A 60948-nucleotide genomic window follows, 5' to 3' on the forward strand; every position below is an offset into this window, starting at 1 on the left:
ACCATAGCACTAGCCCAGGATGCATTTGTTTTAAAATTAGATTTCTGTTTTTTTTTAAAAATAGTATTAATCTTTTTTTGTTTTTGACAGGCAGAGTTAGACAGTGAGAGATGGAGAGACAGAGAGAAAGGTTTTCCTTTTGTTGGTTCACACCTCAAATGGCTGCTGCGGCTGGCGTGCGGCACCGATCCGAAGCTAGGAGTCAGGTGCTTCCTCCTGGTCTCCCATGCAGGTGCAGGGCGCAAGCACTTGGGCCATCCTCCACTGCCTTCCCGAGCCACAGCAGAGAGCTGGACTGGAAGAGGAGTAACCGGGACAGAATCTGGCACCACAACCGGGACTAGAACCTGGTGTGCTGGTGCCGCAGGTGGAGGATTAGCCAAGTGAGCCCTAAAGCAGGTGCTGCGGCTCAATAGGCTAATCCTCCACCTGGGGCACCAGCAAACTGGGTTCTAGTCCCAGTCGGGGCACCCGATTCTGTCCCGGTTGCTCCTCTTCCAGTCTAGCTCTCTGCTGTGGCCTGGAGTCCTTGTGCCCTGCACCCACATGAGAGACAAGGAGAGGCACCTGCTTCCAGGCTTTGGATCAGCGTGGTGCTCCAGCCGCAGTGTGCCATCCGCAGCTGTCATTGGAGGTAAACCAATGGAAAAGGAAGACCTTTCTCTCTGTCTCTCTCTCTCACTGTCTACTCTGCCTGTCAAAAATAAATTAATTAATTAGTTAAAAACAAATAAGAAAAGATCTAAAGAGTACACAAAGACATGAAGCAAAAAGGAGTGACCCCACCTCCCCGGAACCTTGCTCCCTGTTGAGTGTATGTGTCGGGTTTTCTCTCACTTGTACACCCCTTGCCTGTGTCGGGGATCAGGAACCTCCTGGCTGTCACCTTGTGTTTTTCACTTACAGTGGGTCCTGTCATCCTCCCGTAGCCCTCTGCATGGAGCCACCTGGTAACTTTCAAACTGCAGTATACCAGGGTCTTAGTTTCCGAGCCATTTGTTTGCAGGAGGCTTCCCAGGGAGTATAGGAATTATAACCAGGTGCTGTTAGAGAGCTTGGTTCCCAGAGGTGGGCTGTACAGGGATGCCACCTGTGCTGTCACGTTCAGGTCCCAGACAGAGGACCGAGGGGAAGCGGCCCCCTGGACTGTCGTGCAGTCCTGTGCTGGAGATGGAACTCGGCTGCGGGATGGTGGGTGACAACTTGTGGTTGGCGAAACGCTGCTGTGAATACCTTGGGTGAATATTGGCAGTTCCTGTAGCGCCCTCAGTGGGTACGAGTTACGTGAATGGTTACTTCTCTGTCCATGTGTTGGGAAGCATCACCAGCACATCAAACTCAACGATTTTCAGGAAGTTAACTTGGGATAAGATTTAGAAGGAAGATGATGTAATTGAGAGAAGTGACTGGCTAAAGAACAGTCCGGAGGACAGCAGTGATGGTGGGGATGGCTCTCAGCCGTGGGGGTTTATAAGCGCCAGCCCAGGCGAAGGCGCACAGTCCCAGGCTTGGTGTAGATGGAACCGTGAGGCCTGCCTCTCGAGCTGTCTGTACAAGTCAAGTGTTTCAGGCTGTAACTGCCAACATTCCCGACCTAGCAGAGATCAGGCTGTGAGGAGGAGTTGCCCCTGCCTCCTGTTTTGGAATCAGATCCGGCCATGCTTGAATGCCGTCTTCTTCCCTGATCTGACTTCTGAGTCTTGGGTTTATCCGTGCGGGACTTTCATCTTCAGGGATTCTTTGGAAGACGGAGTGAAATTTAGGCATCATGTAAGGCTTATTTGGCCCGATGTGTCATGGGCATTTGGTTGGGAGTCTGTGGCTGGGGTCCCTGTGTGCCGCAGCACCCCCACCCCCAGAGCCCGGGACCAATTCCCCACTCCTTGTCAGGTCCTCTTGGTGCAGCTCACCTTTGGCCGTGCCACACAATGCTCCCAGGTCATGATCGAGTCAGCATCTTGATTCCTATGTGACCTCCAACTGCACAGGCACAGGACCTGCTTTTCTTGTCCACTGCTGCACGCCTGCTTCCTGTGACTGGGCCTGCTTCCTGCCTATGTGAAGACGTGGAGGGGAGGGCACACTGGTTGTGCAGTGTCCTCTGAGCCGCTGCCCTGCTCTGACCTGGCCGCTCCTGACAGCAGCAAATCCTGTTGGGCTCTTCCTTTCTTCTCTTACTGTCTGAGAGGCAGACTGATGGAGAAATCTCCACTCACAATTCTACTCCACAGATGCCCATAAGTGTCCAGGGCTGGGCCTGCCAAAGGTGGGCGCTGGAACTCAATCCAGGTCTCCCACGTGGGTGGCAAGAACCCAGCGACTTGAGCCATCAGCTGCTCCCTCCCAGCGTGTGCAGGAGCAGGGAGCTGGAATTGGGCACAGAGCTGGGACTCAAACCCAGCTGCCGGGCCAGATGCTCCCCTTGGGCCCACTTAGGCAGGGTCGTTCTTGTGCAGGGTCTCCAAGAAGAAAAAGGAAGCCGTTTCTCCCTGGGCACTGTCTGTGGCTTTGGGTGGCAGAAGGGCTGGTCCTGGCCTTCTAGGCTGATACCTTACAGAAACGCACCCCTTTCTTGTAGAAGAGAAACAGGTTATATTCCCAGCTACTCAGACAAGCCTGCCCAATTCAACGGGTTGTAGATATAGAGTGGTTTCCAGTTTCTGGATTTTCTGCCATGCTTTGTTCTCAGTGTTGTGAAATACTGACTGTTACCATCTTGCCTGTCATAGAGTAGCTGGCCTTGGTGCCACTGGCCTGTACTTCTGATTGCCCATGAAACTTTGTTCCTCCTTATCCCCCTTATTTTTCTTAGATCTTGAAATATGTGGAGTGCTTCACCGGACCCAATATTATGGCCATGCACACAATGCTGATTAACAAACCTCCAGATGTTGGTAAAGGACTTTTCTTCTTATTATTTTAGATTTATTTATTCATTTGAAAGGCAGAGTTACAGATAGAGAGAGATCTTCCATCTGCTGGTTCACTCCCCAAATGACCTCTAATAGCCAGCGCTGGGCCAAGCTGAAGCCAGGATCCTGGAGCTCCCTCTGGGTCTCCCCTGATGGGTGGCAGGAGCCCAAGCACTTGGGCCATCTTCTGCTGCCTTCCCAGGCACATCAGAATGGAGCTGGATTGGAAGTGGAGCAGCCAGGACTTGACCCAGCGCTCATAAAGGATGCCAGCATTGTAGGTGGTACTTAACCAGCCGTGCCACCACAATGGCTCCAGGACTCTTCTTATTAAGGAGAACATAGAAAAAAATTGTTCAATTAACATATGTGAGGTTGATGTTCTGACCTTGCTGGTGCAGAACTTCCAGGCTTCTGGCTCAGACTGGCTTTGCTCCTGCAGTTGCAGTGCCTGGTTCACTCCCCAAATGGCCACAATGACCAAAGCTGGGCCGATCCAAAGCCAGGAGCTTCTTCTGGGTCTCCTACGCAAGTGCAGGAGCCCAAGGACTTGGGCCACGGTATACTGCTTTCTCAGCCCATTGCACAGAGCAGGATCGGAAGTGGAGCAGCCAGGACTGAAACCCCCACCCATATGGCATGTGGCACTGCAGGTGGCGACCTTACCCTCTATGCCACAGTGCCGGCCCCTGCCCATGTTGATTTGACATCCAGTTGGTTGCTTCTCTCTCGAGGTTGATTTTTCTGTAGTGTTGTTTCATTTGCCTGGGGATAGATCATTTTTCCGGTTTTCCAGGCAAAGGATAAGGAATTCTGAGACTTGGACAAATGTCTTTTTAAGATATTAGATTTAATTTGATTATTTATTTAAAATTATAAATATTTATCTGAGAAGAAAAGAGTACAAGAAAGAGCCCATCTTCTGATTCACTCCCCAGATACTTGCAATGCCTGGGGCTGGGCCAGGAACTCAATCCCGGTACCCACCTGGGTGGCAGGAACTAAGGTACTTGAACCATCTTCACCCAGTGCCTTCCAGGGTGCAGAGTGGCAAGAAACTGGAGTTAGGAGCCAGGACTGAGTATCACACCCAGGCATCTGAATGGGGATGCAGATGTCCTCACCAGTGTCTTAACCACAGGGCCTCTTGTCTGCCCTTGAACAGCTTTTAACAGCAGGTTGTCTTTCAGGCAAGAAGACGTCCCGTCATCCCTTGCACCAGGATCTGCACTATTTCCCCTTCCGGCCCAGCAATCTCATTGTTTGTGCGTGGACCGCAATGGAGCACATTGACCGGAACAACGGTTGTCTGGTGGTGCTTCCCGGCACCCACAAAGGCCCCCTGAAGCCGCACGACTACCCGCAGTGGGAGGTAAGTCTGTCTAGGAGCCGAATCTCCTTCCCAGTTTTAAATTTCACTCAGCATCCATAAAGAGCATACAGAGGAGAGGGCACTGCCTTTCTTAGCCAAGCGCTGTCCCAAGACTTAGAAATGCGATCAGGGCCAGTTGCAGGATGTCAGACCAAACACCCAGTGTAGTTGTCCTTTGAACACGTGTTTGAAAACCGGCCCAGGAGGGGGAACTTGAGCAGGTGCTGCGGAGGGCCCGAGATGGCACGGCCTAATCGCAGAGGAAGACGTAAGCACTTCAGCCCTGGATGTGGGTGATACGTGCCCCCCGAGTCTGCTCGCTGACCGTGGCTCTGAGAGCGGAGAAGAGGATGGGACCGTGTGCTGCAACTGCAGAGGCCATCGGGGCTCTTCGGAGGGCTGCGCGGGGGAGAACGGCCCAAGCAGGAGGCCTGGGTTAAAGGGCAGAGAGCAGAAAGAGAGAGAGAGAGACAGAGCTCTTCCACCTGCAGGTTCACTCCCCAAATGATCACAACAGCCAGGGCTGCGCCAGGTCTCCCCCGTAGGTGGCAGGGACCCACACACTTGACACCTGCTTTGTCACAGGATTTGGGTCAGCAAGAAGCTGGGTCCAGAAGCCTAGGAACCAGGACTCAAACCAGGCATTCTGATGTGGCATGTGGGTTTCCCAGTCATCATCTTTGCCCCAAATTGAGCATATTTTGAATCTATAACATGATCACTTTGACACACATACACACACACAAACACACCCTTGTGCAATCCCCACCACAATCGAGAGAAGCTCTCTCTCTCTCTTTTTTTTTTTTTTTTTTTGAAAGGCAGAGTGGACAGTGAGAGAGACACAGAGAGAAAGGTCTTCCTTTGCCGATGTTTCACCCTCCAATGCGGCCGGCGCACCGCGCTGATCCGATGGCAGGAGCCAGGTGCTTCTCCTGGTCTCCCATGGGGTGCAGGGCCCAAGCACTTGGGCCATCCTCCACTGCACTCCCGGGCCACAGCAGAGAGCTGGCCTGGAAGAGGGGCAACCAGGACAGAATCCGGCGCCCCGACTGACCTAGAATCTGGTGTGCCGGTGACGCAAGGCGAAGGATTAGCCTAGTGAGCTGCAGTGCTGGCGAGATAAGCTCTCTTAATCACAGGTAAACACTGAGTTACTTTCTGGCTTTGTGCATCCGTGCAGCTGTAGATGCTGGGGACTGTTAAGCTCCTTTAAGCCAACGAGTGGCGGCATCAGATCAGTCCTTGAGGAAGAATAGGCTGACACTCTGGCCCAGGATGCACTGGAGCTGTGGGCGTCCAGAGCCAGAGGAACCAGAAGGAGACCATGAGCATTTGAGGCATAAGATGAGGAGGTTGGGAAGGCCTGAGAGACGGTTGGGCTGGAAGAGCACCTGCGGCTGAGCAGGAAGTGGGGGTTGTGGGTCTTCAGAAATGAAGAACCTCTGAACGTTCGTCTCCGTTAGTTAGAATTCTTGCATGGATGATTAGTGTTACGTGAAAATATTTGAGTCTGGATCCTGTTGGAAAAACTTGGAATTGTGAGATCATCCATGAAGTTCCGGTTTCGGGGAGAGTTAATGCAAGTAAGCAGCAGGAGAGGCTCTGGATGCCTTAGGCCGAGGGATGTCTGTAGGACTCCAGGGCCAGGCTGGGGCTGTCCCCTCTGCGGGGCTCAGAGTGGTGGCAGCTGCCGGGCTGGGGGGTCTGACTCGCGGAGCCTGCGTCACGTTTCCACCTGGACCAGAGGAGAAGGGCACTGGGTCAAGGTTCACCACTCTGCAGCAGGGAAGTGGGCGCAGACAGAGGCATGGGATTTGGGATCCCTTGGGAAGCTGAATGGGTGCTCCTGCCTCCCTGCCCCCCAGTGACCCATGTAAACTCCCACACTGTGAACTTTATTGTCTTTCTCGCTGTCTGTCTTTCCTCTCTCCCTTCCTTCCCTCCTCCCTCTCTTTCCCTCGCTGTCTCCCTCCCTCCCTCTGTCCCTTCCTTCCTTCTCTTTTTCTTTCAGAGACAAACACAGCGCATGCATGCACTCCCATCTACTGGTTCACGCTCCCCAGAAACCCGCAGTGGCAGAGACCAAGGAGCTGGGAGCTCAGGCCAGGTCTCTCATGTGGGTGGCAGGAACCCAAGTACTTTTTTTAAAAATAGGAGCTTACAGCTTATTATTTTATTTATTTTTAAAGATATTTTTATTTATTTGAAAGGCAGAGTTACAGAGAGAGGTAGAGACTGAGGGAGAGAGTTCTTCCATCCACTGGTTCACTCCCCAGATGTCCAAAACGGCCAAAGCTGTGCAGATCCGAAGTCAGGAGCCAGGAGCTTCTTCTGGGTCTCCCACGTGGGTGCAGGGGCCCAAGGACTTGGGCCACCTTCCACTGCTTTCCCAGTCCATATCAGAGAGCTGGTCGGAAGAGGAGCAGCTGGGACTAGAACCAGCGCCCATATGGATTGCCGGTTTTAGCACTTCAGGCCAAGGTTTAACCCACTGTGCCATAGCGCCGGCCCCAGGAACCCAAGTTCCTGACCCATATTCTGCTGCCTCCCAGGGTCGGCGTTAGTAGGAAGCTGGAGGTGGGTATGGAACTCAGGCCCCTCATGTGGAGTGTAGGCATCTACACAGCTAAGCCAAACCACACCCTGAGGCTTGCAAGCTTTACATGCTTCTCACTTGAGTTTCTGCAATAAAGATGTAACCCATTACCTAAAGCGATAACTTGCTTTGGAAACAGTTTTAAACAAACACCAACTGTATTCTTTTTGTTTTTTTCTTACTAAGGAAGTGACATAAATGGTTTTGAGCAAAAAGTAAATAAAGTACAAATTGAGCATTTCCACCCTGCCCCTATTTCAGAAGGACTGGCTTCTCAGAGACGCGGCCCTGTAATGGAGAAGAATGTTCGCGAGCTCTGGGAGAGGACACTGCTGGCAAAGACTGTTACAGAGTCAGCTGGCAGGGTCAGGAGGAGGGCGGGAAGGGTCGCCCCATACTGATCCAAAAAGCAAAGCCCGTCTGAGGCTTCCTGTTTGACTCAGTCATGAAATTTCAAAGATTTTAATACCAACACATGACTTCTCAAACCAGACACCCGAGAGTTTTTGCGTATGGAAAAATTTGGCTTTCCTTATTTTTTTAAATAATTATTTATTTATTTTAAAGGCAGAGATACACACATACACACACACACACACACAAACACAGTGAGAGAGGGAAAGAGGGAGAGAGAGCAAGAGAGCGCTTCCATCTGCTGGTTCCCTCCCCTAATGGCTGCAAGGGCTGGGGTTGGGCCAAGCTAAAGCCTGGAGCTTCTTCCTGGTCTCCCACATTGGTGCAGGCACCCAGGCACTTGGGCCATCTTCTGTTGCCTTCCCAGGCACATTAGCAGGGAGCTAGATTGGAAGTGGGACAGCCAGGACTTGAACTGGTGCCCACATGGGATGCCAGCAATATAGGCAAAAGCTCAACCCATGTACCACAGTGCTGGCCCCTGAAAACTTTTCCAAGACTCTGATTCAGATGTCTCTTTCTCTTGGAAGAACAGAGAGCGCCCGTGCATCTGTGGTGTGCCGTTGAACAAGTTTTTACTGATGCTGCTGCTTCCTCGCGTTTAGCTGTGTCTTCTCTTGTGTGTTGCAGGGAGGAGTTAACATAATGTACCACGGGATCCAGGACTACGAGAAGAACAACGCCCGCGTGCACCTTGTGATGGAGAAGGGGGACACAGTTTTCTTTCATCCTTTGCTCATCCATGGATCCGGGCGGAACAGAACCCAAGGCTTCCGGAAGGTATAAGTTCACGTTGCTGCAGCTCTCAGAGCTGATGAGTTAGAAACAAAAATTTTAAGATATATGAAAATGTGAAGGGTGTGCGAGTTTTAACTAAACTGGATTTTAGTCCAGTTTGTTTACCAGGAAATCAATTTGTGGGCCTTGTGCCTTTTTGGCTCTTATCAGTGAGAAGCCAGAGGACCTCAGAATCCTAATCATGTGGATATTGACTACTGACACATGAACGTGCTCGGGATTGCTTCTTCTGGGGCTAAAATGTGGAATTTAGATGCTTGTGTAGATGATAACCAGAGGGAACATCATGTTAATATTACTGCTGGGAAAGCAGTATTGATCCAATACACCTTGTATTGATTCTGAATTGATTGCCCTGAAGCCAGAACGAACAGCAGCCATATATATATATATATATATATATATATATATATATATATATATATTTAATCCCTTGGCCTTAGAAGGTTGGTTTTTTTTTTTTTTTTTTTGACAGGCAGAGTGGACAGTGAGAGAGAGAGACAGAGAGAAAGGTCTTCCTTTGCCGTTGGTTCACCCTCCAATGGCTGCCGCGGCCGGCGCACCGCGCTGATCCGATGGCAGGAGCCAGGAGCCAGATGCTTTTCCTGGTCTCCCATGGGGTGCAGGGCCCAAGCACCTGGGCCATCCTCCACTGCACTCCCGGGCCACAGCAGAGGGCTGGCCTGGAAGAGGGGCAACCGGGACAGAATCCAGTGCCCAAACCGGGACTAGAACCCCGTGTGCCGGCGCCGCTAGGCAGAGGATTAGCCTAGTGAGCCGCGGCGCCAGCCAGAAGGTTTTAATTTCATTGCTTGCATTCAAAAGGGAATGAGGATCCTCACACACCCCGGATGGTTGACTTCTTGGTCTCACAGACTGACGGTCCCGTGGGTGCACATTCTCCCAGGATAACATGCTGTCCACACCCAATACTGGAGCTCCTTTGGGGCCCAGTGGGGCTTTCCAGTTCATGATGCTGTTCCCACCAATCCCTGAAGCCTCTCTGAGGCCAAAGGTCAGGGGTCACATTTCATGTTCCATCCATTCATTTTCTTCCCCGGGCTCAGTAGGCCCCAGATTAGGCTGAGGCAAGTAGAGGCAGCCTCCCAAGCGGCAAAATTTAAGGGGATGAGGCCAGCGCTGTGGTGTAGTAGGCTAAGCCTCTGCTTATGGTGCTGGCATCCGATATGGCTGTTGGTTCGTGTCCCAGCTGCTCCTCTTCCAATCCAGAGTCTGCTATGGCTGGGAAAGCAGTGGAAGATGGCCCAAGTGCTTGGGTCCCTCCACCCACATGGGAGACCCGGATGAAGCTCCTGGCTTTGGCCTGGCCCAGCTCTGGCCATTGTGGTCATTTGGGGAGTGAACCAGCGGATGGAGGACCTTTCACTCTCTCTGTCTCTGTACTTGACCTCTCAAAGAAAAATAACACTTAAAAAAAATTGAGAGGATTCCAATAAAACCTCAGCAATCAAGGTCCCTTACATTTTTCCCAAGTCACAACGACACAAACAACCCATCCTGTGCAACAATGCCAGAATCTTAAATAGAAGATGGGATTGGACTCTGCACTCACACAGCCCTCCGAGCCACAGGAGTGAGGAGGTGCAGGGACAGTTATGCAAATGTCGCTGTGGGTTTTACTACATGGACTGTGCAGTGTCCGTCCAGGATGATTTCAGTGGCCTTAATGCCCCAGAAAAATATTAATCATCATGGCATAACAATGTGAATGTCGGCGCACACGTGTTTGCCTTTGCCTGGGGCTCTGCTGTGGCTACACGGGGGCTCACCTAAGGAAACGGAGTTTGTCACTCCACTCTCTGGAAGCTCCATGTGTTGGGCAAAGTAGTAAGTCCTCCTGCAGGGTGCAGTCACCTTAAGATATCTGACCTGTGGCAAAGACAGTGAGTTTTAACGTTGCTTTGCCACTTAGGTCTGTGTATAAGTTTTTCTAGAACGGGAAGAACCACATAACTTAAGCCTTTGCCTTGAAGGAAACAGTGGCCTTGGCCTTGAAGTGTTCCCTCTGATTTGCGAGGAGGTGGGCATGGGTTTTCTTTCCACGGTGTCTTTTGTTTTCATGCTTGCCATCAGAATACTAACCCTCCCAAATTTGGCAGGGGGACTAGCCTTGGAACTAAGAAGATGACGGGCGACTTGGGATACCTGGCTTTGTGGGGCTTAGGAAAATCCCATGGCAAAGTTCTCTCACCTAAGGGATTGTGTTTCCTGTCCCCTCCATACCTTTTTTTTTTTCTTAAAGATGTATTTTTTATTTAAAAGGCAAAGTGACCCAGAAAGAGAGAGAGAGAGAGAGAGAGAGAATCTTTGATGCACTGGTTCACTCCTCAAATGGCTGCAATAGCCAGAGCTGGGCCAGGCTGAAACCAGAATCCTGGAAGTCTGTGTGGGACAAGGACCCAAGTGCTTTCCCAAGAGAGGTCTTCCATCCACTGGTTCCCTCCCCAGTTGGCTGCAAAGGCCAGAGCTGGGTTGATCTGAAGCCAGGAGTCAGGAGCTTTTTCCAAGTCCACACATGGGTGCAGGGGACCAAGTGATTAGGCCATCTTCTACTACCTTCCCAGGCCCTAGCAGAGAGCTGGATTGGAAGAGAAGCAGCGAGGACATGAACCAGTGCCCATATGGGACGCTGGTGATATAGGCAAAGGCTTAGTTCACTGTGCCACAGCACCAGCCCCACATCTACACCTTTTAAAAAACAATGATCGGCTCAGCTGCTTCAGTAATCACACCTGGTTAAAAACCATTTGTAAATTTTCAGTTAGGCTTTAACTGGGGTCCTGGGAGAGGGAAGGAGCTGAGCTACAGAGACACTGATTTTGTGTCCCATGGAGCAGGCTTCCAGTGTAGAAACCCACCCCGTCTGAAATAATTGGCTGGGTAAGAGAAGGCCTCCCTGCCTGGTTGGTTGCTGGCAGCAATGGGATGTGTTTCTCAGTTTTACCACTCTCCACAGGCCATTTCCTGCCATTACGCCAGTGCCGACTGCCACTACATTGATGTGGAGGGCACCAGCCAAGAAAACATTGCGAAGGAAGTTATAGGAATGGCAGATAAATTCCAGGGCTATGAGGACACCGTGGACTTCAAGGTACGCTTGTGAAAAATAAGGTACAGGTGTCAGGTGTGTTTTCAGATGCTTCACGGTTCTCCCACCCAGTTTAATTCTGGGAGGTGCAGAGTGCACTGCTGAGCCACACTGAGAGTGGCAGTGGCCTTTCGGGCTGCACCTGCTTCCCCACTGCAGGAGTCCCGGGCACCTGCAGCTGCCGCTCTGTGTCTTGGGGAGGTCCCACAGTGTGAGATAAGACCTGTTGCACACAGCACAGACAAGAACAAAAGTAGGAAGCAGATTTCGGTGAGATAAAATGAAGCACCAAATGCTACCTTCTGAAAGCAGAACAGGGAGGTCCAAGTTCGGGATGGCCATCACAGGCCTCCTGTTCACCACAGAATCGTGCATTTGGCCATTAGCAAAGCCAGTGAGGCTGCCAGAGAGCAATGCCCAAGCACATGTTCCTTTTGGTAAACTTGCCTCTGGGGTTTGAGGAGAGGCGCAGCTTGCATACAGCAGGGGTAAAGATCAGGAACATTTATTGAGTAGGGCCATGAAACAGTGCTGCATATGCTCTCTTAGTGGACACGCATCACGCGTACATCATCATTTTTAGCTAGTGGATATTCTGCTGAAGACCAGTAGACAGATTATCAGTCAAGGCAAATAACTAAATGTGGTGACCTTAGTTCCTATAATATGTGCATTTTATCTGCTCTTGTTATTTAATTTGTAATAGATAATGACAAGTGCAATCGCAAATGCTTCCTAGGGAGACGGGCTATCACAGGGACTCTGGGTGCTGAGTGGGCTGTAGGACACTGCCTGCCAAGGCAGCCACCAGCCGTTGCCAGTCACCTTCTGAAGTAGCTTCCCGGCATGAGAATCTTCTTCCTTCATTACCTGCAGGTGTGACCCCAGCTGACATGTCTTGGCTTGGCATTTTTCCCTCCACATATTATCCCTTGCCTTTTGTTCAGTCCTTAAAATGCCTCACACAGGCAACCTAATCTGTCCGCTGGGACTTCTGTCTGACACCCTGAATTTTAACACAGGATAAACACAGATGCAGTCAGCTCTGCTTAATTGCAAGTTCTGCATCTGTACAGTCAATCATCCAAAGCATAAAAGAGAAGAGGAAACATTTGAAAAAATATTCCACTTGTTCTGAACACATACAGACTTGTTCCTTATTAACGAGCGGACAGTCAAAGCTACCGGTGACCAGCAGACAAATTATCTGTGTCATTAGTCCCTGAATGATCCAGAACAACTGTTTACATAGCATTGTCATTGTACTAATACTATGAAGACTCTAAAGATGACTTGAAGTAGGCAGGAGGATGTGCACAGGTTAGATCAGGTTTTATACACTACTTGATACTCAGATGGGAGACTGGGGCAGCCTCAGATGTTGGTATTCCCTGGGGGTCCTGGAACCAGTGCCCTGAAGATATGATGAGGTCCAGCTGCACATATGTTTGAAGTCAGCAAGGCTGTGCTGAATAAATACCTCCTATATTTAATTGAGTTATCGAGCAGGTCATTGTTCCTCAGGCTTACTGAGAATGGCGGTGCTAATTGTTGTGATCTGCTCTATAATTCTTTGTGAGGTATCAAAGCACGTTCACGTCCATTCTCCTGTTTTTTTCTCCCACACCGAAAGGAGCAGTCAACACAGCTCCATGCTGTGTAGGAGAACATAAGAGTCAGGTGGCTGGTGCAAGTTTCTTTAGCAACATAAGATTTCAGAGGCCTAATTCTAAAATCATCCTTTCCACCATATCTTTTGCCCAGAAATAAATAATAAACAAGGAGTTCTAAATTGTGTCATCAAAAAACAAAGGAAAAAAAGCAACAAACAAATTAGTAACCCAAGACACTGGTTTCCCTGTCAGGGTGTAATCAGGAGTAGAATGTTCTAGATGGCTCAAGCAGTCCGCATAAAGGGCGGCAGGGAAGTGCAGAGGAAACTCTTCAGGAACTGGCGATGTTACGAGACATTCCCTGCAGTTAGCAGGTGCACCACCTCAGCCAGGGCTGGCGATGTGGGCCCCCACTGACTTAGTGTGGTGGCACTATTTTAGATGTTAGATTAATGGAGTCTCAGAACATGGTTTACTTACTAACCAGTGTAGCAATTATGGGGAATTTTCCCCCCATTTAACCCTATGTAGATGGGGAGTAGGCAAGTAGAAGTGTTTCATAAACTTCTGTTTGGCCTTATTTCCAGGATGTTTGGATATTTCGAAGTCGACTTGTGAAGGGGGAACGAGTCAACCTTTGAAACCACCCTTCGCTAAAACTCTCCTACAGGAACGCCAAACAAAACCAGGTGTCAGAAGAAAACCCTTCCCTTGTGATGGTGTCATCTGTGCTATCACTCGTTAACAAAATCACAAACCATGGCTCAGGTACTTAATTGCATACAGTTAATTCTGCAGTGCAATGAGGGTGTGGTGATGGAAGTAAAAACAGTAAAACTGAAATAGTATTGTCTCAAGGAAAATCATCTGGGGTTACAACAAGATTAATAAAGATAGTTGACATATAATTTCAGTGTGTGAAGTCGGTTTATTTCATTCAGTTGCTGAAATGAATGCTTTGGAACTCAGGAAGAGCTGAGGTTTGCGTTTCTGTCCTGGTAAACCCACAACCTACCAATTTCCTGTCGTGACAGATGCTTCTCCAACTGAGAACACCATAGAACACATTGACCTTTTATGAATTGTGTAAGGAGGGCATGATGACATCACAGTAAGGGTGGACATCCAGGCTCTGACACAGGCCTCCTTGCACAACTTCCTCAACCCAACTGTTCTCCTTAAGAAACCCACCTGGTATTTCTGTTCTTTTAAAAATTAGTTTATTCATCTGAGAGGCAGAGTTACAGACAGGGATCTTCTGTCTGTAAGGGAGAGACAGAGAGATCTTCTATCCACAATTTACTCCCTACATGGCCGAAGCCAGGAGCCAGGAGCATCTTCTGGGTCTCCCACGTGAGTGCAGGGGCCCAAGCACTTGGGCCATCTTCCACTGCTTTCCCAAGCCATGAGCAGGGAGATGGATTGGAAGTGGAGCAGCCAGGACTTGAACCAGCATCCACATGGGATGCCGGCACTGCAGGTAGAGGCTTAGCCTACTATTGCCACAGCGCCAGCCCCTATTTCTGATCTTTTCCTCTGTTCAGATTGTGTGTTCTGTTGGGCAGGGCAGTTGAAAGCCTGAGCATTTATGAATGAAACACCACTTCCTTCATGGTACAGAGAAAGTTTTAGGTACTTTTGCCTGGATTGGAAGTATCCATGGACTGGAGAGGACTTCACCACAGCACCATATTTCTGGACCAGTGGAGGGCAGCAAGGAAACACAGTCTTGATTTTTAAAATTGTAGTTAGGACTTTAGTGAGAAAAAATACAAAGAGTTGCTTTCTTGCCATTCTGCTAAGCAGAAATGTCCCTAAATCTAGCATCACCTTTCTCATTGGTTTCTTTGTAGGGACACCTTGTTTAGGACTTGTTCCATCTGGAAACCAGGGTTGCCAAGGGACTCCTGGGGAGGATCTGAGCAGACTGGATTGTGGAATGGCGCTAAAATGTAAAGAAGGAATGCCAGTGTGAATAGATAGCACTTAGGCAACACTGTTTTGTTCTGGACTAAACTTTCCAAGCTGGTTTCAAACTTCAGTGTTAAAAAAAGGGTGTGTGTGTGTGGCATTGTGGCATAGTGGGTGGAGCTTGTTTGAAAAGAGTAGATTTGGGGGCTGATGCTGTGGCATAGTGGGTAAAGCAGCCACCTTCATTGATGGCATCCAATATGGGTGCTGGTTGAAGTCCTGGCTGCTCCATTTCTGATCCAGCTCTCTGCTATGGCCTGGGAAAGCAGTAGAAGATGGCCAAGTCCTTGGGCCCCTGTACCCGCATGGGAGACCCTGAAGAAGCTCCTGGCTCCTGGCTTGGATTGGCAGAGCTCTGGCTGTTGTGGCCATTTGGGGAATGAACCAGTGGATGGAAGACTTTCTCTCTCTCTCTCTCTCTCTCTCTCTCTGCGTCTGTAACATTGGCTTTCAAATAAATAAGTACATTAAAAAAAAAGACAAAAAAAAAAAAACCTTCTGTAGGAAAAGTAGATAGCACAAGATGTTTCTGTCCATGTGTATTTGTGAGTGAAAGCCAACCAATCAGGACGTCACATTTTATCCATGGTTTTGTCCATGAAGGAAAAGAACAGCTGAACGAATGGGCACTGCTCATCATCCATGTGGATCCCAGGCGAGTGGAGGAGTGAGGAGGAGCTGTAAAGGGGATGGCACTGGTGCTTGGCAGAATGAGGGCTGCCTGGTGCCTCAGAGGCTGGACTTGGCCTGGGCTGCTGTTCCTTTCAGCAGAGACTAATCTAGAAGTTAATGCTCAAAGTACAAAACGAAACAAAAGGAAAGGCTTCCCTTGTATGAATTTTGGGACTCCCAGCTTAGGAAAATCAAAGGTCTTTGCTCACTGTCTACAGTGCAAGCCTTCCTCGACTCACCTTTTATTCCTGTGTCCTTTTTTTTTTTTCAGTTGTAAAATACCCCTAATGGAAACTCTACCACATAAATCAGGTTTGTTTTTGCCATAACTTTTTTTTTTAAAAAAAAAAAGACTCATTTTATTTATTTGAAAGGCAGAGTTACAGTGAGAGAAGGAGAGAGAGAATCTTCCATCCGCTGGTTCACTCCCCAAAAGGCCATAATGGCTGCAGCTGGACCAGTCCAAAGCCAGGAGCCAGGAGCTTTTCTGGGTCTCACATATGGGTGCAGGGGCCCAAACACTTGGGCCGTCTTCTGCTGCTTTCCAAGGTGCATTAGCAGGGAGCTGGATCAGAAGTGGGCAGCCAGGACTCGAATTGGTGCTCATATTGGATGCCGGTGCTGCAGGCAACAGCTTATCATGTTGTATCACAACACTAGCCCAACATAAACTGTTTTTTTTAAGATTTATTTATTTGGGAGGCAGAGTTACAGAGAGAGGTAGAGACAGAGAGAGAGGTCTTCCATCCACTGGATCACTCCACAAATGGCTGCAACTGCTGAAGCTGAGCCAATCCAAAGCCAGGAGCTTCTTCCAGGACTCTCATGAGGGTGCTGGGGCCCAAGGACTTGGGCCATCCTCTGCTGCCCTCCCAGGCCATAGCAAAGAGCTGGATCAGAAGTGGAGCAGCCGAGATCAGAACTGGTGCCCATATAGGATGCCGGCACTGCACGCCAAGGCTTTAACCCACTGCACCACAGTATCAGCCCCCAGATGCCATTTTTTATAAAGATTTATTTTATTTATTTGAAAGTTACAGAGAGAGGAGAAGCAGAGAGAGAGGTCTTCCATCTGCTGGTTTACTCCCCAGATGACCTCAACCTCTGGAGCTACGGCTATCCCAAGCCAGGAGTCAGGAGCTTCTTCTGAGTCTCCAATGTGGGTGCAGGGGTCCAAGGACTTGGGCCATCTTCTACTGGTATCCCAGGCCATAGCAGAGAGCTGGATCAGAAATGGAGCAGCCAGGACTAAAACCAGCACCATATAGGATGCTGGTGCTTCAGGCCAGGGCGTTAACCCACTGCACCACAGTGCTGGCCCCCCATATGCCATTTTTTTAAAAAACCACAATTTATTTGTATGAAACATTTTTAATTTTGTTGTCTAAGCATGACCCCCATCCATCTCCAGAGCACTTTTCATGTTACAGAATGGAAATCCAGCACCTGATAATGCATAACTCCACATTTCCACATGCCTTCAGCGCCTGGAAATCACCACTGTGCTTTCTTTCTTTCTTTTCAAAGCTTTATTTAATTGAAAGGCAGAGTGAGAAGTGCTTTCATTTGCTGGTTCACTCTCCTTACAGCTGGAGCTGGGTTGGGCTGAAGTCAGGAGTCAGGAATTCCACCTTCTAGTGCTTTCCCGGGCCCATTTCAGAGAGCTGGATTGGAAACGGAGCAGCCAGGACTTGACCCTGCACTCTGATACGGGTTGCCGACATTGAAGGCCAGAGGCTTAACCCACTGTGCCACAACACCAGCCCTGAGTTCAATATTTTTGACTGCAAGATTCTTAGTGCAGACTTCCACAGACAACTGAGAGTTGACTGTGACTTCACAATGACTCCAATGAATGCACCTGTTTGGGCTCAAGTTAGATTGAAGCCTGGAAGCTTAGAGAAACCTAATGAAGGAGTTGGTGAAGAGGCTGAGGAGACGTTAAAAAGCCATTTTCCGTGCTCATGAGGGCCACGTTGATAAATCAGAAGAGATCTTGGCAGGCTCTAAGGAGGAACGCCTCGTAAATGAAGCCCTGGGGCAGCCGTCCCCTGGACCTCCTTCCCTGAAGGTCGCTGGGCCTGCAGGCTGGATGCTTTGCAAGAGGAAGGGTTTCACACAACAGCGGAGGCTGTGCGACCCCAGGCCCACCAATTCCCAGAAAGCTGACCTCTCGGAGCCTGTTTCCTCATCTATAAAGTATCTACAATATGACTGCTCTGTAGGCTGTTTGTACGGGACTCACAGGATGATATAATGTGGCACGGGTGGGGTGGGGAGTGCTGCACATCCCAGATTCCTCTCAGTAATACAGAACACAATTCCTGCCGCTGCTAGTACTGTCAGTAAACAGCCTTCAAATGCCAGCCTCTTTGGGAATGGCCTCCACGGCAGAGCTGCCTCCACCAAGGTCATGCCCTTTCCCCTGTGACTGACCAACGTGGAGGTAGAAAGCCTTGGCCAGGGGCTGGCATTGTGGCACAGCAGGTTAAGCCACTGCTTGCAAGGCTGGCATCCCATGTAAATGCTGGCTTGAGTCCTGGGTGCTGTATATCTGATGCAGCTTCCAAGTAAGGCGCCTATGAAGGCAGTGCAGGATGGCCCAAGGGCTTGGGCCCCTGTCATCCACACAGGAGAGCCCTCTGGAGTTCCCGGCTCCTGGCTGCAGCCTGGCCCGACCCTAGCAGTGTGGTCAACTGGGGAGTGAACCAGCAGATGGAAGATTCTCATTCTTTCTCTCTCTCTCTCACTCTGTGTGTGTGTGTGTGTGTGTGTGATTCTGCCTGTGAAATAAATGTCTTAAAAAAAAAGTCATGGGGGCTGGTGCTGAGGCTTACCAAGTAAAGCAGCTGCCTGAAGTGCTGGCATATCCACTTTCGATCCAGCTCCCTGCTAATGTCCCTGAGAAAGCAGTGGAAGATGGCCCAAGTGCTTGGACTCCAGCACCTATGTGGGAGACCCAGATGAAGCTCCTGGCTCCTGGCTTTGGCCTTGCCCTGCCCTGGCTGTTGCAGCCATCTGAGGAATGAACCATGGGATGGAAGACCTTTCTCTTTGTCAGGAGCCAGGAGCTTCTTCCAGGTCTTCACACTGGAGGCAGGGGTCCAGGTGTTACAGGAGTTTGGAGTTGGGCCTTCATCTCACGACTAGTAAGAATCATGATGTGCACAGCAAATGGGGTGAGAAAAGCAAGTGAAAGCAGATTTTATTGAGAAGCAGACTCCCGCTTTTCAGGAGGGGTCCTCCAGGGGGGGTCCATCCAGGTCCGGGTATTGGGAACTTCTATTGGAAGTGCACAGCAACTGATCAATTCTTCTACACAGTTTCAATATGCCAGGGGTCTGCTTTGTTTTTTTCTATGTCTCTTGCATAGGGGTCATGGTTCCTGACCAGTTAGCAAACTTGACCATGTGGACCACCTGTGAGATGTGACAGTTGAGAAGTACTGTTGATCTGGCCAGTTAAGGCAAGTTATGCCTACCTGATGGGACGTGAAGCACTTGAGACATGCTGTTGTGTGCTGTGGTCTGGTGTGATGCCAGAGCCTAGTTTATCATATGGTTGCCTATAGGTACAGGACCCACTGTGTTCCCTATGAATCATTTTCTTGGGACAATGGTAGGTTTTACACAAGCACTTTTTTTTTTTTTGACAGGCAGAGTGGACAGTGAGAGAGAGAGAGAGAGAGAGAGAGAGAAAGGTCTTCCTTTTCTGTTGGTTCACCCCCCAATGGCCGCTTTGCCGGTGCACCCTGCTGATCCAAAGCCAGGAGCCAGGTGCTTCTCCTGGTCTCCCAGGCGGGTGCAGGGCCCAAGGACTTGGGCCATCCTCCACTGCCTTCCCAGGCCACAGCAGAGAGCTGGACTGGAAGTGGAGCCACCGGGACAGAATCCAGCGCCCTAAGCGGGACTAGAACCTGGTGTGCGGGTGCCGCAGGCGGAGGATTAGCCTATTGAGCCGTGGCGCTGACCACACAAGCACTTTCTTCCTTCTACGCACAGAGACCTTTTGTAACTGCCTATTAACCCCCTAACTCCTCACACAAGTATGTGGGCCTTCTGACACTGCTTTCTCTACACTGTTAGCAGGAACCTGAATCTGAAGTGGAGCAGGTGCAACATGAACTGGTGCCCCTGTGGGATGCCAGGGTTGCAGACGGTGGCTTTACCAACTGCACACAGTGCCAGCCCCATTGTATATGTTAGCTCTTCCTTACTTTTGAGACTGGAAGGATGCTCCAGGCTACTCCTGTATCTTTCCTGCCCTAGTCCTGTCACCAGGCTTTTCTCCCATGATCTCCGGCTCTTATTGGAGATTGGTGTTAGAGACCCAACTGTGGGCACTGCAGCTACTCAAAATGTACACTGCGAACCCTGGCCCCCAGGTGATTCTTACACAACCTTGAACTGGAAGCCCTTGCTCCAGCCCCGCTGTGAGGACAGTCATCATAACTGCTCTGCTCTGGAGGCCTATCTTTGCTCTCAGAGAATCCAGGGTCTTCCTCAGGCCTCCAAAAAGTTCAGACTTTTATCTGTTCCCCTTGAGGATTGTCATTTCTTGGAATATGGTGCTAGTGAAGAGAGGCAGGAACAGGACGCTGTATTCCTTCGGTTTTTATGTAAACCACACAAATGTGCAGAAACTAAAATGAACTTTTGTTGAAACAACGAACAGGGTAGCCAATGTTGTGGTGTAGCTGGTTAAGTGGCTACTTCTAGTAGCAGGTGCAAGTCCCTGCTGCTCTGCTCCTGACCCAGCTTCTTGCTAACCTACCTAGGATGGCTTCAGAAGACAGCCCAATACTTGGGCCCCTGTCATCCATGTGGGAGTCCTGGATGGAGCTCCAGGCTTCCAGTTTTGCCTGGCCCTGACCAGGCTGTTGAGGCCATCTGGGGAGTGAGCCAGGGTCTCCCTCTCTCCTCTCTATCACTCTGCCTTTGCAATAAATAAACAACTCTTTATAGAAAAAGAAAAACAGATAATAAATAGGATGAAATTAAGAGCAACAGAGAATGGACCCAGGACAACGAAAGTCCTTTAAAAAAAGTGGGTAGAAAATGGAAATAAAACACATCTATTTGGGTGCCACAATTTGAAATCCATGTGCCCTGTTTTCATAACATGCATTTTCTATGAACCTTGTGAAGACCCTCTGGTACAAGCAAAGCTTGTCAGGTGCATACTTGGGCCCTGGGTCAGGAGCCTGCAAGCTTGTCCTGTCAAGACCCGGATGGTCAATATTTTCCCCCATGCAGCCCGGGCCACATCTGCTGCATTGATTCCACTCTGCCGTTGGGGCAGGAAGGCCACCAGAGACAACAGGAACTCAAGGAGCATGGCTGGGACCCAACAAAACTCTATTTACAAAGAGGCCGTCTGCCAGCCTGAGGCTGGGGCTCTGGTCGCCTGCTCTGCTCTAGATGAACATACAACTTCAGCAAAGCAAACAGCCCTGCACCTTGACAAGCAGCACCCCAACCTGAGGAGCGGTGCTTCGGGCGACCCATACCCCACCGCTCCTACAAATGGGCAGAAGGTTCTGCCAGCCTCTCCCTCTGTACACCCTCCTGGGTGTACAGAACGGCTCATTTTGTTTTCTTGAAGTGGCCAGTGTTTTTTTAAACTTTTATTTAGTAAATATAAATTTCCAAAGTACAGTTTAAGGATTAAAATGGCTTTTCCCCCCATAACTTCCCTCCTACCCGTTCCCTCCCATCTCCCGCTCCCTTTTTTAAAAAAATTCCAGCTTTACTGTAATTCAGTGTATGTTTCGTGAAATATAACCATGGTGGACTGCAGGAATAATCATTTTTTTAAAGACACAGTTAAATCAGAAGTCTGTACTGAGTTGGGCAGAACGTGTCCCTGCGTTGGCAGACCTACAAGCATCAGGACTGACTTGTAGGGGATGGCTTGAGCAGCATGGAACTTCACGAATCTCAGGATGCTCGTCCACTTCAGGACGCCTAAGGAAGAGTCGGGCCCTGCAGCCGCGGAAATGATGCAGGAAGGAAGCCAGGAGCCCCCAGCCTCCTAGCTCTGCCCCTCTCTGTGCTGCTGCTTCATCCTCTTGGCCAACAGAGCAGCTTCTCCTGGTTCCCAACACCGGTAGCAGCTGGAGTTCCCATCTCTCCTTGCCAAGAGGGCAGTCCGACTGCAGCATTTGCTTAGTTTGCATTCTGCATTGCTGGGGATCAGGGATTCTGCCCTTCCCTGATTACCCTTTAATATTATCAGCTTCTTCCTTAAATAACATGAGCAGTGGCTAATAGTCCCAATTGTGTGTGTGTGTTGGGTAAGGCAACCACACGGAAGGGAACTGATAAAAGTAATTGTGGGCAGTACATTCTGAATATTAGACAACATGCCTCTATTAACAATAAACTAATCTGGACTGGCATTGGAGTACAGTGTGTTAAGCAGCTGTCTAAACATAGGCATCCATTATTAGAGTGCCAATCTAAGTCCTGCTGCTCTGCTTCTGATCCAGCTGTCTGCTGCATCTGAGAAGGCCATGGAAGATGGCCCAAGTATGTGGGACCCTGCTACACATGTGGGAAACCAAAGGCTCTTGTCTTAGGCTGGCCCAGCCCTAGCTGCTGCAGCCATTTGAGGGAGGAATCAGTGCATAGAAAAATCTCTCTCTTGGGGCTGGCACTGTGACGTAATGGGTAAAGCTTCTGCCTGCAGTGCCAACATCCCAGATGGGCGCCTTTTCGAGTCCCGGCTGCTCCCCTTCGATCCAGATCTCTGCTATGGCCTGGGAAAGCAGTAGAAGATGGCCCAAGACCCTGGGTCTCTGCACCCACATGGGAGACCTGGAAGAAGCTCCTGGCTCCTGGCTTTGATTCAGCACAGCTTCGGCCGTTGCAGCCAACTGGGGAGTGAACCAGTGGATGGAAGACTTTCTCTTTCTCTCTCTCTGCCTCTCCTCTCTGTGTAACACTGCCTCTCAAATAAAAGGAATAAATTTTTTAAAAATCTCTTTCTTTCAAGTAAATAAGTAAATAAATGATTTTTAAAGAAAGCCAATGATCCTGGGACTGGCACTGTGGCACAGCAGGTTAAGCTGCCTGCTGCAATGCCGGCATCCCATGTCAGTGTTTCGGTTGCAGTCCCAGCTGCTCTGCTTCCTGCCCAGCTCCCTGCTAATGCACCTGGGAAATCAGCAGACATTGGCCCAAGTATGTAGGTCCCTGCTACACAGGTAGGAGACCTGGATGGAGTCCTGGCTCCCAGCTTCAGCCTGGCCCACCCACAGCTGTTTCAGTTATCTGGGAAGTGGAACAGCAATTGGAAGATCTCTTCTTGCTTCTCTCTGTCACTCTGCCTTTCAAATAAATAAATTAACAAGTCTTTTTAAAAAAATACACTGATCCAACCCAGTGTCCACTTCTGGGTAGGTACCTAACAGAATGGAAAGCAGAGTCTCAGAGGCATTCGGCTTCCCACGGACACAGCAGCATCATTCACCATAGCCAAACGGTGGAGGCAACCCAAGTGTCCGTTGACAGAGGCAGATGGATGACAGAGGGGATAAACAAAACGCAGTCTATCCATAGTGGAATATGAGTCAGCCTTAAAAAGGAAGGAAGTTCTGGCATATGCCACACCGTGCACCTACCTTGAGATCGCTATGTTAGGTGAAGTAAGCCACTAGTCACAAAAGGACAAACATTGAATGATTGCCCTGAGATGAGGTTCCTAGAGAAACTGAATTCACAGAGACAGGCAGAATGGTGGCTGTCGGGGATGGAGAAGGGAGAATGGGGAGTTGTTGTTAAGGGGACAGAGTTTCCCTCAGAGGAGATGGGAAACTTCTGGGACGGATGGAGGGTGGTGACAGATGCAGAACAGAGTGAGTGTGCTTAATGCCACTGAACTCTGCAGTAAGGATGGTTAAATTGGGAGCTTTTATGCTGTATATGTTCTACTACAATAAAAGAAGTAACCATAGAGAGAAACGGTGGTGGTGAGTGAGGAGTTTGAAGCACGGAGAATGAGCAAAAGCCTTTGGTTTTCCTACGTGGCGAGTCCCAAAATGGTGGCAGGGAACCTGCCTATTTGCTTTGAGCGCTGTTTGGGGACCTCACAAGCACCTTCCAGATGGGTTTCTAATGAAACACACACAGCCCAGGATAAGTCCCCTCACAGCCTCTGAGGAGCCAGGCTTGCTGTCATTCTGCCAAGATCTTCGCTTTCACTCAGTGTGCATCCAGGGCTGGTCCCAGCATGTGGCCCCCAGAGCGGTGACCTCCAAGGAAGTACAGCTCTCTCCCTGACCAGGGCCTAGGGGCCTCTGCCCAGTCTGCAGCCCGTACATCCCACTGTGCATCATTGCCCACACCCATCATAGAGTCACAAAAGCAAAACCGACAACACCCAACCAAAAACAGTCCCCAGCTCTCCCTGGGGACCCCAGGAGCATGCCCCTCCCACCGGGCTGAGGCTAAACGCCAGCTCCATTATTACTCCCCCACATGAGTCCCTGGACATCTCGAGACCTTCGCTGCTTCATCTAAAGAAGGCAACTGCTGGAGAGGTTTGGAAGACTGAATGAGAGCCTCGGGTAATTTTCTTTTCCTTTTCTGTCATTTGTTGAGGAGCCCATTCAGACCCCACTTGCTTAAGGAGATCTTAAAAATGAGGCCACCTTTCTCTGAAGGGAGGAGAGAACTTCCACTTTGACTATGACCTTGTCTAAATAAGGTCAGAGTTGGTGAAGTCAAGAGGCTTCCATAGCCTTGCCAGCTCATGACAAGAGCCTCGCGTGATTACTGACATCATAAATTAGAGTGTCAGTTGTTAAATCAACAACGGGAGTCACTGTGCACTTACTCCCCTTATAGGACCTCTGTCCTTAATGTGTTTACTATGTGAATTAATGGTATAACTAGTACTCAAACAGTACTTTACACTTTGTGTTTCTGTGTGGGTGTAAACTGTTGAAATCTTTACTTAGTATATGCGAAGTTGGTCTTCTGTATATAAAGATAATTAAAAATGAATCTAATGAAGAATGGGATGGGAGAGGGAGGAGACGGGTGGTTTGCGGGTGGGAGGGTGGTTATGGGGGGAAACTTCTATAATCCAAAAGTTGTACTTTCCAAATTTGTATTTATTAAATAAAAGTTTAAAAAATGGGGTCCACGTTACCCATGAAAACAAAGAGAACCAGCCACAAGTGAGTAATGAGTATGCCTGGGAATATGATAGAAAGACAGGGGAGGAGCGAGGTACCTGGACCCCCTTCAGGTATGGTGGCCTGTCGCTCCCCCTCTTCGTGGAGGAACGACACTAAACCCTGCCTAGGCTTCATATCCGAGTCATGGCACCATTATGTCTCTCCCCCTCTTCGTGGAGGAACGACACAGGACCCTGCGCTGTTCTTTTGTCTGCTCGGCCCTCCCCGGGTTTGCTGCTGGCTCTTCCCGGGTTGGCTACCGTCCCTTCCACCTCCGTGGAAGGGCAGTTCCCCCTGCCACTTTCCCCACTTCCGCGGGGGAGCGGCACACCGCCGGCCGGCTCTCTCGGGGGCGGCTCAGATGTTCCTCAGGTGTTCCTCTTAGATGTTCCTGGTGCATGTTGTCTCTCTCCTCCTTTATAGTCCTCTTCCACCAATCCCAACTCTGCTACCCACACGCCGAGTACGCTGCTCTCCTCCAATCAGGAGCAGGTCCTGCTGTTTATTGGTTGAACTGGAGGCAGCTGTGTAGAAGCTGTTTCCTCCCTTCTCAGCGCCATATTGTGGGAGAGCAGATGCATAGAATAAGTCTTAATTCCAGTAACTTAGTCTAGTCCAAGTTGCTCCCAGTTGCTCCCCACAGTGGCCCATAGGCCTCCCAGCTGCTCTCATGGCTTCATCCAAGGCACTGGGCATCTTCCCACAACACAAGCCAAAACCCCTGCAGCATCTTCCGGGATGCTCAGTGGTGACTCCAGGAAGAAGTGTAGACACAGACATTTAATAGAAAGATGTCTACAGCATAGGTGCCAATTGGCTTCTCATTAGGACAATTTGCCTCAATAAATGCAGGTTACTCAAGGGGGAGTGGAAACCTTGGGCCAGGTGAGAAGGAAAGAAGATAAACAGTTGGAAACCAGCACTTCTCAAATGATAAACAAAAACAAACAAACAACAACAACAAAAACAAAAACCAAAAAAAAAAAAAAAAAACAAAAAACTCAACAGAAAACAACAAACCAAACCACTTTGGGCAAAAATCACAGGCTCACCAGAATACTGAGTGTCCATAAACATTTACATCCATTCCTTCCGACTCAGTCCTTGGAGTTTCACTCCCACCGTCTCACAGGCACCCTCAGGGACTCAAACAAGCCTCCTCTCATTCCTCCTCACTCCAGAGACTTCCTGGGCACAAGCCCACAGTCACACACTCACTAACACTTGCACTATTTGCACAGCCACTCTTCCCCTCATTCCCTCAACACAGAGACCAGGCACTGGGCTACCACGTGTGTGTGCACACTCACACAATACACAATTGTCCAGCCCGCACCTCTCAGCTTTGCCTGGCCACCTTTCCTGCCTCTCCCAGCTTCAGCCCAAATCCTCCCCATCAATCTCCATCACCAAATATCTACTGAGTGACTGGGATGTGCCAGGCACTGTTGTAACCCCTGGCAGAAACACAACTGAGTCAGACCTGGTCTTTGCTTCCACGGAGTTCAGAAGAGAAGGGGGGGGGGGGCAGAAGGCACGACACAAGAATCTATTGCGTGGAGTGAGACTGGCCCTAGAGGTGAGAGAAAGCAAGGGTGAAAGGGAACGAAGTGCAAGGGGACACAAGAAAAGGAGAACTGCCCCCTGGAGAGGTGAGGAGAGAGAGGCAGGCGAGAAGAGGGTGCCTCACAGCAACCTTGAAGAAGGGAGATTTTGCCAGACAGGCAAGGTTGCTCACCAGAGCAGGTATGGGAAGGGTGGTTCCTAGTGTGACGTGGCCAAGTGCACAGGCTGGGACAGTGGGGGGTGTAGGGAAAATGGGCATGTGGGAGCCACCCTTTGGTGTCATACAAAGTGATCTGCAATTGATGTAGTGTTCTATGATGAGTAGCTCAGGATGCCTTTGGTGGCAAGAACGCTTCAAAATCAAATCTGCAGGCTTAGCCAGTGAAAATAAACATGTTGCCTCTTATAACTGGAAGTCAGGGAAGGGGTCCAAAATGCTCTCTGGTTATCAAAGTTTTGGATTATTTTCATCTGTTCCCTATTCTATCCTTATTATTTTGATCACTCCTCTCATGTTGGAACAATGGCTATAGTGGCCCCAGGCATTGCATCCTTGAACAACATCATTCAAAGGCAAAAAGTAATTATAATTCTTCTTTGTGTGTTTGTTTTTTTTAAAAGATTCATTTTATTTATTTGAAATACAGAGTTAGAGACAGAGGTACAGATAGAGAGACAGGTCTTCCATCCACTGGTGCACTCCCCAAATGGCTGCAACAGCCGGGGCTGGTCCAGGCTGAAGCCAGGAGCCAGGAGCTTCCTTGGGGTCTCCCACATGGGTACAAGGGCTCAAGCACTTGGACCATCATCTGCTGCTTTCCCAGGTGCATTAGCAGGGAGCTGCATTGGAAGTGGAGCATGGGAAGTAGAGATGGGACTCGAAGTGGCGACCATATGGGATGCCACCGTTGCAACCCGGGGCTCTAACCTGCTGTGCCTGTGCTTGTGTCTCCTTTCAAGGGCTTAGATTCCTTTCTTTATATTTGTTTCTTTGTAAAAACTAAGAACGAAGAAACCTACCCCAAATCTCATACACTCCAGAAGGTTCCTTCTTCCACCACATCAAGTTCATGCACCCCTTGTTAAATCAATGATTAGCAAGGGGACTTACTTAACTGAGTTGACTCATCAAGCCCTACCCCAGGGGCTGGAGATGGGTCGAGATGCACATGGCTGGCAGATAACTGGATGACATCTCAGCTCTGCTGCCAGAGAAGGGAGTGGCACGTGCCATTGCTGTGCTGAGCCCTGCTTGTGGGCTTTGGGTGGAGGGACAATGTGATCTGATTCACATTGTGGAAAGATGACTCCGGAAACAGTTCACAGGATGCTAAGGGGGAGAAAACGGGCACTCCCGACAGGGAAAGCAGCATGGGAGGGTTTGAAATGAGAGCCTCAGCCATAGCAAATGCAGAATGCAGGAATGGACACAGTGGACCTTGTTGTAGCACAGAAGCAGCGGAGTTAGATGTGATGGTGAGAGGAAGAGAGGAGGCCAGGGTGACCCCAGAACATGAGGGGTACTCTCTTTTCTCTGCCGATTGACCCCACCAAACCTACTCTGAGGACCCCTGAAAGAAGGTGTTTCCAAGGCCATAAAGACCCCACTGAGAATCAGTGCCCAGGTTCCCCAGATGTGCGGGATGCCTCCTGCCAGCAACTCATCTCCCTGGCCCTCCCCTGCGGGCTCTCAACCCCACTCTCCTAGAGCCTCCGGGGGGTTCCTTCTCAGTCTCCTTTGCTGGTTCTCTTCCTGTCCTTGATGTCTAACTCTGTGCACGCTTTGCCTTCTCAGACCTTCTCTCTTCTCCCTACGCCTTCCCGAGGTCAGAGAGGGAGGTGTCCGTGAAGTCTCTGCAGGTGCAGTGGCCCTGGTTTTGAGCACCAAGTTCTAGCTCAATCTCCATCCACTCTTTCCTGAAACTGTTCTGACATGTGCCCAGGGACGGAGGAGGTGTGGGCTTTCCAATCCTTTCCACTTTTTCACATAAGACAAGCAGCACAGTGTAAATCAAATCCTCACACCTAGTAGGGTATGCCTGTAAAAAAAAAGAGAGAGAGAGAGAGAGAGAGAGAGAGTAACAAGTGCTGACAACAACATGGTGGAAATTTGGCGTCCTTTAGTCCTGTTGGTGGGAACGTAAAATGGTGCAATAGCTACAGAAAACTGAATGGTTTTTTCTCTAAAAATGGAATTACCATGCAACTGGTAGCTCTGCTTTTGGGTAGCTACGCAAAGGAATTCAAAGCATACTGTGGTACACCCCTGTGGATGGCAGTATTATCCACATAGCTAAAAAATGAAAATGACCCGAAAGCACATCAAGGGACAGACCAGCTGAATGTGCCATTGACATACAATGGACAATTTTTAAAATTTAATTATTTATTGATACAAAAACAGAGAACTGAGAGGGTGGGAAAGAGAGAGACAGCTTCTATCAGCTGATCCAGTCCACAGATGACCGCAACAGCTTGGAGTAGGCCAGGCTGAAGCCAGGAGCCAGAAACTCCATCTGGGTCTCCCATGAGGGTGGCGGAGGCCTAAGTACTTGGGCCATCAGCCTCTGTCTCTCAGGGGCATTAGCAGGGAGCTGGAATTGAAGCACAGAGTGGCTGGGACTTGAGCCAGTGCTCCAATTTGGGATGCAGGTCTCCCAAAAAGTGGCTTAACCTGCTGCATCAACACAGCTACCCCATAAAATACACTATATTGTTCAGCCTAAACAAGGAAGGAAACTCTGACACAGGCTCCGAGGTATATGAACCTCGAGTTTATGCTTAGTGAAATACACCAGTCACAAAAGGACAAATACTTCCTAATTCCACTTACATGAGGTGCCTAGAGTAGTCAAATTCCTAGACAGAACATGGAATGGTGGCTGCCGGTTCTTGGGAGGTGGAATGACAAGCTATTGTTGATGGGTGCAGGGCTCAGCTTTACAAGCTGGAAAGAAAAAGAGCTCTGGGGATAGGCAGCAGTGGTGGTTGTGCAATGTGAGGAATGCATGCAATGCTGCTGAACTGTGCACTTACCGGTAGCTCAGACCAGAGTGGGAGTTTCGCCTCACTGCTAAAACACTGCATCCCATATCTGCCTCCAGCTTCCTGCCAATGCACTCCCTGGGAAGCAGCAGGTGTTGGCTGAAATGCCTGGGGCCTTGGCACCCACATGGTAGACCTGGATTGAATTCTAGGCTCTTGGCTTTGGCCTGGCCCATTTAGGAAGTGAACCAGAAGATGGAAGTACTCTGTCTCTCTCTCTCTCTTGGCCTTTCAAATAAGTAAAAATAGGGACTGGCAGATGCAGGTCCTGGCTCCTGGCCCAATCCTCGCTATTGCAGGCATTTGGGGAGTGAACCAGAAAGTGGAATATTTCTCTTTCCCCCTCACCCAAGCTCTTGCAGATGAATAAATAAATCTTTAAAATAATTAAAAAATAACATTGGAAGAAAAAGACAAACAGCTCCTCCCCAAGCCCCAATGTATGGACCTCATCAAGGTTCACTCCTCAAAGCAGTGAAAACCTCCAGGTGGATGTTCTTCTGATTTCAAAATCGGGTGACAACAGAGTAAGGAAGCAGCAGTGAGAAAACCTGCAGGCACGGGAGCTGACTCCATCCCCGAGAGAAACTGACAGCAAGGCACTGTGCCTGCTTATTTGTCTTTGAAGTTGGAGGTGACATGATTGTGTCAGGGGGTGTATTTGCAGGTTGACCTGAAAAATAAAGTCAGATTTCTGATGATAGGAAGTCTTGTGGGCTGGTTTGATTTTATGATAAAGCAAACCCACAATGTAGTTGGGTGACAAGTTTTCCTCTAGGCGCCAGTGTTGTGGCGTAATGGGCAAAGCCTCTGCTTGCAAGTGCCAGCATCCCATATGGGTGCTAGTTAGAGACCTGGCTGCCCACAGGCTTCGGGATCCTGGGCCACGCACAGATCCTAGCCAAGCAGCAGAGGAACGAGGTGTCATTTGTGATCCACAACCTTCCTGTGCTGGCCAAGATGGCTGCTGTGAGCAAGGCCTGGCAAACATGTTTGGCCTCATGCATGGGACCTGCCCAGAAACATCAGGTACAAGGGTGTGGGTCCAGTCTGTGCATGTGACCCCACTTTGAGGTCAGTCCCCTGTGGCCATGGCAGCCTCCTGCTGTGTATGGGCTTCCACGCCCAGCAGCCTGTGTGTGACTGAGCTGCTTCATTGGGACTCTCCCGTGTTCTTTTTGACATCAGAATCTGGTGATGGGTGGGAGAGGGTGAATATTTGGAGGAATGATAGTCTGGACTAGAACTTAGGTACGTGGTGACATATACTCTTTCATGAGTCTTAGATTTTTAAAAAAGCGCCAGAGCACATTCTTGGTTAAGATGAGGGATCCTCTTGTTTGTATGGACTTCAGTGCAGCTCCATCCAGAGCCCTAACCACCTTTCTCCTATGTAGCATTAATCGTTCACAGATTGATTGTTTTTGCCATTTTGAGTGTTTGTTGTAGAAGTGTTTTTTATTTAATAAAGTGGAGCTGACTGAGAACTTGCTGAGCCGCTGTTCAGGACAGACCCGGCATCTGAGCTGAATGGAAGGCGCAGCTTGCTGCAGTCCCAGGGAGGCGCTGGTCTGGGAGGGAGTGTCTGTAGACACACAGAGGTGGAGAGCTGCTCTTGTAGTGTCACAGCTAATGGTCCCTCTTTATTCCTTTGCCAGGAGGCCTCCTAATCTGTTTACCACGTGAGCAAGCAGCTCGGTTCTGTGCAGAGATAAAGTCCCCCAAATATGGTGAAGGTCACCAAGCATGGGTTATTGGGATTGTAGAGAAGGGCAACCGTACTGCCAGGATCATAGACAAGCCCCGGATCATTGAAGTCGCACCACAAGTGGCCACTCAAAATATGAACCCCACACCTGGTGCTACCTCTTAATTTAGACAGCAGTAGCTACTCGGTTTTGTTTTTAAATAGATCTATTTCCTTTATCATCACTTCAATTAAAGACTATAAGCAACAACAAAAATCTCATTGTGTCTACACATCTGGTGACCTGAGGTCGATTTGTGAGTGGATACAATTAATAAAATAAAATCCATGGCCTTTCAAGGAGAGAGGCGCCTTTCTCTGAAGGGAGGAAGGAACCTCCACTGTGATATGGCCTTGACTAAACAAATTCAGAGTTGGTGAAATCAAGGGGCCTCCATAGCCTAGACAGCTCATAGCAAGAGTCTCAGATGATTGCTGATGTCATAAATAAGAGTGCCAATTGTTAAATCAACAACGGGAGTCACTGGGTTCATGCTCCCTTCGCAGGATCTCTGTCCTTAATATGTTTATGTATGAAACTCAAAAACAACACTACTAGTCGAACAATACCCTATACCTGGTTCGGTTGTGTGAGTGCAACCTGTTGAAATCCCTGCTTAGTATATACTAAATTGATCTTCGGTATATGAAGGTAACTGAAAATGAAACGTGATGAAGGGGGGAGAGGGGAGAGGAAGCGGGTGAGGGGAGGGCCACGGGAGGGAGGGAGGTCGGGGGGAAGTCACAACAATGCAAAAGATGCGTTTTATATTCTACTTAAAACTATTGGTTGAGCTCTGTAATTAATACACAATTACTCTTAGGTGTTTAATTAATGCTATAACTAGTACTCAAATAGTATTTTACACTTTATGTTTCTGTGTGGGAGCAAAATGTGGTAATCTTTACTTAACATACGCTAAATTGATCTTCTGTATATAAAGATAATTGAAAATTAATTGTGATGTGAAGGGGAAGGGAAGAGGGAGTGGGAGAGGGGAGCGTTGTGGATGGGAGGGAAGACACGGGGTGGGGGGAGGAGGCTATTGTGGTCCATAAGCTGTACTTTGGAAATTTATGCTTATTAAATAAATTTTAAAAAAAACACAATTACAAAAATAAAAAAAAAAAAAGAATACCTATAAGGCCGGCCCCGCGGCTCACTAGGCTAATCCTCCGCCCTGTGGCGCCGGCACACCGGGTTCTAGTCCCGGTCGGGGCGCCAGATTCTGTCCCGGTTGCCCCTCTTCCAGGCCAGCTCTCTGCTATGGTCTGGGAGTGCAGAGGAGGATGACCCAAGTCTTTGGGCCCTGCACTCCATGGGAGACCAGGATAAGTACCTGGCTCCTGCCTTCGGATCAGCGCGGTGCGCCGGCTGCAGCGCACCAGCCGCGGTGGCCACTGGAGGGTGAACCAACGGCAAAAGGAAAGACCTTTCTCTCTGTCTCTCTCTCTCACTGTCCACTCTGCCTGTCAAAAAAATAAAATAAAATAAAAATAAATTAAAAAAAAGAATAAAAAAAAAAGAAAAAAAAATCCATGGCCTTTTTTTCCTGTTACATTAACTGAAGATGCACCTGCTCTTGAGGCAGCTTCTGAGTTGAGAATTATATTGTTATCCAATACTTTTGATTCATTTTGAGTCTTTAGACACTTATCTCTCGCCGCATAGGCTCTTTCTAAAGGTGCTTTCACACAGCACAGACGTTACCAATAGTGGTGTCAGGTGGCGGTTCGTGTCTTTTCATTTGATGTGTATTTATCATATAAGCCTGATCTTTTTTCAAGCATCTTGAATGGCGTCTGGAAAGATGGAATTGGTAAGTGAGAATGACGGCTTCTGAGCTGCAGGAGGGTTGCATGGTTCCTTTGAGTCTTATCATCCTAGAGCATGTCTTTGGCCCAGGACATTCTCCAATAGTGCATTCAGTTCCACAAGTCGAGTGCTTCCCTCTGCATGGAAAGCACTTAGAAGACAAAAACTTTTTTTGTCGCCTTCTTGATATTTACAGTAGTATCATTAACTGTTTTCTTTGTTGACAGCAAAAAAAGTATCCTGTTTGCAACATAATTAGTTGTTCTATAGTGCAATGAGGAATTGCCTTCCCGAAGGGGGTTCATGTATAATACTCATTTACAATTCAATATATAAAAGCAGAGAATTTTTAAATAAAATCAGTAATAAAGACTGTTGTGTGGATGGTAGTGTTTAATACATTTTATATGGGGAGGGAGGCCAGATGGCAGAATCGTGAGGGTGTGCCCTGATAGTCCAGGAAAAGATAGTTTAATAAAAGTGGAGATACTGTAGTTTCAGGGAAAGGTTCGGGAAAAAAACTGCAGAGGAAAATCTTCCAAAAGTAGGGGGCTTGGTGGACCTACCTTGGGGGCAAGGGTGCCCACGGGTCGGGAGCCCAGCTGTGGAGTCTACGCACCAGGACTGGAAAGGGAGGTGAGGCGAAACCTCAGGAGCCTGAGACATTGGTGGGGAAATGGCAGGAAAAGCCTAGAGGGAACGAGGCTTGAAGCCCCGCTGAGGAAAATTCACCAGGCTAACTAGAGGAGAGAAAGCAATAAATAAATAAAAGGGACTGGCAGGGACACGAGTCTCTCTCTACACTCACCTTACAAAGGCGAGTAAGATAAAGAGCAGGTGCCATTTTGGACATACGTCGTAAAAGTGGCGACCGCCATCAGCCAAGCAGAAAAACCTGACTCTGGTGGGGAGAACTACCAGGAGGTTAGGACCTAGTGAACGTGTGGAGCTAATGAACTGAGACTGTGAAAAACTGAAGGTTCGGGAGAGAACTCACAGAGACGTGAGTACTCACTCTCCAGAGAGTGCACAAACTCGGTAACCTTGGCGACCTGGTGGGAGACTGCAGAGATACACATAGGGGCCAGATTTCAGATATTGACTACCTTGAATTCTGCTCAGCTGTGCGCAATTACTTCCCTTCTGAATTTAAAAAGAGAGAGAGAGAGAGCAAGAGAGAGAGAGAGAGATTTACTACTCCTAACCTGGGTGTGTCAACTTTGGCACACTCTTAACCTTGAAGAACCAAACAGAGTTCTCTGGGCACACCCATCACAAGCCTCTAAGGATACATCAAAAGCAGACAGCCCACTTAATCTAGAGTCATAGTATAACGACAGAAACCACTATAGCGAAGAAACCAAAAAATATCTCCACAATGCCAACAAACGCAGAAACCGAGGAAACAAGAACAAGGAAGACATTATGATGCCCCCCAAATCAACAAGACACCCCAATTCAAGATTATGAGGATGATGAGATAGAAGAAATGCAAGAAATGGGTCTCAAAAAATTTATAAGAATATTAAAAAGTTTTCAAAAACAAATTCTTGAACTTCAGAAATCCTTACTGGACAGGATAGAAAATCTCTCTCGTGAAAATGAAATATTGGCCGGCGCCGCAGCTCACTAGGCTAATCCTCCGCCTAGCGGCACCGGCACAGCGGGTTCTAGTCCCGGTCGGGGCGCCGGATTCTGTCCCGGTTGCCCCTCTTCCAGGCCAGCCCTCTGCTGTGGCCCGGGAGTGCAGTGGAGGATGGCCCAGGTGCTTGGGCCCTGCACCCCATGGGAGACCAGGAAAAGCACCTGGCTCCTGGCTCCTGTCATCGGATCAGCGCGGTGCACCGGCCGCAGCGCGCCGGCCGCGGCAGCCATTGGAGGGTGAACCAACGGCAAAGGAAGACCTTTCTCTCTGTCTCTCTCTCTCACTGTCCACTCTGCCTGTCAAAAAAAAAAAAAAAAGAAAATGAAATATTAAGGAGGGATCAAAATGAAATGAAGAAACTAGTAGAGCAGGAAATTGTGATAGTGAAGAGAAATCAAAATGAATTGAAGTATTCGATTGTTCAAATGACAAACTATTTAGCGAGCCTTAAAAACAGAGTCAGTGAAACAGAAGAGAGAATATCGGACTTAGAAGACAGAGCACAGGAAAGTATACAGTCAAACCAAAAAAAGAAGAGGAAATTAGAAATCTAAAAAATATAGGGAATCTACAGGATACTATTTTTAAAAAAAAAACAATATTTGGGTTCTAGGAGTTCCTGAAGGCATGGAGAGAGAGAAAGGATTAGAAGGCCTTTGTAGTGAGATACTAGCAGAGAACTTCCTGGGTTTAGAGAAGAACAGAAACATCCTAGTACAGGAAGCTCATAGAACCCCCAGTAAACATGACCAAAAGAGATCCTCACCACGACACGTTGTAATCAACTCACCAAAGTGAAATATAAAGAAAAGATTCTAAAATGTGCAAGAGAGAAACATCAGATTACTCTCAGAGGATCTACAATAGACTCACAGCAGACTTCTCATCAGAAACCCTACAGGCTAGGAGGGAATGGCGAGATATATCACAGGTAGTAAGAGAGAAAAACTGCCAGCCCAGAATATGATATCCTGCAAAGCTCTCATTTGTCAATGAAGGTGAAATAAAGACCTTTCATAGCAAACAGAAATTGAAAGAATTTGTTGCCACTCGTCCAGCCCTGCAAAAGATGCTCAAAGATGTGTTACACACAGAAACACAGAAACATGACCATCAATATGAAAGATGGAAAAGGAAAAAAACCTCACAGTAAAAGATCACAGGAAGTTAAAAGCTTATATTAGAAAATATCTTTGTTAAATGGCAGGGCAAAGTTACTACTTATCAATAGTCACATTGAACTTTAATGGCCTCAACTCTCCAGTTAAAAGACACAGACTGCCTGAATGGGTTAAGGAACAAAACCCATCCATTTGCTGATTACAAGAAACACATCTTTCCAACAAAGATGCATGCAGACTGAAAGTGAAAGATTGTAAAAAGATATTCCAGGCCAACAGAAATGAAAAAAGAGCAGGTGTAGCCATCTTAATATTATACAAAATAAACTTTAACACAAAAACTGTTAACAGAGACAAAGAGGGGCACTATATAATGATTAAAGGATCAATTCAATAGGAAGATGTAACTATTATCAATGTGTATGCACCTAATTACAGGGCACCGGTTTATTGAAAACATATGCTAAGGGACTTAAAGGGAGATGTAGACTCCAATACAATAGCACTGGGGGACGTCAATACTCCACTCTCAGAAATAGACAGATCAAACGGACAGAAGATCAACAAGGAAACAGCAGATTTAATCGACACTATAGCCCAAATGGATGTAACAGATATCTACAGAACATTCAATCCTACACTTAAAGAATTTACATTCTTCTCAGCAGTGCATGGAACCCACTCTAGGACTGACCACATACTAGGCCATAAAGCAAGTCTCAGCAAATTCAAAACATTAGAATCATATGATGCAGCTTCTCAGACCACAGTGGAATGAAGTTGGAAATTAGCAACTCAGGAATCCCTAGAGTGTGTGCAAACACATGGAAACTGAACAACAAGCTCCTGAATGAACACTGGGTCACAGAAGAAATCAAAAGAGAAATCAAAAACTTTCTGGAAGTAAATGAGGATAACAATACAACATATCAAAACTTACGGGATACGGCAAAAGCAGTGTTAAGAGGAAACTTTATAGCAGTAGGTGCCTACATCAAGAAATTGGAAAGGCACCAAACAAATGAGCTTTCAGTGCATCTCAAGGATCTAGAACAACTGCAGCAAACCAGACCCAATTCTAGTAGGAGAGGAGAAATAATTAACATCAGAGAAGAAATCAACAGGATTGAATAAAAAAATTACAAAAAAAAAAAAGCCAAACAAAGAGCTGGTTTTTTGAAAAAATAAACAAAATTGATACACGATTGGCCCAACTGACTAAAAAAGAAGAGAAAAGACCCAAACCAATAAATTCAGAGATGAAAAACAGAAAGTAACAACAGACATCACAGAAATAAAAAGAATCATCCGAAGTTACTACAAGGACTTGTATGCCAGCAAACAGGGAAATCTATCAGAAATGGATAGATTCCTGGACACAGGCAACCTACCTAAATTGAACCATGAAGACATAGAAAACCTAAATAGACCCATAACTGAGACAGAAATTGAAACAGCAATAAAGGCTCTCCCAACAAAGAAAAGCCCAGGACCAGATGGATTCACTGCTGAATTCTACCAGACATTTAAAGAAGAACAAACTCCAATTCTTCTCAAACTACTCAGAACAATCAAAAAAGAGGGAATCCTCCCAAATTCTTTCTATGAAGCCAGCATCACTTTAATCCCTAAGCTGAAAAAGTTGCAGCATTGAAAGAAAATTATAGACCAATATTCCTGATGAACATAGAAACAAAAATCCTCAATAAAATTCTGGCCAATAGAATGCAACAACACATCAGAAAGATCATCCACCCAGACCAAGTGGGTTTTATCCCTGGTATGCAGGGATGGTTCAATGTGTGCAAATCAATCAACGTGATACACCACATTAACAAACTGCAGAAGAAAAACCATAAGTTTATCTCAATAGATGCAGAGAAAGCATTTGATAAAATTTAAACCTGGACTGCAGCCCTGTGTGGCGGCTGGTGCCCGAGAGGCTGCTGCAGACAGAACTGAAGCTAACCGGACGTTTCACAGGCATTTATACAGACGTTGGTCCTCGAGCCGCAGGCCAGTGGTCTGCAAAATAAAGTGTGCTGGAAACCTCTGAGTAAGCAAGCGTCCTGTTGAGCTTTCTTTGTTAATGGGTCGCTGAGTCTGAACTTCTTGGAGTTACAGTGTTTGGTGGAGGGCCCCACCCGCAACCCTCCCCTTTCCCCCTCCCTCTCCCCTTCCATTCACATCAAGATTCATTGTCTTCAAACTACCGCCTATGTCTTAGTTGTGTTTGTGCTATTGGAAATGTCTTTATCCTGGTTTTTTTTTTTTAATTGTTCTTACATGAGAACACCTCAATTTCTGGTGCAGAACTGAAATTGTAATTCAGATCTAAAGGAATGGCAGTAAACGGGAAGCATATGTGTTGTGTGTGCGAGTGTGTGAGTGTGCGTGAGTGTGACTTTTCCCTCCTTAGTCCCTTCCCCCCATCCCTTCTTCACCACCGAATACCACAGATCCACCATTCTCAACAGGATGGGGGTGGGGTGGGGAGCAGGGGCATGTCAAATCACCCAGAGAGATTTTTGTTGTGGTTGTGCTAGATTTAGCACCTCCCAGTGGCCTAGCCCCAATGGTCCCAGCCTGAGTTTATCTCAGGACCCTGAAGGTGAATGGAAAAAAACAGACCATGTTTCCACACAAGGCCACACTCACCTTTTCCTGGGGACTAGGATGTGAACATATCTTCCAGCAAGGGAGACACCATCTTTTGGAGGTGTCAGGGATCCTTTGTTGAGGGGGGGTGTGGTCGGTGCTGTGGCATAGTGGGTAAATCTGCCACCTGCAGTACCGGCATCCCAAATGGAAGCCGGTTCAAGTCCTGGCTGCTCCACTGCCAATCCAGCTCTCTGCTATGGCCTGGGAAAACAGTAGAAGATGGCCCAAGTCTTTGGGCCTCTGCACTCGGGTGGGAGACCGGGAAGAAACTCCTGGCTCCTGGCTTCGGATCACCGCAGCTCTGGCTGTTGCAGCCAACTGGGGAGTGGCCCAGCGGATGGAAGACCTCTCTCTTTCTCTCTCTGTCTCTGCCTCTCTGGAACTCTGCCTTTCAGATAAATAACTCTTTAGGAAAGAAAGAGAGAGAGAGAGAAAGAAAGAAAAGAAATCCTAGAGGCAATATGATGTAGACCATTGGTGACGGGGTCTGGAGTTCAGCATCCAGCTCGCTTGCTTTGCCACTCAAATTTAAATAAATAATTATTAAACACTTCATTTTTTTTATTTATTTGACAGAGTTAGACAGTGAAAGAAAGAGAGAAAGGTCTTCCTTCCTTGGTTCACCCCCGAAATGGCCGCTATGGCCGGAGCTACACCAATCCGAAGCCAGCAGCCAGGTGCGTCCTCCTGGTCTCCCATGCGGGTGCAGAGCCCAAGCACTTGGGCCATCCTCCACTGCCCTCCCGGCCCATAGCAGACAGCTGGACTGGAAGAGGAGCAACCAGGACTAGAACCCGGGGCCCATATGGGATGCCGGTGTTGCAGGTGGAGGATTAACCAAGTGAGCCACGGTGCCGGCCCCCACTTCATTTATTTTTAATAAAGCTTTATTTATTTTATGTGAAAGTCAGAGTTGCACAGAGAGAAAGAGAGGCAGGGAGAGAGAGAGAGATTCTTCCATCTGCTGGTTCACTCCCCAAGTGGCTGCAACGGCCAGAGCTGGGCTGATCTGAAGCCAGGATCCTCCCAGGAGCTTCTTCCAAGTCTTCCACGTTGGTGCAGGGGCTCAAGGGCCTAGGCCATCTTCTACTGCTTTCCCAGGCCATACAGAGAGCTAGATTGGAAGTGGAGCTGCCAGGTCTCGAATTGGTTCCCATATGGGATGCCGGCACTGCAGGCAGCGGCTTTACCTGCTACCCACAGCACCGGCCCCAGATAAACACTACAGTTCCTGAAGATGCTTACTCAGGAAATGTCCAAGTAGTCCAAATTGCTGCTTAAGAATGCAAATAACATCAACCAAATGACCCCTTTATTTAAAAAATTGTTTTAATTCCCCATGGGTTCGTAAATGAACACATTTGTTTAAATTTTTTTTTTTAAGAAATGTCTTTGAGAGGAACAGGGAAGGAGAGTGTTCCCATTGGATGTTTCACTCCCCCAAATTCCCACAAAGGCATGGGTTGCGCTGGCTCAAGTCAGAAACTCAATCCAAGACTGCCACAGTCCAGATACCCAGTGTGGAGGGCAGGGACCCAACCACTGGGGCCGTCGCCGCCTCTCAGGAAGCTGGAGACAGGAGCTGACGCTGGGAATTGAACCCAGGCACGCCCATGTGGTATGCAGGCATCTGAACTCCTAGGCTCAACACCTGCCTCCAACAGAAATGGAAAGAAGGAAGGAAAGGAGGGAGGAAGGGAGGAAGGGAGGAAGGGAGGAGGGAGGGAGGGAGGGAAGGAGGAAAGGAAGGAAGGAAGGAAGGAAGGAAGGAAGGAAGGAAGGAGGGAGGGAGGGAGGGAGGGAAGGAAGGAAGGAAGGAAGGAAGGAAGGAAGGAAGGAAGGAAGGAAGGAAGGAAGGAAGGAAAAGAACATCCCTTGGAGTTTAAACAGATAAAGGACTATTGTAGACGTTCAAGGATTTTCTTCTTCTCGCGGTAACAATCATACATTGAAACATAATCTTAAAAAAATGTTTTAACAGAGCAGGGGCAGGGATCTTCACACACCTGCTCAACGAGGGCATTTGAGAGCAGCATAACCAGTGCAGGTCTAAGTAGGTGGGAAAGCAGTCACTGCCAGGCTCAGTGCGGGCGAGGTCTGAGCTCCAAGTAGGTGACAGGTGAGCCCCATTCATATTTTTAGTTAGTTTTTTTTTTTCTCTCTCTCTTCTTGCAGTTCCTACTGCTCACCAGGCGAGGGCGGTAGGGAGACACTAGTTGGTCGCTCCCCATCTGGTAGTTGCTCCTCCAAGGCTCAGCCTCTGAAGTGGGGCTCAAAAGCCAGGTGCGCCTCCGCGATCCCAGCCGGCCAGCAAAGGATCAGGATCTTGCACGCGGTGACCGGGGGCGGCGGAGGAGGTTAACAGGGAGTAGGGCAAGGAGCAGGCCCGAGGTCCTTCTAATACCTCGGGGACTCTGGGGGAGGAGGGGTCACAGGCCAAAGGGCTCAGGCGTGTGACTTGCACGGGTGAACCTTTGACTTTGCGTGCGCTCTGCAGTTAGTGGAAGGGAGCCACGTGGGGTTAAACGGATTGGGTCCCTTCTCCGCTCAGCCACGGGTCACTGGACGGCCTCCGTCCAGTCCCTGGCCCCCAAGCCTGGGTGCTGCCGGGAGGACCCTCCCCCTTCCCCCGGTAGCCTGGAGGACGTCCCCGCAGCCCGGTGGCCCGGCCAGCCCACGCCGGGGCGGCGAACCAGGGATCCCTAGTGCCGCGCGAGTCCACGCCCCGGTCTTGGGCGGGGCCGCCCCGCCTCCGGTGCTGCCTGTAGAGTTAAGTCCGAGGCCATGGGGTCTCAGCGCTGCCACCATGGATCAGCTGCGCGCTGGCGCCCGCCTGAGGATCCTGCTGGGACACCTCGGCCACCCCTCGGCTGCGGCCATCATATCCTTGAGCCTGCGCGCGCTGCTCGGGCCCGGGCCCGGGGCGATGGCCTGCGTGCGCTTGTCCCCTCTAGGTCACTTTTCCCCCAGGGCGAGCCGGGCAGCGGGGAGGAGGCCGTGTCTCTGCTCCATCCTCCGTGCGCCCTTAGGGGCTCCGTTTCTTGCTTTGCGGTCTCGGGAGGTGATCCGGAGGAGGACTTTGCCATTTTCTCTGAGGCTGCCCAGAGCCCTGCTCACAAATGCCAAAGCGGGGGGTTCTTCATCTTCCGGCCACCTCCAGGGTCCTTGTGAAGATGAAGTGAGGTGGTAGAGGCCAAAGCGCCTTAGCCGCGGTGTGCACCTGTCCGAGGAGGAGTGAAGTCAGAGCTCCCGCGTCTGTTCAGGAAGATGCCTGTCTCGTGAGAACTGAACTAGCACGGAGGGCTATTTCTCGGAACGGCTGGCTCCTCGGTTTTACCTTATTTGCCTTAATTCACGTCCTAGGTAGCCCACTCCACTTCAGGGACAGCTTCCCCTGCCAGTTTCCAGCCTCAGCAATTCCAGTAAGTAGATCTAACTATGATTTTTTATTTTTTAAAAAGATTTATTTTATTTGAAACAGTTACACAGAGAGACAAGGAGACACAAAGAGAGAGGTCTTCCATCTGTTGGTTCACTCCCCAATTGGGCATAACAGCAAGACCTGTGCCGATTTGGAGCCAGGAGCTTCTTCGGGTCTCCCAAGAGGGTTCTGGGGCCAAGCACTTGGGCCATCTGCTACTACTTCCCCGGGCCATCAGCAGGCAGCTGGTTTGGAACTGGAGCTGCTGGTATTTGAACCGGTGCCTATATGGGATGCTGGTGTCACAGGCAGATGCTTAACCTACTATACATACCACAGCACCAGTCCCCCAGAACCAGTTCTAATCAGTAAAGTTGGGAAAATGTTTCACATGTTGACTTTAATTTTCTATATGTAAATTTCAGAAGGAAGGAACAGCATCAGAAACTACATAACTAATAACCCAGGCATGATATATATTACATTTAAATTAGCTTGTAGTTATATTGACATATTAGCTAGCTAGCATCTCTGGTGTAACTTAAGTCACTTTTGATAGAGAAACCTTTGACCTTCATAAATATTCTTCTTGTAATAAATATTATTAGCAATAATTCCAATTTTTAAATTGCTGGTTAAGATTTATACTTATTTATGGGATATGATGTTGTAATTTGATACATGTATGCAATATAAAATGATCAAATGGGTAATTAGTTTTTCTACAACTCAGATACCATTTCTTCTGCTCTACGTGGTATCAAGTGCATAATTAATTGTTCTAGAGTCCAGGTACCCTGCTGTGTTACAGAGCAGAAGGGCTCATGTCAAGGAGTGGGTTATGTAGCTTGAGTCTGTGGACATGCTGTGTACTTACTTGGATGTTGTCACTTTGATTACTTCTACGAATGCACCAACCAGAAAATTAAAAGTGTATTGGATTGTTTCCCATCTGAAAAACCACTTATATTCATTACACCAAAAATCTTATATACTCATCTATAATTCCATTACTGAAAGGCACTCACTCTTACAAATTATTTTGGATATATTTTTGCAGGTTTTAAACTTTTCTTCTAAGTTTTTATTGATGTATTTTCATTTTATCTGAAAGGGAGAGAGAGAGAGAGAGAAAGACAATGGCAAAAAAAAGAGAGAGCGAGCTACCACCCCCTGGTTCACTCTCCAGAGGAACACAGTAGTTGAGACTAGGCCGAGGCTGAAGCCAGGAGCCCAGAATTCCATCCAAGTCTCTGACGTGGGTGCAGGAATCCAAGCCGCTGAGCCATCATCTCTTGCCTCCCAGGATGCACATTAAGAGGAAGTTGGATCAGAGATGGAGTAGCCAAGACTCGAACCAGGCACTCAGGAATGGGATGTAGGTGTCTCAGGGGATGACTTACGCTGCTGCTCCAAACACCTGCCCCTGCATCTTCCCACAAGTAGTGTCTTGGCTTTACATCACGGTCCTCATATCGTATTAGAAGAAACATCATCCAAACTATCATATGCCCTTTATTTTTAATATTTATTTATTTGAAAGAGTTACACACAGAGAGAAGGAGAGGCAGAGAGGGAGAGAGAGAGAGGTCTTCTACCCACTGGTTCACTCCCCAGTTGGCCACAATGGCCAGAGCTGTGCCAATCCAAAGCCAGGAGATTCCTCTGGATCTCCCACTTGGGTTGGTGCAGGGTCCCAAGGACTTGGGCCATTTTCCAGTTTTCCCAGTGCATAGCAGAGAGCTGGATCAGAGGTGGAGCAGCTGGGTCTCGAATTGGCATTCATATGAGATACCGGCACTACAGGCAGCGGCTTAACCCGCTGCGCCACAGCACTGGCCCCATGCCCCTTTTTTTTTTTTTAATGCTGGATTTGTAATCTATTGAGTGGATATACGGGGGTGTTCAAAAATCTGTGGAAAATCTAGACTGTGAAAATACTATGCATAGATTTCAAAAAAAATTCTTTGTACCTCAATAAACTTGTATTTTTACTCTATTTCCCTGAAACTTTTTGAAGTACCCTCATAATGTCGGTTAATTTTTCTTTTATTACTGCAGTTTTTTGGGGGGTTAATTATAGTTCATGCTTTTTAGGTTGTTTTAGATTAGTTCCATACAGTTAGGAACAGAAATAACAGATTGGAGAGTAGAGTATGAATATTTCTTAGGTTCTTGATACATGTTGTTTCCTTATAATTATAAAGATATTATGGAAATCTTTCCTTCTTTAGGTATACTCTGGATAATAATGTTCTAAGCCTAGAACAGAGAAAATTTTATGAAGAAAACGGGTATCTGGTCATTAAGAATCTGGTGTCGCATGCTGACATTCAGCGCTTCAGGTACGGTAGCACTGTTTGTTCGTTATGAACTGTGTGTTCTGTGGCATGAGGACCCGTGACAAGACCCACCTCTTCCTGATCCGTGTTTGCAGTGATTCACTTTGTTAGGAGCTGGGTATGAGCTCTGGGCTAGACTGAGGGCCGCGTCCTGGGCCATCTGCCTAGGTTTCCGCAACTCCGTGTCCCCTCCCTGCTACATTTCATCTGTGCAATGGCCATCGGGACAGTGCAGCCATCCCAGCGGCTAAGACTAAGTACAGTGACAAGTAAGGAAAACGTAGCAAGTGGGGGCTGGCACGCGGTGAACACGACTGGCCTGTGGCCATCATTTTTACCGTGCAACCAAAACCACAAAACGGTTTCCCTGCAGGTTTGTCAGCTGAGCAATGTTTTCATTGTGGTAGGGTGATCCCTGCCTGGTAGTAAGGAGGCCGGCATGTCTGAGGTGGCCGTGTCCACTCCCTGTCGCCAGGACTATTCTGTTGTGCAGTGAAACCCATCCTGGAGTCTGTAGGTCCCTCTGGCAGGGCGGGGCCGGACAGGTGCTGGGAGCTTGCCTTCATGACACCGTATGCAAATTTATTTTCCTAGGAGTGAGTTTGAAAGAATCTGCAGAAAGGAGGTGAGACCACCGGGCTTAATGGTGATGAAAGATGTGGCCATTGTGAAATCTGAGCAAAACCTGAGTGAGAAATCGGTTACCAAGATCCAGAACTTCCAGGAAGACGAGGAGCTCTTCAGATACTGCACCCTGCCCGAGGTCAGAGGCTCTGTGTGCTGGGCTTGTGTGTGGCTCACCGGGCTGTAAGCCTGCACCCCTGCCCCCAGATCTGCTGCCCCTGCCCCTTCCCGCATGTGGCTCTAAGTGCTGTAGTCCATAGCTGGAGGTGCTTTGGGCCTCCAGTGGGTATTTCGCGAGTTTTGGTTGGCACGCGTTGGCTTCTCCTGGGTGGGAGCCGGGGATGCCGCAGTAGCAGGGCTCAGCCATGCTACAGTGCCCAGAGCCAGAGCAGCCCCCTCCCCAGACAGAGAATGACCCCACCCGCAGCGCCAGGGATGGCAGCCTTGAGGAGCCGTGTGTCTGTTGAGAAGGAACAGAATTCTGGGTGAACGGGACACAGCCCTTCCAAGACAACGGGCGTGAAGTTCCTGAGGCTATGATTTGTAAACTCATGTATTTTTTTCTTTTCTGTTTTTTTTTTTTTTATAATATTTACTTGAGAGATAGAAGTTACAGACAGAGAGAGGGAGAGAGACAGAGGTCTTCCATCTGCCAGTTCCCTCCCCAAATAGCCTCAACAGCTGGAGCTGGGCGCATCTGAAGCTATGAGCTAGGAGCTTCTCGCGGGTCTTGCATGTGGGTGCCAGGGCCCAAGGGTTTGGGCCATCTTCCACTGCTTTCCCAGGCCATAGCAGAGAGCTGGATCGGAAGTGGAGCCTCTGAGCCTCTGAGCGAACCAGAACCCATATCGGATGCTGATTCTGTAGGCTGAAGCTTTACCCGCTACACCACAGCACTGGCCCCACGATGCGTTTGTTTTAAAAATTAGATTTCTTTTTTTTTTTTTTTTTTGAAGAAGAGTATTATTCTCTTTTTTGACAGGCCGAGTTAGACAGTGAGAGATGGAGAGACAGAGAGAAAGGTCTTCTTTTCGTTGGTTCACCCCCCAAATGGCCGCTGCGGCCGCCGTGCTGCACTGATCAGAATCCAGGAGCCAGGTACTTCCTCCTGGTATCCCATGCGGGGGCAGGGCCCAAGCTATTGGGCCATACCCCACTGCCTTCCCGGGCCACAGCAGAGAGCTGGACTGGAAGAGGAGCAATAGGGACAGAATCCGGCGCCCCAACTGGGACTAGAACCTGGGGTACCGGTGCCGCAGGCAGAGGATTAGCCAAGTGAGCCATGGCACCAGCCAAGAGTATTATTCTTTAAGAGTAAACCGTATTTACAGAAAAGATCTAAGCAGTACACAAAGACATGAGGCAAAAAGGAGTGACCCCACCTCCCCAAAACCTCGCTCCCTGTTGAGTGTATGTGTCGGGTTTTCTCTCACTGGTACACCCCTTGCCTGTGTCGGGGATCAGGAACCTCCTGGCTGTCACCTTGTGTTTTTCACTTACAGTGGGTCCCTGTCATCCTCCCATAGCCCTCCGCATGGAGCCACCTGGTAACTTTCAAACTGCAGTATACCGGGGTCTTAGTTTCCGAGCCATTTGTTTGGAATGGCTTTGCAGGAGGCTTCCCAGGGAGTATAGGAATTATAAGCAGGTGCTGTTAGAGAGCTTGGTTCCCAGAGGTGGGCTGTACAGGGATGCCACCTGTGCCGTCATGTCCAGGTCCCAGACAGAGGACCGAGGGGAAGCGGCCCCCTGGACTGTCTTGCAGTCCTGTGCTGGAGATGGAACTCGGCTGCGGGATGGTGGGTGACAACTTGTGGTTGGCGAAACACTGCTGTGAATACCTTGGGTGAATATTGGCAGTTCCTGTAGCGCCCTCAGGGGGTACGAGTTACGTGAATGGTTACTTCTCTGTCCATGTGTTGGGAAGCATCACCAGCACATCGAACTCAACGATTTTCAGGAAGTTAGTACTCGGGATAAGATTTAGAAGGAAGCTGATGTAATAGAGGGAAGTGACTGGCTAAAGAACACTACGGAGGACACAGGGATGGTGGGGATGGCTCTCAGCAGTGGGGGTTTATACGCACCAGCCCAGGCAGGGGACGAAAATACCAGGCTTGGTGTAGACGGAACCATGAGGCCTGCCTCTCGAGCTGTTTGTACAAGTCAAGTGTTTCAGGCTGTAACTGCCAACATTCCCGACCTAGCAGAGATCAGGCTGTGAGGAGGAGTGGGCTCTGCCTCCTGTTTTGGAATCAGATCCGGCCACGCGTGAATGCCGTCTTCTTCCCTGATCTGACTTCTGAGTCTTGGGTTTATCTGTGCGGGACTTTTCATCTTCAGGGGTTCTTGTGAAAGATGGCATTAATTTTCAGGCATCGTGTAAGGCTTATTTGGCCTGATGTGTCATGGGCATTCAGTTGGGCGTCTGTGGCTGGGGTCCCTGTGTGGCGCAGCACCCAAATCCCAAGATCCTGGGACCAGTTCACCGCTCCTTGTCAGGTGCAGCTCACCCTTGGCAGTGCCACACAATGCTCCCAGGTCATGATTGAGTCAGTATCTTGATTCTCACGGGACCTCCAACTGCACAGGCACAGGACTTGCTTTTCTTGTCCACTGCTGCACGCCTGCTTCCTGTGACTGGGCCTGCTTCCCGCCTATGTGAAGACGTGGAAGGGAGGGCACACTGGTTGTGTAGTGTCCTCTGAGCCGCTGCCCTGCTCTGACCTGGCCGCTCCTGACAGCAGCGAATCCTGCTGGGCTCTTCCTTTCTTCTCTTACTGTCTGAGAGGCAGACTGATGGAGAAATCTCCACTCACAATTCTACTCCACAGATGCCCATAAGTGTCCAGGGCTGGGCCTGCCAAAGGTGGGCGCTGGAACTCAATCCAGGTCTCCCACGTGGGTGGCAAGAACCCAGCGACTTGAGCCATCAGCTGCTCCCTCCCAGCGTGGGCACAAGCAGGGAGCTGGAACTGGGCACAGAGCTGGGACTCAAACCCAGCTGCCGGGCCAGATGCTCCCCTTGGGCCCACTTAGGCAGGGTCGTTCTTGTGCAGGGTCTCCAAGAAGAAAAAGGAAGCCGTTTCTCCCTGGGCACTGTCTGTGGCTTTGGGTGGCAGAAGGGCTGGTCCTGGCCTTCTAGGCTGATACCTTACAGAAACGCACCCCTTTCTTGTAGAAGAGAAACAGGTTATATTCCCAGCTACTCAGACAAGCCTGCCCAATTCAACGGGTTGTAGATTTAGAGTGGTTTCCAGTTTCTGGATTTTCCGCAATGCTTTGTTCGCAGTGTTGTGAAATACTGACTGTTACCATCTTGCCTGTCATAGAGTAGTTGGCCTTGGCGCCACTGGTCTGTACTTCTGATTGCCCATGAAACTTTGTTCCTCCCCCTCCCCCTTATTTTTCTTAGATCTTGAAATATGTGGAGTGCTTCACCGGACCCAATATTATGGCCATGAACACAATGCTGATTAACAAACCTCCAGATGTTGGTAAAGGATTTTTCTTCTTATTATTTTAGATTGATTTATTCATTTGAAAGGCAGAGTTACAGATAGAGAGAGATCTTCCATCTGCTGGTTCACTCCCAAGATGTCTCCTAATAGCCAGCACTGGACCAAGCTGAAGCCAGGATCCTGGAGCTCCTCTGGGTCTCCCCTGATGGGTGGCAGGAGCCCAAGCACTTGGGCCATCTTCTGCTGATTCCCAGGCACATCAGAATGGAGCTGGATTGGAAGTGGAGCAGCCGGGACTTGAACCAGCGCTCATAAAGGATGCCAGCATTGTAGGTGGTACTTAACCAGCGGTGCCACCACAATGGCTCCAGGACTCTTCTTATTAAGGAGAACATAGAAAAAAATTGTTCAATTAAAATATGTGAGGTTGATGTTCTGACCTTGCTGGTGCAGAACTTCCAGGCTTCTGGCTCAGACTGGCTTTGCTCCTGCAGTTGTAGTGGCTGGTTCACTCCCCAAATGGCCACAATGACCAAAGCTGGGCTGATCCAAAGCCAGGAGCTTCTTCTGGGTCTCCCCTGGAAGTGCAGGGGCCCAAGGACTTGGGCCACAGTAAACTGCTTTCTCAGCCCATTGCACAGAGCAGGATCGGAAGTGGAGCAGCCAGGACTGAAACCCCCACCCATATGGGATGTGGCACTGCAGATGGCGACTTTACCCTCTATGCCACAGTGCCGGCCCCTCCCCATGTTGATTTGACATCCAGTTGGTTGCTTCTCTCTCGAGGTTGATTTTTCTGTAGTGTTGTTTCATTTGCCTGGGGATAGGTCATTTTTCCGGTTTTCCAGGCAAAGGATAAGGAATTCTGAGACTTGGACAAATGTCTTTTTAAGATATTAGATTTAATTTGATTATTTATTTAAAATTATAAATATTTATCTGAGAAGAAAAGAGTACAAGAAAGAGCCCATCTTCTGATTCACTCCCCAGATACTTGCAATGCCTGGGGCTGGGCCAGGAACTCAATCCAGGTACCCACCTGGGTGGCAGGAACTAAGGTACTTGAACCATCTTCACCCAGTGCCTTCCAGGGTGCAGAGTGGCAAGAAACTGGAGTTAGGAGCCAGGACTGAGTATCAAACCCAGGCATCTGAATTGGGATGCAGATGTCCTCACCAGTGTCTTAACCACGGGGCCTCTTGTCTGCCCTTGAACAGCTTTTAACAGCAGGTTCTCTTTCAGGCAAGAAGACGTCCCGTCATCCCTTGCACCAGGATCTGCACTTTTTCCCCTTCCGGCCCAGCAATCTCATTGTTTGTGCGTGGACCGCGATGGAGCACATTGACCGGAACAACGGTTGTCTGGTGGTGCTTCCCGGCACCCACAAAGGCCCCCTGAAGCCGCACGACTACCCGCAGTGGGAGGTAGGTCTGTCTAGGAGCCGAATTTCCTTCCCAGTTTTAAATTTCACTCAGCATCCATAAAGAGCATACAGGGGAGAGGGCACTGCCTTTCTTAGCCAAGCGCTGTCCCGAGACTTAGAAATGCGATCAGGGCCAGTTGCCGGATGTCAGACCAAACACCCAGTGTAGTTGTCCTTTGAACATGCATTTGAAAACCGGCCCAGGTGGGGAACTTGAGCAGGTGCTGTGGAGGGCCCGAGATGGCACGGCCTAATCGCAGAGGAAGACATAGCACTTCAGTCCTGGATGTGGGTGATACGTGCCCCCTGAGTCTGCTCACTGACCGTGGCTCTGAGAGCGGAGAAGAGGATGGGACCGTGTGCTGCAACTGCAGAGGCCATCGGGGCTCTGTGGAGGGCTGCGCCGGGGAGAATGGCTCAAGCAGGAGGCCTGGGTTAAAGGGCAGAGAGACAGAAAGAGAGAGAGAGACAGAGCTCTTCCACCTGCAGGTTCACTCCCCAAATGATCACAGCAGCCAGGGCTGCGCCAGGTCTCCCCCGTAGGCGGCAGGGACCCACACACTTGATACCTGCTGTGTCACAGGATGTGCGTCAGCAAGAAGCTGGGTCCAGAAGCCTAGGAACCAGGACTCAAACCGGGCATTCTGATGTGGCATGTGGGTTTCCCAGTCATCATCTTTGCCCCAAACTGAGCATATTTTGAATCTATAACATGATCACTTTGACACACACACACACACAACACAAACACACCCTTGTGCAATCCCTACCACAATCGAGATAAGCTCTCTCTCTCTCTCTTTTTTTTTTTTAAAGGCAGAGTGGACAGTGAGAGAGAGAGAGAGAGAGAAAGGTCTTTCTTTGCCATTGTATCACCCTCCAATGCGGCCGGCGCACCGCGCTGATCCGATGGCAGGAGCCAGGTGCTTCTCCTGGTCTCCCATGGGGTGCAGGGCCCAAGCACTTGGGCCATCCTCCACTGCACTCCCTGGCCACAGCAGAGAGCTGGCCTGGAAGAGGGGCAACCAGGACAGAATCTGGTGCCCCGACTGACCTAGAATCTGGTGTGCCGGTGCCGCAAGGCGAAGGATTAGCCTAGTGAGCTGCAGCGCTGGCGAGATAAGCTCTCTTAATCACAGGTAAACACTGAGTTACTTTCTGGCTTTGTGCATCCGTGCAGCTGTAGATGCTGGGGACTGTTAAGCTCCTTTAAGCCAACGAGTGGCGGCATCAGATCAGTCCTTGAGGAAGAATAGGCTGACACTCTGGCCCAGGATGCACTGGAGCTGTGGGCGTCCAGAGCCAGAGGAACCAGAAGGAGACCATGAGCATTTGAAGCATAATATGAGGAGGTTGGGAAGGCCTGAGAGACGGTTGGGCTGGAAGAGCACCTGCGGCTGAGCAGGAAGTGGGGGTTGTGGGTCTTCAGAAATGAAGAACCTCTGAACGTTCGTCTCCGTTAGTTAGAATTCTTGCACGGATGATTAGTGTCACGTGAAAATATTTGAGTCTGATCCTGTTAGAAAAACTTGGAATTGTGAGATCATCCATGAAGTTCCAGTTTTGGTGAGAGTTAGTGCAAGTAAGCAGCAGGAGAGGCTCTGGATGCCTTAGGCCAGAGGGAACGTCTGTAGGACTCCAGGGCCAGGCTGGGGCTGTGCCCCTCTGCGGGGCTCAGAGTGGTGGCAGCTGCGGGGCTGGGGGGTCTGACTCACGGAGCCTGGGTCACATTTCCACCTGGACCAGAAGAGAAGGGCACTGGGTCAAGGTTCACCACTCTGCAGCAGGGAAGTGGGCGCAGACAGAGGCATGGGATTTGGGATCCCTTGGGAAGGGGAATGGGTGCTCCTGCCTCCATGCCCCCCAGTGACCCATGTAAACTCCCACACTGTGAACTTTATTGTCTTTCTCGCTGTCTGTCTTTCCTCTCTCCCTTCCTTCCCTCCTCCCTCTCTTTCCCTCGCTCTCTGTCTCTCTCCCTCCCTCTGTCCCTTCCTTCCTTCTCTTTTTCTTTCAGAGACAAACACAGCGCATGCATGCACTCCCATCTACTGGTTCACGCTTCCCAGAAACCCGCAGTGGCAGAGACCAAGGAGCTGGGAGCTCAGGCCAGGTCTCTCATGTGGGTGGCAGGAACCCAAGTAATTTTTTAAAATAGGAGCTTACAGCTTATTATTTTATTTATTTTTAAGATATTTTATTTATTTGAAAGGCAGAGTTACAGAGAGAGGTAGAGTTTGAGAGAGAGAGGTCTTCCATCCACTGGTTGACTCCCCAGATGTCCAAAACGGCCAAAGCTGTGCAGATCCGAAGTCAGGAGCCAGGAGCTTCTTCTGGGTCTCCCATGTGGGTGCAGGGGCCCAAGGACTTGGGCCACCTTCCACTGCTTTCCCAGTCCATATCAGAGAGCTGGTCGGAAGAGGAGCAGCTGGGACTAGAACCAGCGCCCATATGGATTGCGGGTTTTAGCACTTCAGGCCAAGGCTTTAACCCACTGTGCCATAGCACCGGCCCCAGGAACCCAAGTACTTGACCCATCACCTGCTGCCTCCCAGGGTCTGCATTAGTAGGAAGCTGGAGGCGGGTATGGAACTCAGGCCCCTCATGTGGAGTGCAGGCATCTACACAGCTAAGCCAAACACACACCCTGAGGCTTGCAAGCTTTACATGCTTCTCACTTGAGTTTCTGCAATAAAGATGTAACCCATTACCTAAAGCGATAACTTGCTTTGGAAACAGTTTTAAACAAACACCAAATGTATTCTTTTGGTTTTTTTTCTTACTAAGGACATGACATAAATGCTTTTGAGCAAAAAGTAAATAAAGTACAAATTGAGCATTTCCACCCTGCCCCTATTTCAGAAGGACTGGCTTCTCAGAGACGCGGCCCTGTAATGGAGAAGAATGTTCGCGAGCTCTGGGAGAGGACACTGCTGGCAAAGACTGTTACAGAGTCAGCTGGCAGGGTCAGGAGGAGGGCGGGAAGGGTGACCCCTGTACTGATCCAAAAGGCAAAGCCCGTCTGAGGCTTCCTGTTTGACTCAGTCATGAAATTTCAAAGATTTTAATACCAACACATGACTTCTCAAACCAGACACCTGAGAGGCTTTTGCGTATGGAAAAATTTGGCTTTCTTTATTTTTTTAAAATAATTATTTATTTATTTTAAAGGCAGAGATACACACATACACACACACACACACACACACACACAGTGAGAGAGGGAAAGAGAGGGAGAGAGAGCAAGAGAGCGCTTCCATCTGCTGGTTCCCTCCCCTAATGGCTGCAAGGGCTGGGGTTGGGCCAAGCTAATGCCTGGAGCTTCTTCCTGGTCTCCCACATTGGTGCAGGCACCCAGGCACTTGCGCCATCTTCTGTTGCCTCCCCAGGCACATTAGCAGGAAGCTGGATTGGAAGTGGAGCAGCCAGGACTTGAACTGGCGCCCACATGGGATGCCAGCAATATAGGCAAAAGCTCAACCCATATACCACAGTGCTGGCCCCTGAAAACTTTTCCAAGACTCTGATTCAGATGTCTCTTTCTCTTGGAAGAACAGAGAGCGCCCGTGCTCCCGTGGTGAGCCGTTGAACAAGTTTTTACTGATGCTGCTGCTTCCTCGCGTTTAGCTGTGTCTTCTCTTGTGTGTCGCAGGGAGGAGTTAACATAATGTACCACGGGATCCAGGACTACGAGAAGAACAACGCCCGCGTGCACCTTGTGATGGAGAAGGGGGACACAGTTTTCTTTCATCCTTTGCTCATCCATGGATCCGGGCGGAACAGAACCCAAGGCTTCCGGAAGGTATGCGTTCACGTTGCTGCAGCTCTCAGAGATGATGAGTTAGAAACAAAAATTTTAAGATATATGAAAATGTGAAGGGTGTGCGAGTTTTAACTAAACTGGACTTTAGTACAGTTTGTTTACCAGGAAATCAATTTCTGGGCCTTGTGCCTTTTTGGCTCTTATCAGTGAGAAGCCAGAGAACCTCAGGATCCTAATCATGTGGATATTGACTACTGACACATGAACGTGCTCGGGATGGCTTCTTCTGGGGCTAAAATGTGGAATTTAGATGCTTGTGTAGATGATAACTGGAGGGAACTTCATGTTAATATTACTGCTGGGAAAACAGTATTGATCCAATACACGTTGTATTGATTCTGAATTGATTGCCCTGAAGCCAGAACGAACAGCAGCCATATATATATATATATATATATATATATATATATATATCTTTTTTAATCCCTTGGCCTTAGAAGGTTTTAATTTCATTGCTTGCATTCAAAAGGGAATGAGGATCCTCACACACCCCAGATGGTTGACTTCTTGGTCTCACAGACTGACAGTCCCGTGGGTGCACATTCTCCCAGGATAACATGCTGTCCACACCCAATACTGGAGCTCCTTTGGGGCCCAGTGGGGCTTTCCAGTTCATGATGCTGTTCCCACCAATCCCTGAAGCCTCTCTGAGGCCAAAGGTCAGGGGTCACATTTCATGTTCCATCCATTCATTTTCTTCCCCGGGCTCCGTAGGGCCCAGATTAGGCTGAGGCAAGTTGAGGCAGCCTCCCAAGCGGCAAAATTTAAGGGGATGAGGCCAGTGCTGTGGTGTAGTAGACTAAGCCTCTGCTTGTGGTGCTGGCATCCGATATGGCTGCTGGTTCGTGTCCCAGCTGCTCCTCTTCCAATCCAGAGTCTGCTATGGCTGGGAAAGCAGTGGAAGATGGCCCAAGTGCTTGGGTCCCTCCACCCACATGGGAGACCCGGATGAGGATCCTGGCTTTGGCCTGGCCCAGCTCTGGCCATTGTGGTCATTTGGGGAGTGAACCAGCGGATGGAGGACCTTTCACTCTCTCTGTCTCTGTACTTGACCTCTCAAAAAAAAAAAAAATAACACTTAAAAAAATTGAGAGGATTCCAATAAAACCTCAGCAATCAAGGTCCCTTACATTTTTCCCAAGTCACAATGAACACAAACAACCCATCCTGTGCAACAATGCCAGAATCTTAAATAGAAGATGGGATTGGACTCTGCACTCACACAGCCCTCCGAGCCACTGGAGTGAGGAGGTGCAGGGACAGTTATGCAAATGTCGCTGTGGGTTTTACTAGATGACTGTGCAGTGTTCCTCCAGGATGTTTTCAGTAGCCTTAATGCCCTGGAAAAATATTAATCATCATGACATAACAATGTGAATGCCAGCGCACACATGTTTGCCTTTGCCTGGGGCTCTGCTGTGGCTACACGGGGGCTCACCTAAGGAAACGGAGTTTGGCACTCCACTCTCTGGAAGCTCCATGTGTTGGGGAAAGTAGTAAGTCCTCCTTCAGGGTGCAGTCACCTTAAGATATCTGACCTGTGGCAAAGACAGTGAGTTTTAACGTTGCTTTGCCACTTAGGTCTGTGTATAAGTTTTTCTAGAACGGGAAGAACCACATAACTTAAGCCTTTGCCTTGAAGGAAACAGCGGCCTTGGCCTTGAAGTGTTCCCTCTGATTTGCGAGGAGGTGGGCATGGGTTTTCTTTCCACGGTGTCTTTTGTTTTCATGCTTGCCATCAGAATACTAACCCTCCCAAATTTGGCAGGGGGACTAGCCTTGGAACTAAGAAGATGACGGGCAACTTGGGATACCTGGTTTTGTGAGGCTTAGGAAAATCCCATGGCAAAGTTCTCTCACCTAGGGGATTGTGTTTCCTGTCCCCTCTATACCTTTTCTTTTCTTAAAGATGTATTTTTTATTTGAAAGGCAGAGTGACAGAGAAAGGGAGAGAGAGAGAGAGAGAGAGAGAGAGAGAATCTTTGATGCACTGGTTCACTCCTCAAATGGCTGCAATAGCCAGAGCTGGGCCAGGCTGAAAGCAGAATCCTGGAAGTCTGTGTGGGGCAAGGACCCAAGTGCTTTCCCAGGCACACTGCCAGGGAGCTGGATTGAAAGTGGAGCAGCCTCCCTTGAAGTTGAACTCTGATATGGAATATGGGTGTCTGCCTCCCCCTCTTCCCCCATCTACACCTTTCAATTTATTTTTTTTATGTTTTTATTTATTGATTTGAGAGGCGGAGTTATGGTGAGAGGCAGAGAGAGAGAGAGAGAGAGAGAGAGAGGTCTTCCATCCACTGGTACACTCCCCAATTGGCTGCAATGGCCAGAGCTGGGCTGATCTGAAGCCAGGAGCCAGGACCTTCTTCCAAGTCTCCCACATGGGTGCAGGGGACCAAGTAATTAAGCCACCTTCTACTACCTTCCCAGGCCATAGGAGAGCTGGATTGGAAGAGGAGCAGCCAGGACACGAACCAGTGCCCATATGGGATGCCGGTGATGTAGGCAAAGGCTTAGTTCACTATGCCACAGCACCAGCCCCCCATCTACACCTTTTAAAAAACAATGATCGGCTCAGCTGCCTCAGTTATCACACCTGGTTAAAAACCATTTGTAAATTTTCAGTTAGGCTTTAACTGGGGTCCTGGGAGAGGGAAGGATATGAGCTACAGAGAGACTGATTTTGTGTCCCATGGAGCAGGCTTCCAGTGTAGAAACCCACCCTGTCTGAAATAATTGGCTGGGTAAGAGAAGGCCTCCCTGCCTGGTTGGTTGCTGGCAGCAATGGGATGTGTTTCTCAGTTTCACCACTCTCCACAGGCAATTGCCTGCCATTACGCCAGTGCTGACTGCCACTACATTGATGTGGAAGGCACCAGCCAAGAAAACATTGCGAAGGAAGTTATAGGAATGGCGGCTAAATTCCACGTCCCTGAGGACACCATGGACTTCAAGGTACGCTTGTGAAAAATAAGGTACAGGTGTCAGGTGTGTTTTCAGATGCTTCACGGTTCTCCCACCCAGTTTAATTCTGGGAGGTGCAGAGTGCACTGCTGAGCCACACTGAGAGTGGCAGTGGCCTTTCCGGCTGCACCTGCTTCCCCCTGCAGGGGACCCGGGCACCTGCAGCTGCAGCTCTGTGTCTTGCGGAGGTCCCACAGTGCGAGGTCAGACCTGTTGCACACAGCACAGACAAGAACAAAAGTAGGAAGCAGATTTCGGTGAGATAAAATGAAGCACCAAATGCTACCTTCTGAAGGCAGAGCAGGGAGGTCCAAGTTCGGGATGGCCATCACAGGCCTCCAGTATCACCACAGAATCGTGCATTTGGCCATTAGCGAAGCCAGTGAGGCTGCCAGAGAGCAATGCCCAAGCACATGTTCCTTTTGGTAAACTTGCCTCTGGGGTTTGAGGAGAGGCGCAGCTTGCATACAGCAGGGGTAAAGATCAGGAACATTTATTGAGTAGGGCCATGAAACAGTGCTGCATATGCTCTCTTAGTGGACACACATCACGCGTACATCATCATTTTTAGCTAGTGGATATTCTGCTGAAGACCAGTAGACAGATTATCAGTCAAGGCAAATAACTAAACGTGGTGACCTTAGTTCCTATAATATGTGCATTTTATCTGCTCTTGTTATTTAATTTGTAATAGATAATGACAAGTGCAATCGCAAATGCTTCCTAGGGAGACGGGCTATCACAGGGACTCTGGGCTGCTGAGTGTGCTGTAGGACACTGCCTGCCAAGGCAGCCACCAGCCGTTGCCAGTCACCTTCTGAAGTAGCTTCCCGGCATGAGAATCTTCTTCCTTCATTACCTGCAAGTGTGACCCCAGCTGACATGTCTTGCCTTGGCATTTTTCCCTCTAAATCTTGTCCCTTGCCTTTTGTTCAGTCCTTAAAATGCCTCACACAGATAACCTAATCTGTCCACTGGGACTTCTGTCTGACACCCTGAATTTTAACATAGGATAAACACAGATGCAGTCAGCTCTGCTTAATTGTAAGTTCTGCGTCTGTAGATCAATCATCCAAAGTATAAAAGACAAGAGGAAACATTTGAAAAAATATTCCACTTGTCCCAAATATGTACAGACTTGTTCCTTATTAACGAGCAGACAGTCAAAGCTACCAGTGACCAGCAGACAAATTGTCTGTGTCATTAGTCCCTGAATGATCCAGAACAACTGTTTACATAGCATAGTCATTGTACTAATATTATGAAGACTCTAAAGATGACTTGAAGTAGGCAGGAGGATGTGCACAGGTTAGATCAGGTTTTATACACTACTTGATACTCAGATGGGGGACTGGAGCAGCCTCAGATGTTGGTATTCCCTGGGGGTCCTGGAACCAGTGCCCTGAAGATATGATGAGGTCCAGCTGCACATATGTTTGACATTCAGCAAGGCTGTGCTGAATAAATACCTCCTATATTTAATTGAGTTATCGAGCAGGTCATTGTTCCTCAGGCTTACTGAGAATGGCAGTGCTAATTGTTGTGATCTGCTCTATAATTCTTTGTGAGGTATCAAAGCACGTTCACGTCCATTCTCCTGTTTTCTTCTCCCACACTGAAAGGAGCAGTCAGCACAGCTCCATGCTGTGTAGGAGAACATGAGTCCCAGTGGTTGGTGCAAGTTCCCTAAGCAACATAAGATTTCAGAGGTCTAATCCTAAAACCATCCTTTCCACCATATCTTTTGCCCAGAAATAAATAATAAACAAGGAGTTCTAAATTGTGTCATCAAAAAACAAAGGAAAAAAAGCAACAAACAAATTAGTAACCCAAGACACTGGTTTTCCCTGTCAGGATGTAATCAGGAGTAGAATGTTCTAGATGGCTCAAGCAGTCAGCATAAAGGGCGGCAGGGAAGTGCAGAGGAAACTCTTCAGGAACTGGCGATGTTACGAGACATTCCCTGCAGTTAGCAGGTGCACCACCTCAGCCAGGGCTGGCGATGTGGGGCCCCCACTGACTTAGTGTGGTGGCACTATTTTAGATGTTAGATTAATTGGAGTCTCAGAACATGGTTTACTTACTAACCAGTGTAGCAATTATGGGGAATTTTTCCCCTATTTATCCCAATGTAGATGGTGAGTAGGCAAATAGAAGTGTTTCATAAACTCCTTCTGTTTGGCCTTATTTCCAGGATGTTTGGATATTTCGAAGTCGACTTGTGAAGGGGGAACGAGTCAACCTTTGAAACCACCCTTCGCTAAAACTCTCCTACAGGAACCCAAAACAAAACCAGGTGTCAGAAGAAAACCCTTCCCTTGTGATGGTGTCATCTGTGCTATCACTCGTTAACAAAATCACAAACCATGGCTCAGGTACTTAATTGCATACAGTTAATTCTGCAGTGCAATGAGGGTGTGGTGATGGAAGTAAAAACAGTAAAACTGAAATAGTATTGTCTCAAGGAAAATCATCTGGGGTTACAACAAGATTAATAAAGATAGTTGACATATAATTTCAGTGTGTGAAGTCGGTTATTTCGTTCAGTTGCTGAAATGAATGCTTTGGAACTCAGGAAGAGCTGAGGTTTGCATTTCTGTCCTGATAAACCCACAGCCTACCAATTTCCTGTCGTGACAGATGCTTCTCCAACTGAGAACACCATATAACACATTGACCTTTTATGAATGGTGTAAGGAGGGCATGATGACATCACAGTAAGGGTGAACATCCAGGCTCTGACACAGGCCTCCTTGCACAACTTCCTCAACCCAACTGTTCTCCTTAAGAAACCCAGCTGGTATTTCTGTTCTTTTAAAAATTAGTTTATTCATCTGAGAGGCAGAGTTACAGACAGGGATCTTCTGTCTGTAAGGGAGAGACAGAGAGATCTTCTATCCACAATTTACTCCCTACGTGGCCGAAGCCAGGAGCCAGGAGCATCTTCTGGGTCTCCCACGTGAGTGCAGGGGCCCAAGCACTTGGGCCATCTTCCACTGCTTTCCCAAGCCATGAGCAGGGAGATGGATTGGAAGTAGAGCAGCCAGGACTTGAACCAGCATCCACATGGGATGCCGGCACTGCAGGTAGAGGCTTAGCCTACTATTGCCACAGCGCCAGCCCCTATTTCTGATCTTTTCCTCTGTTCAGATTGTGTGTTCTGTTGGGCAGGGCAGTTGAAAGCCTGAGCATTTATGAATGAAACACCACTTCCTTCATGGTACAGAGAAAGTTTTAGGTACTTTTGCCTGGATTGGAAGTATCCATGGACTGGAGAGGACTTCACCACAGCACCATATTTCTGGACCAGTGGAGGGCAGCAAGGAAACACAGTCTTGATTTTTAAAATTGTAGTTAGGACTTTAGTGAGAAAAAATACAGAGTTGCTTTCTTGCCATTCTGCTAAGCAGAAATGTCCCTAAATCTAGCATCACCTTTCTCATTGGTTTCTTTGTAGGGACACCTTGTTTAGGACTTGTTCCAGCTGGAAACCAGGCTTGCCAAGGGACTCCTGGGGAGGATCTGAGCAGACTGGATTGTGGAATGGCGCTAAGATGTAAAGAAGGAATGCCAGTGTGAATAGATAGCACTTAGGCAACACTGTTTTGTTCTGGACTAAACTTTCCAAGCTGGTTTCAAACTTCAGTGTTAAAAAAAAGGGGTGTGTGTGTGGCATTGTGGCATAGTGGGTGGAGCTTGTTTGAAAAGAGTAGATTTGGGGGCTGATGCTGTGGCATAGTGGGTAAAGCAGCCACCTTCATTGATGGCATCCCATATGGGTGCTGGTTGAAGTCCTGGCTGCTCCATTTCTGATCCAGCTCTCTGCTATGGCCTGGGAAAGCAGTAGAAGATGGCCAAGTCCTTGGGCCCCTGTACCTGCATGGGAGACCCTGAAGAAGCTCCTGGCTCCTGGCTTGGATTGGCAGAGCTCTGGCTGTTGTGGCCATTTGGGGAATGAACCAGTGAATGGAAGACTTTCTCTCTCTCTCTCTCTCTCTCTCTCTCTCTGCCTCTGTAACACTGGCTTTCAAATGAATAAGTACATTAAAAAAAAAGACAAAAAAAAAACTTCTGTAGGAAAAGTAGATAGCACAAGATGTTTCTATCCATGTGTATTTGTGAGTGAAAGCCAACCAATCAGGACGTCACATTTTATCCATGGTATTTTGTCCATGAAGGAAAAGAACAGCTGAGCGAATGGGCACTGCTCATCGTCCGTGTGGATCCCTGGCGAGTGGAGGAGAGAGGAGGAGCTATAAAGGGGATGGCACTGGTGCTTGGCAGAATGAGGGCTGCCTGGTGCCTCAGAGGCTGGGCTTGGCCTAGGCTGCTGTTCCTTTCAGCAGAGACTAATCTAGAAGTTAATGCTCAAACAAAGCACAAAACGAAACAAAAGGAAAGGCTTCCCTTGTATGAATTTTGGTACTCCCAGCATAGGAAAACCAAAGGTCTTTGCTCACTGTCTATACTGCAAGCCTTCCTCGACTCACCTTTTATTCCTGTGTCCTTTTTTTTTTTAATAGTAAAATACCCCTAATGGAAACTCTACCACATAAATCAGGTTTGTTTTTGCCATAACTTTTTTTTTTTTTTAAAAAAGACTCATTTTGTTTATTTGAAAGGCAGAGTTACAGTGAGAGAAGGA

The 60948-nt window shown here is 48.7% G+C and overlaps 2 protein-coding genes and 1 long non-coding RNA gene across 8 annotated transcripts in view; all 3 read left to right on the forward strand.

The window, feature by feature from the left end:
* LOC100344679 (phytanoyl-CoA dioxygenase, peroxisomal) overlaps window positions 1–13725 on the forward strand; it is an 18867-nt gene extending 5142 nt beyond the window's left edge. For all 3 annotated transcript variants that reach the window (XM_070055685.1, XM_008268100.4, XM_070055686.1), the window contains exons 5-9: window positions 2813–2894; window positions 4103–4284; window positions 7928–8077; window positions 11073–11207; window positions 13405–13725. In XM_070055685.1, coding sequence (XP_069911786.1) covers window positions 2813–2894; window positions 4103–4284; window positions 7928–8077; window positions 11073–11207; window positions 13405–13458 — 603 coding nt within the window. In that variant the 3' untranslated portion in view covers window positions 13459–13725. The remainder of the gene's footprint in view (window positions 1–2812; window positions 2895–4102; window positions 4285–7927; window positions 8078–11072; window positions 11208–13404) is intronic.
* Window positions 13726–30175: 16450 nt separating this feature from the next.
* Window positions 30176–31302, forward strand: LOC138845063 (uncharacterized). Its single transcript, XR_011381796.1, has 2 exons — window positions 30176–30284; window positions 30914–31302. It is a non-coding gene; the product is annotated as an uncharacterized lncRNA (long non-coding RNA).
* A 9146-nt stretch (window positions 31303–40448) lies between these two features.
* LOC100344175 (phytanoyl-CoA dioxygenase, peroxisomal) lies at window positions 40449–58818 on the forward strand. 4 transcript variants are annotated; one of them, XM_070054964.1, is made up of 9 exons: window positions 40449–40528; window positions 41406–41667; window positions 43901–44011; window positions 44603–44771; window positions 48048–48129; window positions 49336–49517; window positions 53169–53318; window positions 56160–56294; window positions 58498–58818. In XM_070054964.1, the coding sequence occupies exons 4-9, from the start codon at window positions 44652–44654 to the stop codon at window positions 58549–58551; spliced, it is 723 nt and encodes a 240-aa protein (XP_069911065.1). In that variant the 5' UTR covers window positions 40449–40528; window positions 41406–41667; window positions 43901–44011; window positions 44603–44651; the 3' UTR covers window positions 58552–58818. The 4 variants fall into 4 exon arrangements, with proteins under 4 accessions (XP_069911065.1, XP_069911064.1, XP_069911066.1 ...); XM_070054963.1 differs by having other exon boundaries at window positions 41609–41667; XM_070054965.1 differs by lacking the exon at window positions 40449–40528 and adding an exon at window positions 40996–41126 and having other exon boundaries at window positions 41609–41667.
* The last annotated feature ends 2130 nt before the right edge of the window (window positions 58819–60948 follow it).

The sequence above is a fragment of the Oryctolagus cuniculus genome, chromosome 13 (assembly GCF_964237555.1).
Source record: "Oryctolagus cuniculus chromosome 13, mOryCun1.1, whole genome shotgun sequence".
NCBI classification, from domain to species: Eukaryota; Metazoa; Chordata; class Mammalia; order Lagomorpha; family Leporidae; genus Oryctolagus; species Oryctolagus cuniculus.

Bases quoted from the DNA above. Each gene is read 5' to 3' on its own strand.
- LOC100344175 (XM_070054965.1), top strand. From the start codon at position 41,052: ATGGATCAGCTGCGCGCTGGCGCCCGCCTGAGGATCCTGCTGGGACAC. The intron at 41,668-43,900 runs GTAAGTAGATCT...TTCCTTCTTTAG, and splicing joins TTCCAGCCTCAGCAATTCCA to GTATACTCTGGATAATAATG. The intron at 44,012-44,602 runs GTACGGTAGCAC...TTATTTTCCTAG, and splicing joins GCTGACATTCAGCGCTTCAG to GAGTGAGTTTGAAAGAATCT.